The sequence below is a fragment of the Callionymus lyra genome, chromosome 2 (assembly GCF_982586985.1).
Source record: "Callionymus lyra chromosome 2, fCalLyr1.hap1.1, whole genome shotgun sequence".
NCBI classification, from domain to species: Eukaryota; Metazoa; Chordata; class Actinopteri; order Syngnathiformes; family Callionymidae; genus Callionymus; species Callionymus lyra.
Window position 1 is genome coordinate 13,611,030 of NC_141819.1, and position 72,089 is coordinate 13,683,118.

General features: G+C 35.7%; 2 protein-coding genes across 2 annotated transcripts; both read right to left on the reverse strand.

The window, feature by feature from the left end:
* Positions 1–4,131: 4,131 nt before the first annotated feature.
* On the reverse strand, positions 4,132–21,209 carry vtg3 (vitellogenin 3, phosvitinless). Its single transcript, XM_087782534.1, has 28 exons — positions 21,146–21,209; positions 21,030–21,050; positions 20,803–20,954; positions 18,699–18,950; positions 18,475–18,636; positions 17,048–17,196; positions 16,823–16,973; positions 16,589–16,746; positions 15,214–15,379; positions 14,192–14,317; positions 13,888–14,106; positions 13,525–13,742; positions 12,296–12,393; positions 12,101–12,225; positions 11,933–12,034; positions 11,748–11,867; positions 11,489–11,678; positions 11,199–11,286; positions 10,939–11,124; positions 10,180–10,282; positions 9,924–10,092; positions 9,570–9,679; positions 9,423–9,494; positions 7,919–8,125; positions 6,787–6,932; positions 6,569–6,707; positions 6,390–6,484; positions 4,132–4,364 (listed from the first exon to the last, which is right to left on the reverse strand). The coding sequence occupies exons 1-27, from the start codon at positions 21,207–21,209 to the stop codon at positions 6,395–6,397; spliced, it is 3,783 nt and encodes a 1,260-aa protein (XP_087638660.1). The 3' UTR covers positions 4,132–4,364; positions 6,390–6,394.
* Positions 21,210–23,044: 1,835 nt separating this feature from the next.
* Positions 23,045–45,203, reverse strand: adgrl4 (adhesion G protein-coupled receptor L4). The gene is made up of 16 exons (XM_087783590.1): positions 45,048–45,203; positions 44,720–44,869; positions 35,168–35,317; positions 34,487–34,636; positions 34,089–34,159; positions 32,645–32,818; positions 31,010–31,193; positions 30,766–30,879; positions 30,472–30,671; positions 27,935–28,114; positions 26,322–26,525; positions 26,030–26,250; positions 24,799–24,865; positions 24,641–24,732; positions 23,377–23,545; positions 23,045–23,301 (listed from the first exon to the last, which is right to left on the reverse strand). The coding sequence occupies exons 1-16, from the start codon at positions 45,091–45,093 to the stop codon at positions 23,239–23,241; spliced, it is 2,235 nt and encodes a 744-aa protein (XP_087639716.1). The 5' UTR covers positions 45,094–45,203; the 3' UTR covers positions 23,045–23,238.
* Between the last annotated feature and the right edge of the window lie 26,886 nt (positions 45,204–72,089).

The window sequence follows — 72,089 nt, forward strand, 5'->3', positions numbered from 1 at the left end:
CTGTATGTGTTTGTGTCAAAGAAGAAGAAATGAAATTGTTTGGACCACAAAGGCTGATGTTGTGCAAACTGTGTAAAAAGTTGTGACAGAGGTATGGGAGTATGTTTAAATATATTAAATACTACAACTTGACTGTCATCGATCATCTAGATTTAACACACATAATAACTTGATTAACTGATAATCTTTCATAGTTAATTCATATTAAATAATATTTACTACTTTCTTTAGAATTCATGTGCTCAGCTATTCGTCAGGTCAGGTCAAGCCTACACTCACACTGAGAAAGACAAAACAATCTCTAGATTGTGCCTGCTAGTCAAGGACAAGGACAGACATCTGAGTAAGTCAACTGATAAACAGATTCTCTCTAGAAGACATCAAACTGGTAACTTTCCACCATGTGGCACTGCCATCTTAGAACAAGTGTTTAGAGTTACTAATGGGAATAAACAGAAGAAGGAAAACCAGGAAAGGGGTCAAAACAATTCTAGAAAAACAACTTAAATACTCAGATACTAAAATACAAGATGCAAAGTCTAATATCCAAGTACGAGGGAAGAAGCACGAGGAGAGAATTTGCAGCCATTTACCTACGTGGGGAAACTTTGGTCTGGCACACTGGTCTGGAGGCAGATGGTAGAAGTTGATTTCTTGATCAGCTCCAGCCGTGTGCCGTCAGTCAAGCCGGGGAGGAGGTGAGATAGGAAAAGAGGAAGTCACCAAACAAATTAAAACCACAAAAAAAGTAAAACCTAACAAAGATTCTGTCAAATATGTGTTTCATTAGACATATTTCAATCATTTTTAAGGCTCTATTTGTACCTGTTTTATCGTAGCAAGGTATGATTTCTCCAGAGGAGGGACAATGAAATGAAACAATTAATTCTAAAATCCAAATATTAATAACGGTGTCTGGTATCTGGTTTCGTGTTGGAGGCGCGTTTCTTCATTTTGCCGCCCGTCGACCTCGGCTATCCAATTAGATGACTCATCTCCCCCGAGAACAGTGACGACATCCGAGCGAGTCTGATCCACACTTTCCCTTCGTCTCCGTCTCTCACCTCCGGTGATGCTGCTGTGATTCAGCTTTGACTCACCGGTTCTTCTCCATCTCGCATCCATAGACGAACCAAAGATGGACCACAAGTGTGAATTATCAATACGAACGATACCTTGAAGTCGTCACATCGATGTGGAGTTTCAATTTCTTACCTGTCACAGTGTCTGAACGCGGCTCAAGTTCACCATCCATTGAGGACAAGAATCCAATTTGCCGAATCCTGCTTGACATTGATGGTGTTGAGAGACGATGTTATTGGTGATCCAGCAGCATTTGTAGCACATTATCACTCTTTCAAGTAGATGATCTACTGACTGAAAACCTTGGAGAGGATTTTGTAATATTTGCATTAATCCTTCTGTCTTTGACGGAAAAACTACTGACTCAATGACAGTTTAAAACAACTTGGATAATGGTATAAATGTTGCTTAAATCAATATTTGGATCCATTAATAGTTGGGACATTTGAAAAACAAACACAACCTCAATTTTATTGATAAAGTAAAAAGGGTTTTTATTTTATTTATTTTTTATTTCAACCTTTAAAACAAAACCAAAAAAATATATGATGACTAAAAAGAAAAATTAAAGCGAGGACTTCAAAAGTAAGTTTTTTTTTTATTGTAATATTTTTTAAAACAGGGCAGGACCATTACATTTGAGAGAGAATATGAACATATAAAACAACCTAAAAGGGTGTAAAATGAGTAAATAAAAGTTATAAAAAAGTCAAATAACAAAAAAATAACCATTATTTATGAAACTAAATAATTAAACCGAGTTAAAAATGTTATTTTATTGTAATATTTTTAAAACATGACAGGGTAATTACATTTAAGAGAGAACATAAACATATAAAAGTAATAATAGTATAATCAGTAAATAAAAGTTATTAAAAAAAGGCAAATTCCAAACAATAACCACTACTTGAGAGTAAATAAATCAACCAAATAATGAATATAAATATTTTAAAAGTATACTCATACCATGATATTATAAAAACAAGTTTTAATGGTATTTTATTGTAGTATTTTTAAAACAGGGTAATTACATTTGAGAGAGAATATAAACATAAAAAAACAACTAAAAAGGAAGTAAAATGAGTGACTAAAAATAAGAATAAAGGCAATAAAATGTTTTATTTATTGTATATGTGTAGGTTTTATAAACATTTTCATATAATATGTGAAGAAGATACAAAAAGATTTCCCCTTAATTCAGTTGTAATTAAATTAAATTAAGAAATAATCAAAAATAATAAAGGAAAATAATTAAATTCCTAAAAAGAACAACCTTATAATTGGTTATATTAAGGTAAATATAGTCAAATGAGGCTCCCTGGCCTCACTTTATTCATCTCTGGTATGAAACATTGCGTAATAAACTAGCATGAACTGTGTTTACCGACAGATGCAAAACCTCAGCAAGAATGAATCACTGGAACCTCAAGGGATTTCGCCAGTGAGTTAAAAAATCATAAGGACCGGACGTGATCGCACACGAGATGTGACACGAATGCAGGGATCGAACCACAGCCTCAAACAGTCGCTCGCACATTAGAATTTTAAATGTGCTTTCATTAAAGAGTGAGGACAAGTTGTTCCAGGACAACATGGTATTCATCCTCCGAGCGTCATCGGGCTGCAGACTCGTCTCCGTGTGAATCGCTCAGAGTGGCGGAACAGCGAGAACAGTGCCAGGAATCCTTCAGCTCGACACATAAACACAGTTGCAACATCTCAGGGGGAGCCAAACAGATTAGTGGGTTAAGGTTGGACCTTGAAGATGTTAAACTCACCGTAATTACACGTAAAGAAAGAATCATTTTTGTCAGTATATTGATTGTTTCTAGATTTTTTGTTGTAGTCATGATGGGCTAGTGAAGCTTTGTGAAGCTCCATGTCATCCTTTGGAGCCCACTAGATGGAGCTGTCGCTCTTTTATCTTTCTTTTAACTGTCTTTTTTTTTTATGTTAAAATGTTTAAAAACGTTTCACCTACTGAGCTCTAAAACTGAGACACTGTTTCATGAAGCTTCATCGGTACATTTTTATTTTGAAGGGTTAGACGCCTTAGTTTGTCAACTGTTAGAGACTCAGGGTAGAGCAGAAGGTGGGATGGAGATGAAGTCCTGTTGAAACAGCGTATTGAAAAAAAAGGGAGTTGATTTAGTTGTTGATAATATAACATTAAAAATTAAATCATTATTATAATTTTCTATATATTTTGACTACAAAATATATCATGGCTTTATGGAGGTGCTGGGTTGTGGGTCAAATCTTTTGGTCTGAAGTACTCATGAGGTCAAACAAAAACAAAATATCGTGTAGAAATGCTTCTGACAGTTATAAATGTTTTACTTTTCTTTTAAAAATATAATATACATATGTATATATATGTTGATTTTTAAGGTTTTAAAGGGATTTTTCCCTAGTGATGGTCTGATGAACCATCAGTTTTAAAATAATGTAATGTTTAATTTGAACAGTTGTTCAAAACAAAGGAAAATAATGCAGAGACCGCCATCTAGTATCACTAGTTTTAAGGACTATTTCCCTTTTTTCTTTATATTTATCTCATTTGTTAATCATGTTTTTTTTCGTTTCTCCGGTTCATTGTATTGAATTCACAAAAGGTCGCGCGGCGCTCTCGCTGGTGAAAGCAGCGAAATCTGGTTCGCGGTGACTTTGTGTACCGAGGTCCGCAAACACTCCTGTTGGGTCAGTTGACCAAACACAGCGGGTCACACAGACCTTGAGGACGAATCGATGGCTGTTCGATTGAAATGCCAAAAAACAGGAATAAATACGTGAGAAACGTTCACGAGGACGAAGTAGAAACTCAATTATAATGATTTGTTTTTTTTAATCTTAACTTAGTTTCTGAAGGATGACGCTTTTTTCAAACCAAACACAAGTTTATTTTTGTATATTTAATGACCCTGAAAAAAAAAAAAGAATGATTGGAATATTTCTCTCCTTTAAACCTTTGAGCAAATAATAAGCACAAGTGAATGTTTAAAAAAAAGAGTTTTAATAAATGTTAATGAGTCTGTTTACTTGCTTTTTTTTATTGTTTATCCCACAAAACAGTACTTACTGGCTCTAATGTAGCTTCACACTGGGTGTTTTTGGTACTCATAATTCCCATCATGCATTGTAGAGAATCTTGTTGTTAATGTACAGTATGATCTTAATTCAAACCAAACGAGTGAACAGATTTCATGAAAAAAATGAATCCAAGGGTATGTCTGGAAATGACTTTGTGACTCGTCTGTTTGCTTCTGGGCGTGTTTGTCCGTCTGTAACACAACAACAAAAAAAAACGTATTTTTTTAATCTTGCATCGGTGCAGGTTTAAAAATGCAGTTTCTGCTCTGTTTGCAAAGATAGTAAAACTTCTGATGTCACATGAGACCAATATTTTAGATGAATAATGTCAGGCTTAACTAAATCTTAGTAACAAGCTTAGTAACACAAACTTTTCCTCGTGAATTATACAAATGTACTTGGAGGTCGTACGTACTTTTCCACGTCAAAGTCCATATGTATCAATAATAAAAATCCTCTATTTCACGCTATTCCAAAAAAATGTAAAGGAATTATGAGCTTGTTTATATATTATAACGAACAAAATGATAATCGTCTGATGCTTCAAGTCTTTAGGAGAGTCACAGACGTTCTTGTGAAACAACATCACGTTTGAAGCAGCAGAATGAAAGCAGCTGAACGTTATCAGTTGATCGGAACGATCTCCTTGAAAAACACACTTGTATAAATACACCGTCACATGCTTTGTGTGTTTGTCATTTATAAACAAAATGCTTTTATTTTATAAATGTAATAAGAATTTGCGCGTGTTTCGCCACACATTCACATAAAGCTCATCGTCATCTCTACTCAGCGCTTTAAGTTACTGATTTACACTTTTATTCTTGTCTCATTGTATGATGTTTAAAATAAGCCCCTGATCATCTCTGTATATAAAGTATTTGTGTTAATAACTGTGTTTATACAATATACACATTCTCGTCTGAACTCATTTAAATTTAGGTATGTGATCCATGTCAGAATGTTTTTAACTCTGATTCATTTAAATATGATCTAAACATGTAAATCAACCTCCTCCAGTTGAAACAGTCAAGATCAAATATGCCTCTTTTTAAATCTGACTCAAACATTTTGCTACTTGGTTGTTGTGATCTAATAATTATCACGAAAATAATTATAAACCAAAACCAAAGTTGTCCTTCAAAGATGAAGTTATAATAATTAAAGAGAAAATACCTCTATTGAGTTCTTTCAATTGACAATGGGAGCCAACAATCCGCTGTCTATCCATCCATCCTTCCGTCCGTCCTTCTATCCATCCATCCTTCTATCTATCAATCCATACATCCACTCATCCATCCTACTATTCATCTATCCATCCTACTATCCATGCTTCCATCTATCCATGCATCCATCCATCCATCCATCCATCCATCCATCCATCCATCCATCCATCCATCCATCCATCCATCCATCCATCCATCCATCCATCCATCCATCCATCCATCCATCCATCCATCCATCCATCCATCCATCCATCATACCCTATATTCTTCCATTCATCCATCTATCCAGCCATCTGTTAATCCATCCATCCATCCTTCCATTTTTCTGTACGTCTGTCGATCTATTAATCGACCTGTCTGTCCCTCCTTCATCTATCCACCCACCAACCCATCCTTTCTTTCATCTTTTCATGTCCATCCATCCATCTTTCCTTCCATTCTTCTGTCCATCTATTAATCCATCCATCCATCCATCCTTCTATTTTTATGTAGGTCTTTACATCTATTGATCCATCCATCACTTCCATCCGTCTATCTTTGTGTCCCTCTATCCATCCATCCATCCTTCCATCAATTGATAGAAAACAAAGGAGTATACAGGAAAGTTAAGAGAGGAGGAAGAGCGTGACAAGACTAGACGAGGTTTTAAAACTATCTGGATGTTCATGGATAAAATGTACAAAACAACTAGTAGTGCTAGTGGTGCTAAGCTAACAGTTAGTTTCAAGAACCTCTCACTGTATTAACTCCCATCAGTCAGCTTTTCCAATACGACAAAAGAATGGCTTTTTCATTGAGTTTGGAGACATGGAACATGATCTGTCCTGAACTGTATTTGCTTGTCTTTTAGTCCACGAACGTGGAACCATCGCTTCAGGCCACAGTACGAACTCAGGATGCATCTTGAGATTTCAAAATCATGCCGTACGACTTTACACTTAATCATCATACCTACTCTAACAACTCTAAACAAGGGATCATCTCACCTACCTTCATCAGTGTTTCATGACGGTGGTGACGTTGTGATGCTCCTCAAAACCGAATGAGGGCAGTGGAAAGGGAATGGCTTGCCGGGAAACAGAGAACTGAAGAACCATGCAGAGAAAAATAGCATTGTTATGGATCCACATGTCACAATCAGAAGATGGATTTTGCTTTTAATCTCACACCTCAGGAAACTGAAGCTTCACATCAATGCTGTCGGCAGATGCAGCGACGACTGTCGCCGAGATCTCCTGCTTGTTGTTCCTCTCGTTCTGCTGGTAGAAGCCGAGCAGGAACGCCATTCCCGGGATGTAAGTTTCAACCCTAGGTAATCAGAGGAATCCCAATTCTGGTTTATTGCTTCATTTAAAACCATCACCGGCATGTCTTTAATCCTACTCACCTGTCCCCCATCGCCACCATGGCCTCCGGGACTTTGATCCAGTGCACCTTCGCTTTGACAGCCGGCCTTGATCCTGGCAGGAGAGCATTGGACGCTCTCATGGACAGTTCATACGACTGGCATTCCGCTCCCCACCTCATGTGGGCCTTCATAAACAAAACCAAAAAAAAGGTTTTGACTGCATGGCATACATGTTGAGAAGCAGTCAAACTGAGTGTAGAAACATTCTGACGATTATAACTGGGTTCTGTGCATAGCCTTTTTTTCAATGCATTTGTTGTTTTAATCCGACATAAAGAAGAAACATTCACACATAAGCATCATTACTTATCTATCTATGATGGCCTGTTTATATACGTCCAGTGACTCATGCCCTGTGTGGCTGGGACATGATCAAAATCCAGTTTTTCTTTTGCATGAAATGTGAAAACCCAACTCTCCTGACTCATCACATGAAATGTTGAAGTCCTCTCCATGATGCAGTACGTGCCTCATCGTCATCATCAAATCTGGGCGAACGAGAGGTTACGGGAGCGGGGTGTCCATTATGCCGTAATAATGGCTTCACTCCACCTCAGGCTGCTTTGTTTATACAATGAGTCCCTTGGAGGTGGAAATTCCCAAGATTATGATGCGCAGTGACAAACCTTGATGTTTGACCAATCAGAGCAGAGTGGGTGTGGTTATGGTGAATAAGATTTCATCTCCAGAAAAAGTGTTTTCAGTGAGCGGGGCTAAAGATCATTATCTAATGAAATATTTCAATTAAAAAAAAGTTTTGTACCAACAGACACTGATGACACAATAGAGTCCAACGTCTACTTAATACTCACTTAAATCAACACATTAGTTGAACTCTAAGAAATAAATGCCAAGTGTGTCTGAATATCAGGATTAAAACTAAAACGCAGCATGAAATCAGAGCCTGCTATCATCCAAGAGATGACGAAAAGGACGACAAACTCTCTCTGCAACTAGAAAAATTCCTGCGTTTTAGGGTTGCAGTCATATTTAATTATTTTATTGACAGCTAATACACGACAGTTGCACTATACAAGTCCGTTACACTATTTCACTGAGAGTGCATCATCCCTCCACATGTTTCCAAAATACACGCTGACGAACCACTAACCTTCGCTTCAACTCTGCCTTCAACCGTGGTGTCGACACACATTTTCCAGTTGGTGTCTTCTCCCACTTCGGACACGATCAGCTGCATGTTGCGAGTGTCCCCCTCGGGTGTGTAGTACACAGCTGCATCAAACCCTTCCGGCTTCTGGAGGCTGTTGACAGCGAGGGCTTTAAATGTGAACAAGGATTCGGGGGCCGACAGCAAGTTCTGGGAAAACATAAACAAGTGAAGTGTTGAGCTCAAGGACACTAAGGAGAGTGGGAAATATAAATAAGCAACATCAGTTTATGCATCAACATTGACGTTATTCAACGAAGCTAGAAATCTAGCCAGAGTATAGACCAAGAAAAATTCCAAATAAATCTGAGCAAATGAAGTGAATTAATATGTAACAAAAAATATTATTTTTGCAGATTTATTTGAGGCCTTACAGTGAGAAGAGCTCTATTTTTATAGCTAATATTTGACCTGTTTAGATCATCCTTTGTTATTTTTACTATGTCATCTACAGTTTGGTGGACTGAAATTCACATCAGGGCCAAGTCAAATCTTTAAAACACCAAAATAATGATGGATCCATTCATATTTTCCACGGCATTAACCAGCTAGATGATGGGTAAAGATTTATTTTGGTTGGAACGGGTGATAAAACAGCATCCAAGGTTGGGTATATTACTTTTTTCCCATTAACAAATGTTGTACTTTGTATGGATTATGTTTATTTTCAGACTTCCGGGATTGATGACGCGCAGTGACAAACCTTGATACTTAACCAATCAAAGCGCGGGTGCAGTTATGGTAAACAAGATTTAATCTACAAAAAAACAAAGAGTTTTCAGTGAGTGTGGCTTAAGCACATTTTCTAGTATAAAAAATAGATAAATATGGATAAATATTTTAATAAAAATAAACAGATATGAGCAACAACCATATCTCAAAAACGTTTTAAAAATATGATGAAAAAAGGTGAAAAGCCGGACAGAAAAGGACTTATTTTCTTTCCTTAAAAAAAATTAAAATAATAATAATTCCTTACTAAATTGTTAAAAAAAAATTGTTATTTTGCATATATATTTGTTTCAAATACCCACGACTTAACCAATATTATGCTCTATGTTTAAATTATCTTTGTTAATTGGTTGTTAAACTGCTTTTTAGTATTAAGGAACAATTATATTAATAAACCTCATGCAAAACGCATTTTTTCATACTGAAAGAAAAACACTTTTGAAGTTAAGAGTTATATGATGTTTTTGTTTTTTTTACTATATGTTCAAATATGATGGTCACACATCTTCCACCAGGTACTTGATTGAAATTATCTTAAATGCTAATCTGTCTAATTTGTTTGTCTAACTGTTTCTACCCTTCATCTTAACCGCTGCCTTTATTTAAAATCTGCACTACTTTATATTAGTTATCAGATTATGAGAATGAAAACATAGATCGGTCTGTTGAGAAAGTATTTTCTTTGAAAAGTATGTGTGTTCACTACTGGACATACTGTACTCGCGCTGGTAGGATGAGATCCAATCTTGCTGGATGCAGACTCAGAGCCCAGGTGTTCCATTGCTTTCTGCAAACCATATTGCATTATAATAACTGAATAAAAATACATAAATGCTTATATTGTCGATGTAGAGTGAATCACCTTTGAGAGCATCCGCAGAGTGGCGAGGAGTTCTTCTGTGCCCATCGGATTTCTGCTGGCGCCGGCGTTAAACTCAAAGTGAATTTTGTCAACAGGAGCGGCAGTTGGAACTGTCGGAAAGAGCAAATATTTAAAGTTTAAACAGATAAAGTCTCATAGTGTGACTGCAGTGTGTAGTGTGGATAAACTGAAGTTATATTTTTGTGGTTCCTTTCCTGACTTATTCTTTTATTATACATGAAAAAAAAAACTTTTACTATAATATTTTGACGAGAAACACCATAAAAGATATTTGTGTTCGTATAAATCCAGGATCTTTACTTCTGATATCAAGTGTTAAATTGTTGTGTTTACCTGGAACAAGCTTGACTACGATGTCGGTGTATCCCAAGAAATAGTATAATGGATATTCCTCATGATAATACTCTCTCCTTAACTCAGTCTCCACACACAGTCCAGCTCCATAAATGTTGCTCTCAGCACAGACTTTAGCTTTGGGGTGCCATTTGTTTGGCGTCTCCATCTGTTTAGGAGCAAAACAAATAACACATAAATCAACGCTTCTACGGTGTCTCTCGCTCAGTAAATCTCTCCGGCGTATCGGGTTTACCTCAGGACTCTCGGCTACTTTATCCACTAGATTCGGCATCATGGGCGTCATCTTAGCTGATGCTAACTCTTCAATATTCCTTGTGATCGCATAAACGTTTGACCTAAAAGATGAAGAAAAGGACATGACTTTGCAGTTATGGAAATAAAAATAAAGTTTTTTTTTTTTTAAAGACAGAATCCTTAAAACAAACTGGCGAATAATAACTTTATTACATTGATAACAAGTCGTTACGAATTAAGTAAATTCATTTTTTATACAAAGTGACGGCAAAAAACCCAATATTCATTCCTACGCAGATTTACTTACAAATTTCACTTAAACATTGGGTTTTTAATTAATCAGTTAAGCTTCAAATGCTGCATTGCATTATGGGAAAAAGTCGAAGTCTCATTAATTGGCAATGAATTAACAGCTATCATTAAATTTGTCGTTAACAATTTCGCACAGAGACCTTTAGTTTGACACGTCTGGGCCAAAGCTGGAAAACATTATCACTTAACCCTTCTGTTATCTCAGGGACAAGGCGTAAAAAAAACGCGTTTGCGGTATCCCTTGTGTTGTCTCTGGGTCAGGGTGAATGACCTCCCTTCCAAAAAATACAAATGCAGTGGTGGTAACTCTAACCCTAACCTTAACCCTAACCCTAACCCTAACCCTAACCCTTATCTGACCTACACTGGATCAACATACCCCTGACTCAGCAACACAGTTTCTTACTCCATCTGCCTAAACTTTGGTATAATTGTACAACGTTACCTGATCGCATAGAATACAATCTCCTTTTTAAACGCAGGGACGTCCAGTTCAAATTTCTTCTGTCTGAAGTTGATATTTGCAGCGAACTTCCAGGGCAGAGCCACCGGCGTTTTGCTCTTGAACTCGGTACCGCACTGGAAAAGCTCGGTGTTGATGCCGTAGAATACCCAGAAGTCCTTTGTGAAGCTGGAGATAAAAAGGAAAGGTCGTTTGCATGAAAACCGACAAACACTAGCGAATAATACTAAGTTTTTTATTACCCAACAAATCCGTCAGTTTCAAGGGTGATGTCAGAATTCAAGATTTGTCCAAGATAAGAGGATATGGGAGGAGTTATGGAAGCTTTGGCTAGAACGACAGTTATCGTCTTAGGAACACTTTGAGAAAATGACATCAATATTTTAAAGTGGCGTGAATAATATGGCGATTAATATATGGCAGTTTTTACAAAACTTTGCAATTACATTGTCCTTACAATAGGGGAGCAAGAGACAAATTGTTATTGTCGTAAAGATTAAAATCCAGCTGCTTGAAAACAAATTGGTCTTACCATTCACACTGATCCCGTTCAATACTTCGTAGTATTTGCTGATCTCCAGCGGAAGACCCAGACTCGTGGCTTGGAAGTAGCGGACCTCAAAAACCAGGAATGGTCTGGTTGAATGCCACGAAAATCCTTTCTGTAAACTCTCCAACGCTTCCCACAAAGGAGTGTCTTTCCCGGCAGCCGGATTGAAAGCCTGTCGTCGTAAAATACAAAACGACCACGTAAGAAGGAAATCGCAATCTCGTGGTTATCAGAGACGTACCTTAACGACATCAGCTATAAACTGTTTTTTGATATCAGCAAAGAACCACTCTTGCCCGGAGGCTCGAGAGAAGGCGGATATCACGGGCTTGTCTTCAGGCAGGGTCGTCCAGTTCTCAAGCTAACGTGGGAGAATTGTCACTGACAGATGAACGGATGCTTTAGACTCTTTAGTTCTGTACTCACCACAGCATACACGGCCTGGAAGTCGCTGAAACTGAGATCGCCTGTGAATCCAGGAATGCTGGTGCCAAAGAGGTCCTTAATCGTCTCCGCACGGATTCCAAACTAAAAGAGCAAACAAGATATTCATTTAATAAGGAAAGAGAGCATTGGAAACGACACTAAAAGTACCTCCAGCAGCTGTAAGATCCTTCCAATGAAGTAAAACTTTCCCTTCGCCAGGATGTCAGTGGGGAAGATACTCGTGGCGCTTCTTAGCATGAAGACTTCCATCGACGAGCCCATAAGGAAATCATCTATCGGGAGATTTTTTGATTTGTAAAAAAAAAGGTATGATAACGTTTTCTTTTTTTCCTTCATAATTACCGCTGAACCAATCCATGCGCATGGCTTTACTGTAGTAGAAACTGAGGCGGCCAAATTTAGGCGACAGGATTTTCACGGCAACACTACAAGCAGTAGAGCTGGTGACAAAAAATATTTCCATGAATTAGTTTACAATTCTATATTTTTTTATATTCACAGAAGCGGTTTTGAGGCTCAAGAAATACACAGAAATAAATCCAAAAGAGGACATTTTTCCTTTAACTAGAACTATAGAAAGTTATAATTTGAGTTAAGGTGATAATTCAACCAAAATTCACTAATTTTCTTCTCACCCTCATGTTAAATAAGAATTGTGATTATTTTCAGAGTAATCTGTTCTTTTTTAGAGTTATAGACAAAAATGTTTATTCATTTTAAAGTAGCTACTGGAGCTCAGTTTTCTTCGTCTTCATCTTCGTCCAAAAAGACCCTTAAAAACATCCAAATACCTCCATACTGCTCGTCAGTAACGTCCCTCTTGTATTAAAACCTTGACAAGAGGAATTGTTCGGAAAAATAATTCAATAAATCTATAGTTTTTTCTTAGTTTGATTGTAGCGGAAGTTACCAGTAACTATCAGCAACTATGCCGAGCAGTATGGAGGTATTTGGATGTTTTTAAGTGTCTTTTTGGACGAAGATGAAGACGAAGACGACTGAGCTCCAGTCGCTACATTAAAATGAACCTAGACAATTTCCCATTGGGAAATTGCGACAGTGGGCTGTGCACTTTACCCCATGACAAAAAAAACGATGAAAGCTACAAAAGAGTCAAATCCCACGTTAATAATTTGGACTTTTATCTACGTTTTAAAGTTTGAATGGTGTTTCTTCGTGAACTTATGCCATAGCAGGAGATGTTTGAAAAACATTGCAGATATGGAATTTTAACCTCGTCTCATTCGTTCCTTATGGGAAATTTATCGCAGGTTTTTTTTTTATTTATGTCGCAAAAAATGTATATTCTGATGAGAAAAATAATAGCAGTGCGAGTGCGATCGAGCTGCAAGTTTTGATGTATGCGCTACGGATCGTGAAAAGTGCCAAAAAGTGCTATAGGGAGCACAGCCTAAATGTCTATAGCTCTAAAAATCGCAACCCTTAGTCAACATGAGGGTGAGTAGAAAATGAGTGAATTTAAGGTGAACTAACCCTATATAAATGAATGTATGATAATAAATAGAAATAATAAAAAATGTTTTCCCAGAATTCCCAGCTATGATACTCACAGGAAGTGATTGTCAGGAGTGCTGGACCTGGCCAAGCTTCTCAAGTAGGAATAAGCAAAACTAGCAACATGCAGGTCTTTCTCCTCCAGCAGGTGAGAGGTCACCGTGGACACCAGCGCCAGAGAGGGCTTGGACTCAAACAGCACCATGAAGGACAACATGCGCAGCTCCACGGGAAGGTTCTTATCCAGGAAAAGAGTCATGGTGATGTCCTGGACCTGGAATTGTTTTTATTTTTAGTCTCGCTCCTTCAACAGCAACGAAAATACCCAACAAATCCAGGCACTTAAATCCCTTTCTCTCTTCAAACCCTATGATAAAGATTAAGGGGAATTGATTGTAAAAAAGTAGTTTCCCACTCACGCTGTGAGGGTCCCTGACTGCGATGAGCCTCATGGACTGGATAGCAGCACTTAGCACTCGTGGCGGGAGATCCACAGGAGTGGCGGCGACTCCAGGGAGGAAGCGCATGATGGTCTTAACGCTGCTTGGATGACCTGCGTTCCCCAGAGCCCTCAGGGTCCGAACCATGTCATCCTCGTTTCTGCTCCTCAGGCCTTCCGTCGCCATGTCCAGCAGTGGCTGAGTAAACACAGTGAGCGGATCATTATTGGCTTTTGTTAGCCTTTCAATTGTTCCGTTAGGTACTGATGGAAGCCTTTATTACCTGCACGGCAGTGACTGGGCACGGGGTGTAGTAAGCGCAGTGCTTGTACACCAAAGAGCCATAGCCGAGCACGACACCATTCCAGAGGTATTCACCGGACTTGCTGAAGGGCATCTTCAGAAATATCTGCACAAGAAACAAGAAAAATCTTTTGAGGGAATGTTGAAAAGACCAATCAAAAGTTTATAACAGTAAGCTGTTGAGATTGTAGAAGAAGAGCTATTGGCAGTGTAAATAAACAGTATGGTGTGGTTGGTTGAAACTATGTTCAAGACACAAAATAATTGTTTAAATGCGCCGTTAGAATGGTAAAGAAATCACTAGAAATAGTGCATTTCCAGAAGAAAATGCAGCGTGAATGCTGGCCCTGCTGTGCAGTAGTAGAAGTATTAGACGAATTATTAGTTAAAGTAGAAGTGGAATTAGTAGTAAAAGTAGAAGTAGTATAACAAAAGTATTAGTAGAATAATTAGAAGTAGTATTAGTATTAGTAGTAGAAGTAGTAGTGGAAGTAGTAGTAAAAGTATAAGTAGTATTAGTATTAGTAGTAGAAGTAGTAGTAGAATTAGTAGTAAAAGTAGAAGTAGTAGTAGAAGTAGTAGTGGAAGTAGTAGTAAAAGTAGTAGTGGAAGTAGTAGTAAAAGTAGTAGTGGAAGTAGTAGTAGAATTAGTAGTAAAAGTATAAGATTTTCCCCATTGAAATTAATGGGTTAGAAAAATAGTAATAAAAGAAAGAGTGGAAGAGATGAAAGAAAGCTAGAACAAAGCCCGCATTTCGGAAATGAGCTGAATTGATAAAAGTTTAAATGGTTCAAATCGGATAAAATTTGTGGGAGGAGAAGTGGCACAACGTATAGGTCAGAAGAAAACAGGATCTGTGTGAATGCTTCCCAGCATTCACACAATAAATATGCCTTCAACAACCATATTATAAAACAGATGCAAGGATCTAGTGGTACATTTTTCGTAAACCTGAATATGTATTTGTTCATAAAAGAAAAGTAAATAAGTAAAAACATCACCTTCGCCTTTTCTACCAGGTCGGGGGTCGGCTTGAGATGGTTTATTGCCACTATATATGTATGGAAAGCTTCAGTTACTGTGATATCACGAGCTTGGAACCGGTTTTCCAAAAACTTCAGGATTCTGGCATCAGTGACTTCTACAACCATGTCCAAAAACCAGCGTCTGAAGAACATGGAGGAGAGACTTGTTCAGCAAACTGTCAGCGTAGTTACCTATTGTCTTTACAACCATTCCATCTGTCTGTCTGTCTGTCCGTCTGTCCGTCTGTCCGTCCGTCCGTCCGTCCGTCCGTCCGTCCATCCATCCATCCATCCATCCATCCATCCATCCATCCATCCATCCATCCATCCATCCATCCATCCATCCATCCATCCATCCATCCATCCATCCATCCATCCATCCATCCATCCATCCATCCATCCATCCATCCATCCATCCATCATCCATCCATCCATCCATCCATCCATCCATCCATCCATCCATCCATCCATCCATCCATCCATCCATCCATCCATCCATCCATCCATCCATCCATCCATCATCCATCCATCCATCATACCTTTTATTCTTCCATCCATCCATCCATCCATCCATCCATCCATCCATCCATCCATCCATCCATCCATCCATCCATCCATCCATCCATCCATCCATCCATCCATCCATCCATCCATCCATCCATCCATCCATCCATCCATCCATCCATCCATCCATCCATCCATCCATCCATCCATCCATCCATCCATCCATCCATCCATCCATCCATCCATCCATCCATCCATCCATCCATCCATCCGTCCGTCCGTCCATCAATCCATCCATCCATCCATCCATCCATCCATCTGTCCGTTCGTCCGTCCGTCCATCCATCCGTCCATCCATCCATCCGTCCGTCCGTCCGTCTGTGTATCTATCTAACTGGAAGACCATATATATATATATATATATATATATATATATATATATATATATATATATATATATATATATATATAAATGACAGAAATATATATAAAAGACGGAAAGAAACTATATGAAGGCTGTGAAGTTTAATGTCATTTAGTAGAAGTGGAAAATAACAGTTGTTTTTAAGATTAGTAAATAATAAATAAAAAGCCAAAATAAAACTGATTTAACCTCCATTACTCTGCTTATGTGTACTCATCTTGTTGATTTATTTATTATCACTTTTTTGTGCTTATTTTATTTTGTATTTATTTAGAATTTGATTTCTTAACAGTATTATCTGTATCATTGTTCAATTATTAACATTTGTTCTTGTTTTTGATGTGTTTTTTTGAAATATTTGTTTTTATTTTTGCATGTTTCTGTGACAATAAAGAGTGAAATTCCATCTCTTCCATACTGGACCTTTGATCAGGATCTGAGGAGAACTGCTTCCACATCCCCTCCAGACCTTCGTAAGGGATCACTCGTAGGAGCTGGTAGAGCTTGATGGCATCTTCAGTCGTGGCACTGTCCACCTGGTATTTATTGGCTTCGGCCAGCTGCTTGATCAATTCAATGGCCTGGAACAAAAAAAGGGAAAATCCTCACAACTCCAATGTCTGCGGGATATTAACCAAGAACGGGCGTCAAGGGCACCTTGGGAAGCGGATCCTGCAAATCCTGCATCAGGATTGGGATTTCAGCTCCTTCGTCGAAAAACTTGAACACGATGTTCCCCCGACTTTCCAAGGGGCCCACGTCGGGTCCTGCCGCCGTGTCGCTCTCTCCCACCAGCACCAGTTCCTTCCTGAGGTTTCAGAATGTTAGCGTAGGATTTGCATGGGAGTCGGCCACCGTTGTGTCAGGATCGACGTGCCGTACGTCGCTTGCATCTTGAAGCTCCCGCCCTTCACGTTGAAGGGGCTGAAGTGCTGACGCTCCATGCCGCGAGCTCCGGTAATGATGCCTCCCTCCGCTGTGGGTCTGACGGTGTACACATTCCTCACCGTGGAGATGACGGATTCTCCTCTCTACACCGGCACAAGCAGAGTTGTTTTGTATGTTGGGATGTCAGCCGAGATCAAGGACGTTCCTACTATTCAAAACATGCTTTTTTCTTATGATTAAAAATGATGCGGCAAAGCACAGTTGCATATGTAGTCCATTATAGACACTAGCAGTGTGTTACTTTCGTAGACAATTATGACTCAAATATGGCTTTTAAACTTGACTTAAATCATGCATTTCTTTCTCACATTTCACATCTATCCTCTGCAAACATTTTAGGTCTGATTCAAGTTTTTACGAAAAGTTTTTCTGTCGATTCAGAAACATAAAAATCAATTTATCAAGACAGTTTTCTTCAAGTGAGATAATAGTTTTTACTTTCACAAGGAATATTTTAAGAGTAAATATTCAAATTAAGCTGTTCTCAGTATTATCTTGATCTTTAAAGTCTGTACTTTTTTGAGTATTGTTTTGATTGTCTAAGCGCTTTGTGACCCTGGTCTCGAAAAGCGCTATATAAATAAATATTACTTACTTACTTACTTTAATAATATTGAATCACTTTTTTTGTTTACCTGTGTCTTAAAACCCTATTAGATTGAAGAACCAACTCCCTGTCTGAAATCTGGGCGAACGAGAGGTTACGAGAGCGACGTCCATTATGACATTATAATGATCTTTACTCTTATTCCAGACCTCTGTATTACACCCGCTTTGTTTATACAACGAGTCCCTTGGAGGTGGAGTGTTACAGGATTGATGACATGCTGTGACTTGACCAATCACGGCAGAGTGGGTGTGGTCATGACAAACAAGATTAAATTATTATAACCTCCATAAAAAAAGCGTTTTCAATAGAGCTAAATATGAAACACACTTAAATAAACACATTAGTTGCTCTTTAACACAAGACAAGGGAAACAACAAATACATTATTTTTCAGGGCTTCGGGTCACTTTGCCCCGGGGAAAAATGTATCAGTTTTTAAAGGTACGTATATGCATACATTTTGTATGTGTTATTGCCAGTTTAAAACACACAGTCTTAGTAACTCACCCCCAATCGTTGGTCCAGCCCTTAACACAAACTTTGAAACTGTCTTTTCAGCGCACGCAAGTGATACTTTTATTTTTCGTTGTGTCCTTCATAGAAGGTATTTTTAGCCATTAAGGCCAAAATGTTAAAACTTCTGTATAATGAGAGCTTCTATGTTCTGTTGGTACTTTTCTTACATAGTTGGATCTTTCTATTACAGTGTTGAGATGTTGGACGTTAAGTTATTTACGTAAAAACTCACTCACCTGTTTGGCCACTTTATCCAGCACAGCGGTGGCCATCCCTCGATAGACGGCAGCTTTCTCAACGCAGTTGTCGACGTCGATGACCTGAGTGACGGTCATGACCTTCGTCTCCAGGTTCTCCTCGGTGGCGTAGTTGCTCTGACACTTGCCGTGGATGCCGAACTGGAGGGAAAATAAAAAGAGGCGCTCATGGTATCCATCGAAGGATCTCTCGGAAGACGTACCTCCTCCAGCTCGTAGACCCTCTGGGTGGTCTTCACGGTGACCTGGAAGAATCCCAGGATGCCTCTCACGATGTTGACCACGGTGTCGGAGACCTCGGCGTGGGCCCGGATGTCGCCCACGTGTCCACTGGCGTATTCGAACGCGAAGGGTTTGACGAGCTGGGCGGCGATTCTGCGGCTGAGTTTGGGGGAAGCGTCAAAGCCGTTTTTGCCCGGGAACCCGTTGAACTCCTCGAAGACCAGATTTGAAACCTTTTTGGATTTGGGAGAGAAGAATATTCTCCTGAGATTATAGATACAAAAACTTTCCATATTCTGAATTTAAAAGAAAACATCACTTGTTTGATCCCAATAAATACATTTAACACCTTAAAAAAAACATATTAAGAAGTCAAACAAGATGTTTTAATTTTCTTTACATTCTGTGTGTGTATCAAATTAATAAATATCTCAAAATTAGTCTTAAAAATAGCATGTAAGTCAACAACAACAAGAAGTATCGTCTTCAGTTAATACAAAACTCTACAGCGAGAATTCTGAGCTGCTCTAGTAGAAGAACTCACATTTCTCTGATCCTTAAAACTCTTCACTGGCTGCCAGTTTCTTTCAGGATCAATTTTAAAATTCTGGTTCTTGCTTTCAGATCTATTCATGGTCAGACTCCTCCTTACGGGTACACTTAACAAGTGTAATAATATGATAGTCATTTGAGTACATTTTCAATCCTAAATTTCTCTATACTGTAACTTTCTTGAGAGAACAAAGGGATACAAATCAATAATCATTTTAAGTACACATTTATTTTTAATACAGTCAAGAAAGTACCACTTCTATTTGCTATTCAGATGAAAGGAAACAAGCCATATTAGCACCAGGAGAAAATAAATAGCTGATTAAACCAGTTAATTAGCCAGATATTGAAAGAATAGAGCCAATTCCAGCTGCTATTAGCAAGTGTGCACAAGAAACTCTGGCATTTAATCATTTAGAAATACAAGTACATAGTATTGATGGTCTGATGAAGCTTCATGAAACAGTGTCATGTTGTTTAGAGGTCAGTAGGTGGCGCCATCAGTTAAAAAATGATGTGATGTTTCATTAGAACAGTTGTTCAAAACAAAAGAAAATAGTGCAGAGACCATCACTAGTATATAGTGTAATAAATATTTAAAAAATGAGATTTGAAAATACTCTTTCTTGTTATTAAGTCAGGTAATACGCACTCACTCAGAATTTTCTTTTTGTTGAGTATATGTTCATATTTTAGTTGCATTACTTTGTAAATAGATATATCTTCATCAATCCCTTGGAAAATGAATTTGGAAAATTTGGGGGCACGCATATAACATATTTTAATTTTGTTTTAAAAACGTATCTTAATGATTATGATTAATAAAAAAAAAGTCATTTAAAAATAAAGTCATACTTTCCATTATGAGAAATAGTTCTCTTTGGTTCACAAACTCCTTTTCAAATGTTTTTGCTGTTGTTAAACTTTTCTGTAACCAAAAATAATTTGAAAAGTTATTTCTATTTAAATTCTCCATGTTTCAAATGATAAAAAAATGGTATTATAAAGTTAAAACAACCGTAGGAGAATAATATGGGTGGAAACGACCTGCTTGATGGAGGTCTGCGCTCACTGAGTGCTTTTAATATGTATCATAGCTGTCAGTGTTTGTTTGTGTTATCAAATAATAAAAAACTTTAAAACTGCAGAGAGAAGTTTTGATTTTTGGAATATAAAAAGTTAAAAAGAGGCATTTAGTGTAAATAAAGTGAATATTAAAGTAAAGTAAATTAAAATGTAATATTTTATTTTTTATTTAATAATTGAAAGACACAAATAATATGTTTCTCCTTAACCAGTTATTTATTCAATCATTTGATTTAAATTTGTTAAAAAAGCATTTTGGTTCCAGTGTTCAAGAGGTCCAATAGGACATCAAAGTTCTTTATTGACTCTCTAATAAGCTTTTAAGAGGCCTTTAAAATAGAGAAGTAAGTGAAAACAAATAAATACAATAAAAGATTATACATTTTAGACATCACAGCATCAATGGAAATTAAAAAAAAAACTTCTTCCTTTGTGTGTTCGTCTCACCTGCAGGACGAAGGTTTTCGGGGACACACCGGCGATCTTGACATCGCACGAAATCTTCACCCCGGACTCGGCCAGGTTTGGCATCGCCAGACCAAAGTTCACCAACCCGTTGTACTTGTACAGGTAGGTTTTCTTAGGGTTCAGGTCCAGGTCTGGAATCCACATTTAGTTATTTTTTCTTACAGGAATGTAAACTTTGATTTGATGCTAGAGACGACAAAACTCACCATAGCGAACGCTCTGGCACGCTGGAATTAAACACAAAAAAATAAGACATTGTTTTTATGGTAACATTTGCAGTTTGAGAAGTATTTGACACACAATACAACAACAAAAAACTTACTGGCCAGAGCCACCAGACAGCAGATGATCAGCGTCCGCATCGTGATTCTGGTGCCGGTCAACATCCCATCCAGCTCTTTATAAACAGAGGTTATGTTTGAACAGACACATCTGGCTCCGACCAGAGAGCAAACACTGCTGTTGTCAAATCGACCTGTGACACAGTCGCGGTGACCCCCTGGAGGTATTTGAAACGCTGGTGTTAAAGGTATATCTAAAAAAAAAAGAAAAAGGATTTTAATCAGTGGGTAAATGAAGTAAACAAGTTTCTTCAGAGCTGCTGGAACCCGGAGGGACGTTCAGCGCGAGGCAGCCATGTGTGTGAAGATGCTTCACTTCTCCAGCATCTGTAGAGCGTCTGCTCTTCTGAGGAACAACCGACTCCCCAAGTGTCTCCCAGCTCTCTCTCCGCCCGGACCCAACACTTTGGTAGAACTCGCCAAAGTTTAGGAAGTGACTGAGCAAATAAAAAATGTTTATTCCTCCAGCTTCATATAAATATTTGAAAAGAGTTTAAAAAAAAACTGCCTTTTTAAGTCATCATTTTTCATGATTCATGCTGTTGACAAAAGTAAATATTTATCTGTAATGTGTCACAAATATGTTGAACGATTTGTATCAACAATCAAAGTTTACTTTTTACTTCAGACATTTGTGTTTCTCTCTCACGTTTACAAGAAAGGGATACAGTTGTTTTAAACATCTCTGGCGCCTCCTCTGGTTCAAACGTGTAGCACATTAAAAAAAAAAAGAATTTTGAGAATCAAATTTTTTAAATAATAATTATCTGACTATGTTTGAACATATAAACTAGTGAGTTATGATTAAATTAAATAAATATATATTTTTTGTTTGTTTCAAACCTGGATTGTGGTTGATTTAAATTCGCAAAGACAAGTGGATTTTAAATAATATTATTATTGTTCATTTGACTCTTGCGAATTGCCACACATTTTTTTGGATTCTTTATTGATTCTACTAATGGAGCTAATGGAGTGTTTTGCAAAATCAAAATGTTGTACCCATCTTTGTCCACTAGGTAGCGGTGTTGGTCTTCACTCTCTTGTTGGAGGTAAGTCTCGCCAAAATAGAAATAGGATTGTAAGTGTTGTTAAGAATGTAAATATAAAGCTATGATTATTATCAAGTGCATATTATTCACTAAGTCAACTTAATTACGAAAGTACCACAAACACGAATAAATGAATATAATAAATGAATATAATATATATTAATTTACTCAGGGACTCATTCATCCCTCGGGCTATTAAATTGTACAATTCTGAGTTCGGGGGCAGGAGTGGAGTGAAAGTATCTGGATGTTCTGTTCTATGTTAGTCTTTGTATCCTTTGTCTTTGTTGTTTTTCTTTCCTTGACCTATGTTCTTTGTCTTTGTCTTTAGACTTAGATTGTGTCATCTTGTTCTTCCTCTTTATGTTCTTCTTCTTATTTTATTTTTTATGTATTATTTTTTATTGTTTATGAAAAATTGCTGGCTATTGGTAAAAAACAATTTTACCTTACCTTTGGTATAAGGGCAAAAAAATAAAATAAAATAATATTTTTACATTATTTTTAATATTTTTTTATTTTTATTTTTATTTTTATTTTTATTTTTATTTTATTTTATTTTTTTCTTCAATCTCGTAATAAAGTATTTTCTACGACTTCTTTACTGTCGTACCACACAGCTAAAAACACATTATAATAATATTTAGAGACAGACTTTAAGGTTTGGATCCTTAAAATATATCTAAATGGCGATACATGTAACTTTATTCTCACAATCTTCTTTTAAAAAAGAACATATTTGAAAATCCAAACCTGTTAAAAGAAAACAAGTGATGAAATTAATAGACAAATATGTTGACTATAATTAACAATACAGAACAAATGTGCAGCAGTTTACTGAGTTTATTGCAATAATTTATGGTTAAAACACACGGAAAGCAAAATACAACACAGTTATCTGAGAGACAAACATTGCTGTATCAAAGGAAGTATTAGAGTGTTTGGTGAGAGTGTGAGCAGAAGAAGAATGTTTGACGACAGGAAGAGACGAGCGTTTGTTTGACGGCAAAAGCTGCATGAAATCATCGGAGACACTCGAAGCAACACGGCACGTTCTTGAACAGGCGGTAGTATTCTTCCTGGATCTGGAGGTGGGAGAAAAAAACAAGCTGTCAGGTTGATGTGGAGTGATGAGGCCAGATGAAGAGGGATGGCTTTACCCTTCTGGACAGCACACACAGGAAGATGAAGATGAACATCCCTTGGAAGGCGTTGGTGATGGTGAACAGGTAGGCCGTGAGGGTCGTCTCCTTCAGGATGTGAAGAACGCCGAACGCCCAAGTCGCTCCCAGAACGAACAGCAGAGCCAGAGCTCCACGAGCACAAGACCTGAGGAGGAGAAACATCCTTAGAAATACAAATATTTGTTACTGTTCATTGTTCATTGATGAGAAAGAATCTACTTTTTGAATAGTCTCTATGTTTTATTTATTTATTGTTATTTAAAACAAATTATCTGATGTGTCTGTCATTAAAATAGCTCAAACACTAATGAAAATATTTCAATGAAATATACAAATACTAGGGATTAGGTGGTGTTCTTACTTCTACTACTATTACTACTACTACTAATAACAATTACAATACTTCTACTACTACTACTATTACTAGTAACAATTACAATACTACTACTATTAATACTACTACTACTATTAATAATAACAATTACAATACTTCTACTACTATTACTACTACTACTAATAACAATTACAATACTTCTACTACTACTACTACTACTACTACTACTACTTACATTTACAATGCTACTACTATTACTATTACTAATAACAATGACAATAGTACTACTACTACTAATAATAACAATAATAACAATTACAATACTTATACTACTACTGTTATTACTAATAACAATTACAATACTACTACTATTACTACTACTACTACTAATAATAGGACTAATAAGGGATTCTAAAAAAATATATAAAAAAAAAATACAATACTTCTACTACTACTACTACTATTAATAATAAAAACAATGACAAAACTACTATTATTACTACTATCACTACTGATAATAATAATGACAATTACAATACTTCTACTACTACTAGTACTTATATAATAACAATGACAACACAACTACTATTACAACTACTCCTACTACTACTACTATACTTTTTTTTATAAAACACGTCTCAGTACAACTACAAACCCTGTATACAATTAATAAACAATGTCCATGAATTTATTCCTGCGTGTTAAAAGTATTTACCATCAATAATATTATTATTAATAGTGACTGTGTTGATTCGATAATGGTAGTTTTGCTGTTGGTGGTGTAGTGCTGCTCAGTGGCCACTGGGAGGCAGTGCAGCACATCTTATTGTCTCAACGCAACATGACAGTAAAAAGGTAAAGTAAGGTAAAACTTTTAAAGCAAAAAGTGACGTCATCGTGTCATACCTGATGTTTTCGTAGTGACTTATTTCAGGCTTTTTCACCGCCGTGTGCCGGTAAACTTTGAAGATGATCACGCCAAACGTCAACAGATTCACCTGAAATAGATTCATATAGTTTTTTCAATTGTATTTATTTATTTATTTATTTATAATTCAACTCACGAGGATGATCAAACATGCAGGTCCAATGAAACTCCAGATGAAGTGATTTTCCGTGCTGAGCCAACACCTGAGAGAAATAACAAAATAATAACAGAAAAGTCAATACAATTAAAAATGATTGTCAAAGCTGAATATGCAGAATCAAGATGAAAAAAGAATCGTATAAGATCATTTATTATGTTGAAGTTACTTCGTTCTTGCTTTATTTGCGTTTCCATTGTAAGTGTTAAAACTAAAAACTAAACTAAAACTAATATCAGATAATTAATCTTGTTTTTTTCATTCTTCCATGACTCGATTTCCAACTTTAAGGCATTTAAAATATCTTAAAAAAACGAATTTTCGACTTATTTTTCTTAAAAAAAACATTATATTTACAGCGCGATATCTCTATTAAGAGACACTTTTGAACCTCAAATTTATCATTTATGGGTTTATTTTCAGGCCACGAACATCAAGCAAGCACTGAATATTTCTAAACTACTGCTAACTTATTTTTCCTTGTCAAATAAAATCATCTTAACACACGTAGACATAACTTTCCTTACAGATAAACATGTTATTGTCTTGCAATCATTCCCATTGTCCTTATTATAATCATATTTATGTATATATATTTTAAAATAATTAATCTTCATTTCTAGGCTGAAATTCATCGCAGTTTTGAGGGAGGAAACCAGAGTATCTAGATGTCAATTCAACCAGATGCCAGAATCTACTGATGGTCTGATGAAGCCTCATGAAACAGTGTCATTATTTTCAGACTCCACTAGATGGCGGTCTCTGCACTATTTTCATTTGTTTTGAACAACTGTTGAAGCTAATGAAACATACTTTTTAAACTGATGGCGCCACCTACTGACCTCTAAACAACATGACACTGTTTCATGAAGCTTCATCAGATCATCAACTACCATAAAATGTACTTTAAACACTTTCTAAACCACAAACGATACTTTTTGTATAAGTGCTAATTGGAAAAAACTCATTTTATTTTCTCTATATTTGTCTAATATAGCCTAATTTTTAATTTACTTTAAATATTTTGCGAGGGAGAAGATTTAAAGTCTCATTTGAACTGTGAAGATGAATAGAATAAAAGTTAACTCCACACAAGTTTGTATCCAGGGTCGCATTAAAAATTCAAGTCTAAAAAAAATCACTTAAAAGATTAATGACTCTGGTGTTGATGCCGATGTTGTTGTTTTTTTCAAATCTTCTAAACGCTCACGCTTGATCCGTGCCGTAGTATCTGGAGCCCAGCGTGGCCGAGATGGTCACCACCACGGCGGGGCTGCCGTAGCCGAAGATGTAGAAGTTGCGATGCAGGAAGCCCTTGTTGTAGATGACGCCCACCACGATGAGGTACAGGTGGATCCCCTCGATGCACATCCAGGCGAAGGCGGCCAGGAAGAAGTAGTGCAGCAGGCCCGCGATGACAGAGCAGAACAGCTGAAGGGAGGAAAACGAAAGGTCAACATGTGAGGGGTCAAAAAGCGAGGTCGGGGGTCGTGATGGAGCACCTTGTGCGTGTTCATGTTGATCCCCACCAGGAAGATGAACTCGGCCATGAAGAGGCTGCAGCACAGGTTCTTGTGGATGGTGGTCCTGGTGCTCTGGATCTCGCTGAAGAACCAGAAGGTGAAGATGCACATGGACAGACAGATGAGGGAGATGATCATCCCCAGCTGCGTGATCCGGGTCAGGATGTTGTTGTGGGCCGCCAGCTGGGGAACCAAGGGTTAACAAGGAAGCTATGAATGCGGATTCATTTAGGATTATTTTAACTTAGATAATGACACTGAAAGATCGTTGTGTACAAATAGGTTTTAAATAAAGTTATGTTAAAGAGATGATTTCAGAGATGATCAATGAATATAATTCAATTCTGTCGCTCATTTCTACCCACAGCAGTCGGACTATTTCATAAAACATACAATAACTATATAATATAATATATTAAAATAATATTATTAGTCTTTATAACAACCTCCTACACGTTTTTACTTTACTGTAGTGTTGGCAGGTTTTCAAGGAAATTAAATACACAAAGATATATTTTTATGGTGACAAAGTTACAGCTTATAAAGGTCACCAAAGAGACAACACACGTTTTTAACTTTAATTATAAAAGAAGAAATTAAACTGACTATTATAATAAGAACTAAACTAAATGTATTTCTGTGTTACCAAAAAAAGTGTAAACTCATCATACATTAAATGCTTTATTGCTGTTATTGCATTTTTATTTATAAAATGTTTCATCTATAACTTTATTGTCAATAGACTTCTCATTAAAAAAAACATTATTTAAATAAAAGAATACATCAATATCCACCTGGTGGTGGAAGCTGAACATTGCAAGAAGAATATTATATAATATATAATATATATAATATATATATATATATTTAATTCAACTTGAGTTTTTATTAAATTCTCATAATTTTTCGTTTTATTTTATTTGTTATAATTTGTAACAATTGCTATCTTAATATCTGTACTGTATGTCTTAATGTGACTTTTATGTATGTTTAATCTTTTTGTTGTGAACTGCTTACTAATAAAATAAAAAATGAAAAACGTGGGAAAAATAATGATGTATCAAATAAAAATCAAATCAAATCGATTTTTAAAAATCTAATTTAAAGTTTTTTTCTTCTGTTGATTTCTGTTTTCTTTTATTTAAACTCATAATTGTTGAAAATAAAATGATCGATACATTTCGATTTCAAAAGACATAATTTGTTTCCTGCAATGTTCAGCTTCCACCACCAGGTGGATAATGATGCGATTTATTTGTTTAATTAAAAACATTTTTTTTAATTAAGAATATATTTACAGTAAAGTGAGGGATGACAAATAATGAAATAAAAAAAAAATCAGAATAAAGCATTACTTTACAATGAATAGGTAAAACAGAAATAAATGTACATTCACTACAATTTCAGAGTTTTAATGGTTTTTATTTTATTTTTATAATTTAATTAAAATTAAACATTTCTATTGTCTCTTTTTACAAAATATAAACATTAATATATCTTCATCATAAAATTATATGTTTGATTATTTAATTTCCTTGTTTAAACAAAGCGACACCTGAATTTAAATTTTAAATAAAATGTCGATCACTCACGTTAGCTTGTCCAGAAGACATGAGGACGGCGAAGTGTGTGAGGTGGTTGCAGGAGCAGCTGGTTGCGTTGCTGCTGACATGCACAGTCTTGCAGCCCTCGGTGGCCCAGCGACCCTGCAGCCTGTCCGGTGTGTACTCCCAGAACACACACTTTGTCACATCAGCTTTAGTGTCTATGGGCTTCGGGGGATACCAAGATGAAATGTTTTTTTATTATTAGTTTTCCTGTGCAGCCAAGCTCATACAAACACCAGGAGCTGAATTTGCAGGTTCAGATAGAAGTTTGTGGCTGCGGAAAAAACTTGACAAACACTTATTCATAAACATCATATTAGTTATTTAAATTGCATTTTAATCAACAATACAAGTGAGAAAACCGTTTACACATCTTTGTATAAAATAGAAATGATAAGAAAAACCTTTTTAAATCTATAATTTGTAGAGTTGCTAGGTGCTAAGCTAGCAAATTGGTTACTAGCATTGACTTGTTATCGTATGTCCTTTTTGTTTTGTTATTTTTCCGTGTTGCTATTGTTACTATTTTCTGCAGTATAACGCTTTAATTAGCAATGCTAGCCTCGTCAAATGTTTTTTGCTAGATTTATTTGGTTCGCGTTAAAATTGCACACAATTTAAACACAATTTAATAGTGATGAAGCTTCATGAGACAGTGTTATGTTGTTCGGAGGTCAGTAGGTGGCGTCATCAGTTTAAAAATGATGTTTCATTAGAACAGTTGTTCAAAACAAAGGAAAATAGTGCAGAGACCGCCATCTAGTGGACTCTGAAAATAATGGCACTGCTTCATGAAGCTTCATCAGACGATCAGTAATATTTAGGTTGTATTTTCAACTATAGTTTATTATATTATTGTCTAATTATGGTTTGAATTACATAAATATATTGAATAGATTAAACATAAAACAAATCATATTAGAAACATCCTTTTGTGAAAATATTCATTGTTGTACTTTGCTTTACATGTTGATAATTATCAGTTAATGCTAACATCAAGTTAGCTAACAACATGCTACCATATACATAAGGTAACAACATGTTTCTTTATCGAATGATGAAAATCGCTCAAAGCCATAAAATGAGTAGCACAAAAAAACAACACTCTTTCTCATACATTTGTAAGCAAGTCACATTTAAAAAATAATTGTCCGTACGACATCATGCATTTCCAGATAGTGATAGATTTCCTTTTGTAATATTTTATTTTGTTAACTCATTCCCTGCTGCTCCTTTGTTTCCTGTCTAGTGTTGCTGGACCAGCTAACGACGCACAGCTGCTGATGATCAACGATCATCTTCTTATTCCTGGGAATCACCAGGAACTGATGTCAACTTGTGGCACAGTATTGAACTAGTTTATCCGACTATCGCTCCATTTCTGGTCGTGGTTTGTGATTCTCTGGAACTTTCCTGGCTCTAGTTTTCATCAGCGCTTTTAGATCCTTGGTTTTGGTGAGTTTTAGGTTCATTGAATCTCTTTGTTCTTTTGTTTTAGTGGCCCGTGTGTCGGTTTTTTGACTTGATTTAGATTATTTTTTATTTGGACTCGGACTCAGAGATTGTACTCAGTTTGAGGACATTTGTAGCCGTTTTATTTGTGTCGTCAGAATTGAACTGTAAATTAAAATTGTATCTTATTCCAAAAGTACAGGAAAAATTACAAAATATATCTGGGCCCATCTTTATTTTAATTTTATTTTTAGCATTGCAACTCTATAAACGACACAAGACACTAATGAAATTATTATTTGATTGTATTATTATTCTTTTGAGTTATTTGGATTACTTGTGATTTGGACTCTCTGCTGCCATCTGGTGGACATTTGTTAGTTCCGCTCCTAGGTCTCCATTGTTAACGTTTCTTGACAAGAGTGCCATCTAGTGGTGCCTGAACCTGCAGCTGCCACTACTAAACTCACATTTACTTTATTAACACTTTATTAAAACATGTATAAAAGCTTAATGCGTTTTCACCATCTTTTAAAAAATATATAGAATATCTAATGGAAATGGCGAGACATTTTGGTGACGCGGCGCAAAGTTTAGCACGAGCAAGAAGGTTGCCGGTTCTCTTCCAGGTCGGCATGGCGCCAACTTGGAGTTTGTATGTCCGTCCCCCCCCCCCCCCCGTGTTGTGTTGGTTTACTCCGGGCACTCCGGTTTCCTCCCACGGTCCAAAAACATACAGAGGTTGATTTTGAACTTGGGGAAGTTGTCTGTAGGTATGAGTGTGTGTGCGTGAATGGTTGTGTGTCTTTGTGTGTCCTGCGACAGACTGGCTTCCTGTCCAGGGTGTCCCCTGCCTCTCGACCGAAAAAACTGCGATAGACCCCAGGCCCTCATAAGGGATCAAACGGCACAGAAAACGAATGAATTTTGGTGATTTTTAAGCAGAGTTGTATACATGTATATGTGTAAAACAAGCAGGTTCGGATTCAAGAGCTAACTTTTGTCAATAGTTTGCAAAAAAAAAAAAGTTGTTCCTCCCCCTGATGTCCAAGGGTGTGTGCAGTTTGTACCTGGACGTGTCGCAGGGTGAAGGTGACATGGTCGAGCCGGTACACGTCAGCAGGTTGGACCGCCGCCGCGAAGACCTGGGAGTTGACAGTGATTTCCCCTGATCCGGCGTAGCGCGAGTAGTCCGTGACACCGGGGTCAGCGCTCGGCTTCAGGATGTCAGCCAGGCTGTCATATCGCAGGAACACCACGGACACGCTCCCTGACGAAGGGACAAAGATTAACAACGGAACGCTGGCAGGTGGAGCAGCGGGACTTTTTTTTCAGATCGCACAGGAAGTGGTTCACGCTCCTACCGTTCCTCTCTTCCTTCGCCGTTTGTTTGGGACTCAAAGTCATCCGGTCGCCTCCCATGTCGGCCGATACTTTGGCGTTAGTTCTTCCGGAGTCGAGGACGAGGAGTTTCATTTCTGACATTGAGAATCACAGAGTTACGCGAATGATACTCGTCCAAAAAATAAAAAAAAGAAGAAGGGGCCGTAGAGAGCGGGTGGGGAATAAATTAAGCGTCGCACCAGCATGTGTTGATGTTTATCTTACCCATTTGTGCGGCTTTGATTTCCACCTCGGTCGGCGTTTTAAGGTTTCTGGCCAGCGTCAGAGCGCTTTCTTCCACCGAGTGCAGCAGCTTGGTGATGGTCTGCTCTCTCTGCGTGGCTTTGATCCGGCTCCAGGACGTCAGCTCGTCCTTCTCCACCAAGTTGTTCGCAGCCTTCACCAGGTTCTGTGGAAGAAGTCGACTCTTTAGTTCGTGACGTGTTTCGGCTGTTTTTCATCGTTTCACTTTCTCAACGACTAAACTCTTAACAGTCAGTTTATTCTTGGAGGGAAACATGTTTGGATTATTTTCTACTTTTATCTTCCATCGTTCCCTCCTTTGAACTCATCCCTTTTTACATTCATCACCACATCAATCCATCCATAACTCTTTTCGCCCAATTGCAAAATGAGGGTCTCAATCCATTAACCTTTCCCTCCCTCCCTCCATCCATCCATCCATCCATCATCCATCCATCTAACCATCGGTCCATCCAACTCTATATCCACCAATCCACCCACCTATCCATTTATCATCCATCCATCCATCTAACCCTCTATTCATCCAACCATCCATCCATCCATCCGTCCGTCCGCCCGCCCGTCCGTCCGTCCGTCCATCGATCCATCGATCCATTTAACTTCTTCTCCCTCCATCCAATTAGTCATCCATTCAAATCCAACTTTCTATCCATCCATCCATCCAACCACCAAATCCAATCTTTTCTAGTCTAATCCATCAATCCATCCATCCATCCTCCATCCAACCATCCACCCACCCACCAACACAATCTAATCTAATCGAATTCCATCCATCCATCCATCCATCCACCCACCCAATCCAAACCATCCATTTATCCATCTAATTTTATATAATCTAATGTAATTCATCCATCCATCCATCCAACCACCCAATCCATCCATCCATCAATCTAATCTTATATATTCTAATCTAATTCCATTCACCATCCATCTATTCATTCATTATTTAATGTTTTTTGTTTTTTTAATCATAAAACCTTATACAAATATTTAAATATTTTTGTTAATTAATTCTGGCCCCTTTAAATTTAAATGTTAAATCTTAATTATCTTCAACTTTTTGTTCAAATCATGTTTCTCTTATACACTTTAAATTGCTTCATGTGCTCTTTGATCCTTCAGATTGGATCATAAGTTGAATAAAAGTTTTTCTCTTGCTGCATTATTTATCTGTCAGATGTGATTTATAGAGCAACGTGGAGGAATCAATATATTTTTATTAAAACAATATAGCGTAAACAGTATAGCAAATAAAGATGCTTATAATTACTTTTGAAAAACTGCGAGACAACTTATAGTTCACAGACTTGCAGCCAGCGCTGCAGTATTGCTGTACTTTTACTCTCCAGACCTCCTGCTAAAAGTTGTGTCTGAAGCACTTCTGCACCTGTGTCCTCCTTCTCAACGCCATTAAACCTTAACTCTGGACTAACTCTGCACTCCCGGTCACTGTTCCACATTCAAACAATGGAAGCGGTGTGACGACCTGCACTCCGAGCCGTTTTTCATCCCTCTCTCTTTTCCCAGCAGATGAAAGCATATTTGCATGTGAGGCGACCGGTGGAGTGGGCAGCAAGATTGATGAGCGGAGATTACTCTGAGAGTTGAGTTGACGACAGATGCTTTGACTGTGAAATCATTTTCTGCGGCGGCCTGCGCCGACCGACTCAAGGCCTCCACATATGCGATCACTTCCACCGAGGTGAGTTCTCCAGACGTTCGCTCCGCCAGCTCCCTCAGCAGACTCTCGGGCTCCGTCAGGTTCCTCATCTGGAACGCGGTGGAAAATGTTACGGGTCATTTCGGACAGTGACTAAACAAAGTTACGCTGGTTTTGTCAAAAAATGTGATATATTCCTCCTGTTTTTCAGAAGTGCTGGTCTGATGAAGCCTCGTTAAAAAAGAGTCATGTTTAGAGGTCAGTAGGTGGCGCCATCAGTTAAAAAATGATGTTTCAATAGAACAGTTGTTCAAAACAAAGGAAAATGGTGCAGAGACCGCCATCTAGTGGACTCTGAAAATAATGACAATGCTTCATGAAGCTTCATCAGACCATCACTAGTTTTTACCCTATATAAACTTTATTAATAGTTTAAACAAGATCTAATTTTCGAATTTATTTCCTCAAATTAAACTATTACTGTTGTAACTATTATTACTATTACAACTCTTAATATTATTACTACATTTATTACAAAGTGGCTCTGGTTTTGTAAACATGGTGATATATTCCTGTTTTTCATTGACCTTAGTTATAGTTTAAATAAGATCTAATTTTAGCATTTTTTTCCCCCCAAATTAAAGTAATAAATGCCCTCTGATGAAATTATAATAATAATTATAGTATTTCTGTTGACTCGAGAGGCCAATATTGAACATTATGATTGTCATTGAAGGGACGATCTCAAGTTATATTACAAGTATAGTTTGATTTAAAATCAGAGAAAACAAAGATAATGGCTACAATGTTATTAGTAATACCGTAATGAGCGAAAATTAAAAAATATATATAAGGTACGAATTGTATGTGCAACTCATCAGGCATTTTAAGTGTCCAAGTATAGAATATATAATACAAAATTTCATCGAAACTCATTCCATTACCCATTAAATATATATATTTTTTAAATGTGAATCCATTTTAAGAAGCAAATATTCCATTATTATCCCCTTAAAGTCTTACATTTTCCTTCATTTAAAAATATAATTATATCTTATATATACTGTATTTGTCAAATATTTTCTTTTCTTTATATGTATACATGTATTATAGAAAAAAATGTATACACACACAAAACAATGGATCTAGATTTTTGGGTGAAATTTAATTAAGTATTGGCTGAATTGTGGACTTGTCGGTTTAATTTTTTTATACTCAAATGTATATACAGTATATATTTAGAATTCTTGTAAAAATCACTTTGTATCCAATTCAATCTAATTTTAACAAAACTGTTGCGTTCTCAGTCCCTCCGACAGATGGCAGTGTCATCCCAGCTAAGTCGTTTGGCAGTAAGTCAGGATCGAAAAATCTACTCACATATTCGAGTGTTTTGTTGACGGTCTGTGTGATGCACCCGTTGTTGTCATGGCAGTACTTTTGAGGGTTTTCTGGAGGAATTAAAGGAGACAGAAGTGTTTGACTCGGCGTGCGTCTGACCACATGATGTTCCAAACATACATCATTTTTTTTTTTAGATGTGGACACACATGCAAAAGGGGAACGATTTTTGAAAACGTGTTTTGACTTTACAAATGTGTTTCTGATTGCGGTGTAAGAGAGAACAGGATAATTGTGGATGATGTGTGAAGGACGTGGCTTTAAAAAGAAAAAAAAAAAAAGAAAGTCTGACTCACATGGAGAGGAAATGTTTGGCTTTGTGTGTATGTGTGGTTGAGTGTGTGTGTGTGTGTGTGAGTGGTACTTCTGATACTGACCTTTACATCTTACACCTCTCTGTGGATGAAAGTGCTTAGTGCCTGAAGTTGGGATGTAATCACGCTGACAGGTGCAATAGAAAGATCCATTCGTATTATGGCAGCGAGCGTTGGGGCCACACGCCTGTCCGTCCTCACATTCGTCAACGTCTGCGAGCCAATTTGAAGATGAAATAAAAACCTTTTTTTTTTTCATTTAATTAGTTCATTAAAACCCATGACTCGCAACAAACACTCCAATCCAACTGACGTTTTTTTTTTACAAATCTGCGATTGCAATTCTTGCAAACATGTTGCACAGAATATTCTATTTTCCCCCTGAAATAACCTTTTAATTTTGAATTAAATTTGAGCCCCTTGCCAGGGAAACTCCATTTGTATGTGTGTGTGTTTCTGGTGAGAATGGAGTCGCATTTTTTTTTGTTTCCACACACGAGCAGATGGGAAGGAAAGCGAAAAGGCCTGAGGACAAATCACCTCCAACATGTTTATCCACTACAGTTCAGTGAAAGAGAAAATAGTTCCAGACCGCTCACCGGCTCGAACAACAGTGTGCTAAATGATGTGACAGTCAAATCCACTAAATCTCCAACCTGCTTGGAACTGAGGCGTCCATCTTTTCTTATTAGAAACATACAAACTTCTCCTTCAGGAGGAGCTTTTTTTTTTCTTATTTTTTACCGAGGCAATATGTCCCATCGTTGGGCTGGAACTTGTCGCGTCCGGTCGACGTGTAGCCGGACACGCATGTGCAGTAGTAGCCCCCCGCTGTGTTGGTGCAGTTCCCTTTGTCCCCGCAGATATTTGTCACATTCTGGCACTCGTTGTCGTCTGTGGCGAGAAGAAAAAAAAAAATAGAAAATGAGATTCATGCAAATATAAAACTGCTCATTGAATATATTTTGAAGATCCATCTGGCACCAATAGTTAATAGAATACATTCTATTTATTCTCACAAAGGCGTGAATTAAACTGGATTAGAATGTTGTATAATTTAGTGTGATAAATATGTTGTTTAAACTTCCATGTGTCGAAATGTAACAACTGATCTGGTTTAAACTCTTTATAGAACATATAATGCATATCACAGGTTTATAAAAACGAAACGAAAACATGAATATGTTACATTTAATTAACAAAAACAAACAAGCTTCATGAAGCTTCATGAAACAGCGTCATTATTCTCAGAGTCAAATAGATGGAGGTCTCTGCACTATTTTTCTTTGTTTTGAACAACTTTTCTAATGAAACATCATTTATTAAACTGATGGCGCCACCTACTGACCTCTGAACAACATGACACTGTTTCATGAAGATTCATCAGACCATCACTACCTGTCACTATACTGTGACTAAACACAATACAAATCATTATAGCTTCTACTTTATACAGTCCTAAAAAAAACCTTTATGTACTACATGCTACATGTACTATTTCAAAATTAAAAATATAAATTTCATGAATATCAAACAATTTAAGCTAATACAATTTCCAAAGTGCTGAATGAATACTAATCAATTAAAAAAAAAAACCCAAACAAAACATGAATAAGTTGTATAACAATTAGGCACATATATACTTGTCACTACTACTACAACAACTACTATAACTAATAGCACTAATCATTATAACTTCTACGTTCCTTAGTCCTAATCAAAAAAAATTTTGGTAATTATACACATCCTTGTTGAAATAAACGTCACATATTTGATGGACCCCTCGTAAAAACACTAGAAAAACTAGACACCAAACTTGTATTTAAAAATATGGATTTACACCAGTGATGAGTAGTGATGGTCTGATGAAGCTTCATGAAACAGTGTCATGTTGTTTAGAGGTCAGTAGGTGGCGCCATCAGTTTAACCTGATGTGATGTTTCATTAGAACAGTTGTTGAAAATAAAGTAAAATAGTGCAGAGACCGCCATCTTGTGGACTCTGAACATAATGACAGTTTCATGAAGCTTCATCAGACCATCAATACAGCCAAGGATTATAAAGCAGAGTGCCATCTAGTGGCCTTTCAAAATGCATCATAATACAGTTTCTTATACAAAGCTGTTTCACGAAAGCGACATCAACCCATCACTGAACTACAGTATCTGTGGCAGAAAAAATAAGTGGAATGAAGAAGTGACATTTTTGATGCAATTGAACCATAAATTAAAGATACTTGATATTGAAGCGTCATGAAACAGTCTCCCTACCTTTCGATCCGACACTATAAGACTTTTTGTTCAATAAAGTTTGCCGTTGAATATCCTATTTAAGCCCAAACTTAAATCCTGTCTACTTTGTATTAGGACAATAAATCATACAAGCTTAATTCTTCAACGTTCATGTCATATTTGCGTCATCAACAGTGAAAGGTAGAGAGTAGTAAATGACAACGTCGTCAAAGAATCCCAGTCTTTACTCTGGATTTATGGGTAATTATTCTCGTCTAACGTTCTATTTGTTCATACTGCGGGAACTGATGCATAAACATGAAAACAAAAACAAGTCTATAACCTCCGGTGCGAGTGATGCTCGACGATATATAAGCGAAACATGTTAAACCAGATTGAAATGATCGTTAACCCCTGGATTGTTTTACCACTTGCTGAGGGATTTCTGTGTTTCTCTGTCATAGAGACAAGGAGGCTTAGTGTTGAAGGACACAGCTGTTCGAGTGCTCCTCGGATATAAATGCTTGCTTTCATGCATCTTTATCGATTTAAAAACTTCAACAGATTATTCCTTTTGTGGCCTTGTAATTGGATGGCTTCATGAAGTACAACTTCTTTCAAGAAGCAAGTGTACAGACTTTTATATTTACACAAATAAATATATTTCATTTAAATCATATTTATTAGCAGCTCAACTGAATGGAAGCCAAATTTGGATGTGGACATGTTGTTCCCCTGAAATTGGCAGATAAAAATAGGCTTTTCCTAATGTGTGTTTTAATTTAATTTTTTTTATTGAGAAATCAATTTAGGAAAAAATGTCCACTGGGAAAATTAAAATCTTACTCCGAGCCAAATCTGTTTTAATTCAATCTCTTTCAACACTTGGTGGTTATCAACGCAGTCGCTTTATCAAACAACAGTTGATATTAGGGGGGCTCCTCAGGGATCTGTCCCGGTGCCTTTACTTTTCAGTACCCTAGTGGATTAAAAACTCGTCAGCCACATCTCTAAGCTAAGATTTGATTGGATATTTGAAGTTCTGGTTACACAATTAATTGCTTTTGGCTGAGTCACGATGGACTATTGAAGATGTGAATAATTCCCCATGTTGTGTAGTCTTGGAGCAACAATAGATCGTTTTCAAAAGACTGACACTGGAACTCCACTGTGTCAGGATTGAACAAGAAACAAACACAACTTAAAACAAGATGCCGACAAAAAAGGAGTTAAATGTGTCACATGAATATTCACAGAGTGCGATGTGTGGATGGGGCCCTTATGAAACTGTATCATGATACAGTGTCTTCATTTTGAAAGGCCACTAGATGGCACTCTCAGTTTGAAAATGAAGGCAGGTTTCATTGAATTGGTAGGTTAAAGCAAAGGTATAGTAAAGCAGATTTTCATCTATTTTATTCATGTTTATTTCGGATCCAGGTCAGAATGAGATATTCATAGATTAAAGTGTCCTCTCCCACAATCGGTAATTAAAAATTGAAAAAGATGTATATTCAGTTTACAGGAAAGTATCAGCACCACAAACATTTTGTGGAACACAACCATTAGAAAGCGCTCTACAAATATAAATTACTAACTTAAATATTAAAAACATGAATATTTCTCAGTAGCTAAAAGAATAATACATTACAAAAATAATAAAAAACTATAAAGACTAAAAAATAAATAATTACATTTCTAAATAAGTATTTGTAATTGTAAATATGTTCAATATCTGCAACTTAATTCAGTATTAAACATTAAAAAATGGTTTATTTTCCTACTAGGGAAAACACTAATCCTCAGGAATTAAAAGCATCATAATTACCATTAGTATTCAATTAGAAATACTTATTTTTGAGTATTTAATGGATGCTAATGATTATTCTGATTTTGATTATATTTCTTTTAACTGGTATTTACCTTTAAAGAGAAAGTAGTATGAATGCTGAATGAATTGTCTCATTCTCCTTACATAATAAGGAGTAAATAAAGAGAAGATAGTTTTCACTAAAATTGATCTTTTATTACTTCTTTATTACTTGTTAATAAACAGCAATTAAGTTGGCGTTCAGCTTGAAAAACTTATTTTCATGCTATTAACTGCAAAAATAATCTCAATGAGCAAGGTTTGAGTTAGTTCTTCAAGGTTCATATATATATATATATATGTATATATATATACATATATATATATATGTATGTATGTATGTATGTATATATAAATATAAATAATGGCTTATCAATAGTAAATATGTTTTCCATTCTAAAGTGTTCACCAACAATTCAAATCAAATCTTATTTCTTTATATAACCAAGATCTTGCTACATGACAGACAAAAGTATGAACTTAATTATCTCCTTCATCCCTTCGTTGTTGTGTTGACAACTTTGTCTTCACGCTAACAAACAGTCATATTTAATTTAGCATGTGTGCGAAAGTGAGCAGGTTAAGTCAAATATTGATGTCTGTTACAATTACAGTCAATTCACCGACCGTTTGACCCGACCTTCAGTTTGTTTGATTGAGGTTTCCTCTGTGTTTCGTTTCAACGTTAACACTTGTGATCGCCCACTTGTTTGTCTACGTTTCAGGTTCTTCACAAAACCAACCAGATGCGGATGCCGCAGTAAAAAAAAAAATGCTGCCCCCGCTTTATTTTAAACACCTCTTTCTGCCTCTGTCTTTGCTGGAAATGACCTGCGGAGACTTGTTTTTTTCTTATCAAGGTAGGATGGACACATGGCTCTTCCTCTCCTGTGGACCCGGACTGTCCGGCAAGGGAAATCCTCTGTTGTGATGAGGGACGAGGTTTTTGTTCAAAAGGGAAATGCCTCATGAACGCTTGGGACACTTGGAAGCTGTTTATGGGGAACAAACACGCACCGTGACTTTCATGTTCCAGAAGGAGAAAACGAAAGGAAGGTAGATCTTTTGTTTAAAGAAAAATAATGGAAAAAATTACATTATAAGTTGTTGTTTTTTTCCAAGAGTTTTGTTTAGCGTTGCAATAGCTACGCATAGTGATGGATCTGATGAAGCTTCATGAAACAGTGTCATGTTGTTTAGAGGTCAGTAGGTGGCGCCATCATCAAAAAGGATGTTTCATTAGATCAGTTGTTCAAAACAAAGGAAAATAGTGCAGAGACCGCCATCTAGTGGACTCTGAAAATAATGACACTGTTTCATGAAGCTTCGTCGGATCATTAGTAGATATAGGTGCCAAAATTGAGAAATCTATTTATGAGGGAAAACAATCCAACTAAGACTATTAAACATTATTTAACTTTCCATCAGGTTGCCACATCAAGGCAGTCTCCTTTATCCTGTTTATTCCTAGTAATCCTGATCCTCTTCAAGTCATAGTTCACCCAAAATTTAAATCCCATGTCGACTAAGAGTCGGGATTATTTTCAGAGTAATCTGTCTCTTTTTAGAGTTATGGACAAAATGTTTTGTTCATTTTAATGTAGCAACTGGAGCTCAGTTGTCTTCATCTTCTTCCAAAAAGACACTTAAAACATCCAAATACCTCCATACTGCTCGTCTGTAACGTCCCTCTTGTATTGAAGCCTCAACATGAGAAATTGTTCTTAGTTGTATCTTAAGTTTGTTTGTAGCTGAAGATCCCAGGCTGGAGCTCAAAGACTGAGAAACTTTGCTGGAAGCTATCTTAAACGCTACAGAATTATTTACAGACGAGCAGTATGTAGTTATTTGGATGTATTTAAGTATCTTTTTGGACGAAGATGAAGACGAAGACAACTGAGCTCCAGTCCCTACATTAAAATGAACAAACATTTTTTTTGTTCTCCACTATTACATCCATGAACTGCATTATCTTCTTGCTTTTCTCCTTCAATGTCAGTTTCTAACATTCTTCGTCAAACCTGTAGACTTTCTCTATCAATCTATCTCTATCTCTATTTAAACAATTTCCCAAAGGAGACCTCCTGAGGGATCAATAAAGTTTTACCTTACCTTACCTTACCTTATCAATGATGTGTCCAAACGCTGCGAGTCTGACCTCCATAACTTTAAGTTCCGAAAAATGAGATGTGTCTCTAATATACTCATTTATGATCTATTTTTTCTCAGTGTAATGTAACCCTTTAAAACAGTCTTGTGCATTAAAAAATACCTCTCATGAAATGCTGAATCTATAGGAACACTAGCCTGGTGTTACTGCAATAAGATGAGCTCATATGATAAGTGTTTACTAGTTTACAGGCAAAATAAAACAAAAAACACATTTTCTACATTAATAATCAAAATATCAGAAATTAGAAGAAAAAATAAATCCTTCTCTTCATCTTGGTAACTAATACCTCGCTGATCCATAGACCTTTACCTTTTACAGATCACTTCCATCACTTTTAACCAACTATTCCACCCTGCCTGCACTCTTCTCTTCACCTCCCTCTCAGTCCATCACATCAGGGGCATCCAACCTTTTTTTTACAGCACATAGTCATAATCACGGACCAACCTACAGATAGCACCAGTAAAAATGACCTACTGACCTCTAAACAACATGTCATTGCTTCATGAAGCTTCATCAGACCATAACTAATGCTAATGTAGCTCATACGAAAATACCATATTTTTTTAAAAACTAAACACCCTTCAGACCATCATAGGAAATTATATGAATTATTATTTATTTCCTGGTAACAAATGGTTCATGGACTGGTACTGGCCACCGGACCTGGGGTTTTGAACCACAGTATCATTGCAAGCACATAATCCAAATATATATTGTTTTTATTTATTAAACTATACTTTCATTTCCACAATAACTTGTTAATCATCTTCTGTTATTATTATTAAAGAGCATTTTTATTCTGGGGAGTTTTGACCCGCTTGGTTTAAATCTGAATTCTACTTCAACAACAAACCAATAGTAATTAGAAAATTAGCATTTCCAGAAGAAAATACAGTGTGAATGCTGAACCTAAACTGAAATGCTTGAAAGTATTGAATTAGTATTCAAAGTAACAATATAAACAGTTGAAATGATGCATAAAGAAGAAAGACTGATGTGAAAACATTGAAACAAACTGAAAAATGTTGCGAAGGAAAAAAAAGATAAGGAAGACGAATGAAAAAAGTAGTTGATTTTGAAGCAGAAGTAGAAGGGGTAGTAGGAGTAGTGGGAGTAGAAGAAGTAGTACTTGTAGTAGTAGCAGGAGTGGGAGTATAGAAGTAGTAGTAGAAGGAGACCTACAATTAGTTGTAAAAGTATAAGTAGAATTAGTAGTAGAATTAGTAATATAATTATCAGTAATGGAAGCGGTAGTAGAATTAGCAGTAAAACTATAAGAAGAATTAATAGTAAAGGTATAAGTAGAATTAATATTAGAATTAGTAGTACAATTAGAAGTAGTAGTAGAATGAGTAGTATAAGTATGATTAGTAGAAGTAGAGGTATAAGTAGTAAAATGTAGAAGTAAAAGTAGTAGTAAAACTAAGTATAAGTAGTAAAAGCAGTATAAGTAGAATTAGTAAAATCAGTAGTAGAATTATTAGTAGTAGTATTAGTAGAAGTCAGTAGACTAAAGTGTTTTTAAAGTTAAAAGAATTTCTAAATGCCTTAAGCATTCACACAATCATTAATAAGTTGAAAAAGTAGTCGAGGTAAAACTAGTACTAAAGTCTTTGTCGTTTTCTTCCATCACCTGCTTTAGCGACTTTGACAGATCTGATGATTTATGATCTTTTTTTCCCCCCCTCTCTATTACTTTGCCACAGTCATGGTGTTCTGACCCGGTACTGAAATCCATCTGTTATCTGGTCAAAGAGGAAGCACCATCTGAGCTCATTCGCCCTCCATCAAATTGAACGGCGTGGCCGGTGTCAGGAGTGAAACCTCCATCACCCCCTCCGGCTCATTGTGATTTGGGTTTGAAACTCGCTCGCTCCGTGTTTACACAGCGCTCACATTTAGATTTACACGGTTTGGTTCAGGAAGCCAAAAAGGGTTTGAGGAATTCTAAACAGCGCAGAAACAAAACAGCGGGAACAATGCTGGCTGAGAGGCAATGAGGCCATTAAAAATGTTACAGCTGTGTGCTGAAGATATCTTTTTTTCACGTTGTTTTCTCAGTAATTAACTCTCAATGAGGCGGCTGGCAGGCAGGACAAAAATAACAAACAAGTGTCGCACAAGAAAATTAAAAAGTTGAAGCCAGGACTGTAACCGATCCCTTTTTGGGCTCATGGTTAAACAAATTAGGAGTGAAGCACTGACTATTGGACACTTTTCTTGTTTTTATTATCCCTGTTAAGCTTTAGTGTCTTGTTTACCATAAACACATCCACTCTGCTGTGATTGGTCAAAACATCAAGGTTTGTCACTGCTCGTCATCAAACCATAAACTCTCCATCCCAAGGGTCTCATTGTATAAACAAAGCGGGGCGTGATTACTGCTTGCTGGAGAAGGAGTGAAGCCATTTTTCCATCATTCCGCTCTCGTAACCTCTTGTTCGCCAGGAGTCAGGAGAGTTGGAGTTTTCACATTAGTCGCCCTTTAATATTTGGTGAGAAAAATCTCATGGAAGTTCAATCGTCTTTTCGGTCGATCTCTAGAGGAGGAATAATCAAAGACCCATTGTTGAAGCAAGGCCCATTCTTAGAGGCTGTTCAAATATAAATAAATTGTAGAAACTATTAACTATCCTCAAAATGTGATGAGATAAAAGAATAAAATCCAAGTTAAATTTAATTTAATTCAACCCTATTGTTTTCTCTGGGTCAAGGTAAATGACCATCCTGGCTTCCACAAATACGTTTGTTTTAAGGTCACCTTGAACCTGACATTACACAAGGGTTAAAAGTGTAATAAAGTTGTCTCAAGACAGTTCAGTTTCAATATGAATATATTGCAGAAAATGAAACCAGATCCCAGGAAATCGACAGAGTGAATCACAGTGCGACAGTGGCGATGAAAAATGTCTTTAAGAAGGCAGGAACCTCGAGCAGAGCCAGACTCAGTGTTGACGGCCTCCTGCTGCGAGCAGTGCAGTACTTTAACTGCATTTCTTTATGGTTTCCAATATGGTTTTAAAGGCACCTGGAGTGAACAGATACTTAGTTAAACTTTGTGTTATCTCTGGGTCAACGTGACCTAAAGGCACATAAACAAATACTTTTGTGGTATCCCTTGTGTTGTCTCTGGGTCAAGGTGAACGACCTCACTGGCTTCTATAAATACATATGCAGTGGTGGAGGTTGTTGACCTTGAACCGGAGACGACACAAGGGATACCAAAAACACATTTTAGTGTCACCTTGACCCTGAGATAACTCCATCTCAGGGTCACGGTGATCTGAAGGCCCCCCCCCAAAAAAATGAATGGTTTTATCCCTGGAGTATTAAATAGTATTGTTAAAATAAATGCAACGCAAACATATTGGGATTAAAGAAAGAAATGAAGGCAAAATGCTTTCAATGGATTGTACGTCTGTTCTTTTTTAAATGTGATTATTGGATATTTTTACTTCAGTCAATCAACAATTTGCAACAAATTTATGTCGATATATTTAATATCTGAGTAGATTCAGAATTATTATTTCTAGAGATGTTAAATCATCAAAGAAATTCTTATTTGACTCAATTGATTTCATTTTTACAATGAAAATGTATAAATATATACACGTATATAAATGTCAGACCAACAAAGGTACGTTTTATACGTCTAATGTGATAAAGATTTTCCTTTTGTGTTGTATTCCGAATCTTTCATTCCAGATAAAAAAAGATTACAAACATATAAAAAAAGACTCCTATAATTCCTTTAATGTTTTATATATGACATCTTAACTTAACCATTGTACGATCAATGCACAATATGGATGAAAATGATATCCTTGTACAATATTCATTGCATCTTAATATTCTTAAAACGATATTAAATATGAATATAAACTAAATATAACCGAATGAAGAAGCCCCAAAACCTGAATGTTTTTTAATTTAAATCAAAGCTTGCAATTGGTTCACTCGGATATTAATGATATTAACGCAGAAAAGTTAAATACTCGTAATCACATCCGAGCACCTACCGTTGCAAAACGTTGTCCCGTCTCCGGTGTATCCATGGTTACAGAAGCAGGCCTCCTTTGACCCATTGAGAGTTTTACACGCCGCGAGTTGGTGGCACGAATCACAAATGTCAGAGAAGCTGCATGGGTCCATCAGACTGGAGAGCCATGCTGCGGAGCCCAAAAAAACATCCGTCAATACTTCGTTTGACAACAACTGTTTGGATGTAACGCGTTCTATATTTAAGTTTCAATCTTTTTTTTTTAAACCTTAACACTGATTCTATTGAACAACAACAATTCTTATCATTCCGTCTCATTTAGAAAAGCATCAAACGTCGTCACGTACCTGTTAAAAGTACTAGTTTCATCGGAGACTTGAGCAAAGAGTCCATGTTGCCTCGGTACTGCTTTTGGCTTTTAGCTCGGAGGGCAGTGGGCCGGCTGCTGACGCCGTCCACTTCCTCGCATCACACTTCCTGTTTCTCTAAACCTGGCCCTTCCGGTCTTGGTTCTTAATCTGCTGTGTTCAAAAAAAAAAACAGAGTCGGACTCCTTCACCTGTTTTACACTCTTTTACTGCAGAAAATGTCAACTGTTTTCAAGTCAGTCTTTAAGCTTTTGTTGAACTCGGGACTGTAAATAAAATACAAATAAATAAATTGGTTTACTAGGCCGACAAAAACAAGGCCCGCAAACAATGCGGACTGATTTCAGAAGGATGATCCCTCCCTTCCGCAAGTGACTGGACACGTTCACATTCTTCTGTATCTTTCCTGGACCCTCAACACGTTCCAAGTGATATGTCCACCATGATATTTGTTATCAATAGAAATTATTTCATCTCAATCTTACACCTACTTGTATTTCATCTTGAATATTTGGTGTTACCTAAATTGAACTTGTGTTGCATACCCCAACATTATAGATGAAGCATTATAGATCAATACAACATAGAGAAACTATCCTTATAATCAAATTAGAGTATTGTTTAGGCTCATATTTAAGGTATGTCCATGTGTTTGAAATCACAAAATGTAACTTTTTAAATGTTTAAAGCGATAATTCTCATTTTCTACTCACCCTCATGTCGACTAAGGGTTGGGATTAATTCCAGTGTGATCCATTCTTTTTACAGTTATAGACAAAAATGTTTGTTCATTTTAATGTAGCGACTGCAGCTCAGTGGTCTTGGTCTTCATCTTTGACACTTAAAAACATCCAAATACCTCCATACTGCTCAACATGAGATTTTGTTTTGACGAAAATTAAAAAGTATTTTTTTAAGATAAGTTATTTGAGACTGGGATCATCTGCTAAAAACAAACAAAAAATATAGACTTTAAGACAAGAAAATACAATACAAGACGGACGTTACAGACGAGCAGTATGGAGGTATTTGGATGTTTTTTTAGGTGTCTTTATGGACGAAGATGAAGACAACTGAGCTGCAGTCGCTACATTAAAATGAACAAACATTTTTGTCTATAACTCTAAAAAGGAACAGATTACTCTGAAAATAATCCCAACTCTTAGTGGACATGAGGGTGAGTAGAAAAGTAGGTGTTTGTTCATTTTGCATTTGTTTAATCATCTCAACATCTTCTGTTCCTACTTGTGATGTGGAAGATCAATATGTCGAATTATTGCATCATTAATCTGGAGAATATGTTGGAGTCTCCTCAGTTACACAACACAGCTCTATATAATATTATGTTGGAAAAAAATTGAATTAGAAATTCTTAGGACGCCACCAACTGAGTTTTGATGATGAGGCTTCACAAAGCTTCATGACTTGAAACTTTTATTACAAATATATGAATAACAACTGATACATAAATGTAGTGAATGTGTACTTGTACGCACATTTAGCATTGGAAATATCTGGTGTAACGATTGTCATGAAGGCTACATGTCAGGGATGTTTTACTAAGAGTTATCACCATCGGAATTTCATCGTCAAGTTGTCATCGTCAAGTTCAACATAAAATATTCAACAAAGACACTGTCTTCGGTTTTTGGGAATCAGCTTCGAAACTTCGCTTTACTTTGTGAAAAGCACATTTACATGAAATAAAGTTTGAATTTTTACTTAAAAAATGGTACAAAATGGGCTGGAATTACGAACATGTCTGAACTTTTCCATCAACTTTTATCAACATTTACTGAACTTTTTGGTAACACCTTAGAATGGGGAACACATTACTATTAACTATTAATAAGCTAATTATTTATACTTGTATTAACAGGAAATTAACTGCGTATTAACTATCATAAAGTACTAACACACACCTTGTTCATTGTGACTACAGTATATTCTTCTCTCAATAACATGATATTAAGGAGTTAACGCTGAAAAAAAATGTAAACTAGCTTCTTTTTATTTACCCCTTATTAGGTGTAATTACCATGATAGAAATAATTCACTTTTATAGAAAAAAATACTTTTTGTAATTATGACTAACGTATGAATATGCTGCCACTTTAGAATAGGGAACATATTCACAGATACCAATCCTTATTTTTGAATAGTTAAGAAGTATTAAAACCAGTATTTATTTCTTCTTTTACTTTTATATATAATATTATTAATAGTGACTTTATTATTTCATGGTACTTTCTCTGAATAAGGGGTTAACAGAGAGAATCTAGTTTTCACCAAAGCTGATCTTTAATGACTTATTTCCTGTTTTATAATCAGTGATAAAGTTTTTGTTCGGCGTGAACTCTTTAATATCATGTAATTAAGGGTATAATATAGTCACAAAGAACAAGGTGTGAATACTTTATAATGGTTAATAAGTAGTTATTTCTCTGTTAATACAGGTATAAATAATTCTAAATAAAGGTGATTTATTATGTGTTCCCCATTCTAGAATGTAACCAAATTTTCTATGATGTATTTTGGGGTTATTTTGCTAACATAGTGAAGCTTTTAAATCGTTTTCCTCATGTGAAAACACCGACTACAAGTGCTCTTGGAAACAGTTCTGAAGTGTTCACACCACACCACTCCTCCTCGCTTCTTTGATACAAGCGTCTTCGACAAATGACCTTATTCACGGAGCAGGAAGTGAGCAAGGCTGACTGTTGTTTTTGTTGTTGACGGAACACGAGGTTGGGCGACACACACAACGTAAGTTGCGTATCACTTTTACATCGCAAAGAGACGCTGTCAGGGAAGTGCGATAATGAGGCCGGCGGGCGACGTCGGCGCCTGCCGTGACTCGACGGAAAACGGGCGAATTTTTCAAGTGACGACGCTCGACAGACAGAGTGGCCATTCAGGTGGATAGTGAGTCGCTTTGAAAAGCGACTCCAGGCACATTCATCGGTGAGGTTTCCCCTTTTGTTGGGCGTATGCAATCTGTGTCGGCAGTTTGAATCTCTTAGGCAAGGCATACAGTTTATTGCTGAGCACGGCAGCTGCTTTGAATGACACCATTAGAACTGCTCTGCATTAGTGTCCTGGGAGAGCGGCGGCTTGAAAACCACGTCTGAATGTTTCGCTCTGACACTTTCCTTACGGTGAGGAAGGAAGTGATGCTGTCTAGAACAAACCTGGACTGATTGCAGCCTTCCTCCTCCTCCTCCTCCGCTTTTTTTTTTTTTTTGTCTCAGGAAACCTCTCTTTTGGGTAGGAGTTTGCGAAGCTATCAGACAAGCTTGCTTACCCAAAAAATGACATTTAAAGAAAAAAAAACACCCCCGAGACAAGATCTGTTAAAGTGAGGATGAAGCTTAATGGGTGGAGGATTTTGAGCTCTGCTGGGGACGAATCTTGTTTATAAGAATCTGCTTCAAAGTTTGTCTCAGACGACGCTTGTGGTTTACACTCATATCCATTTTAAGAGTAGTGATGGTCTGATGAAGCTTCATGAATCAGTGTCATGTTGTTTAGAGGTCAGTAGGTGGCGCCATCAGTTTAAAAGTGATGTTTCATTAGAACAGTTGTTCAAAACAAAGGAAAAAAGTGCAGAGACCGCCATCTAGTGGACTCTGAAGATAATGACACTGTTTCATGAAGCTTCATCAGACCATCAGTAGTTTCTGGCATCAGGTTAAATTGAAAACTGCGATGATCTTAAGCCTCGCAATTAAGATTCATTTGTTTAAAAAATATATATACACAATAATAATTATAATCTATCATTAGTTACTCATATAATATATCACTAGTTAAAGGTACATGAGTAATTAATTATATTTTTTTATTGTTGTTTTTCTGTCATAAAGAATCCCCTAGTTGACGACAAAAACTTCTACAATCTGAAGTGAGGATATTTCTTCGCCTTCTAGTGTTTTTTTTTAACCCATGCATTCGCCATAGTTCACTGTACAGTGTTTCGCTTCTTGCTCTTTGTTGAATTGCTGGGATCTATTTTTCCTTAATCAACTATAGTCTTATTTCAACTGTATAGTGTCTTGAGATAACTTTGTTATGATAAGACACTTTAAATACAATTTAATTGAATTGAATTGAATTGGCTGTTACAAAGACACAGTTTCTTTGAGGGACAGGAGCAGAGTGAAAAGGTGATGTTATTCTATGTTAACCTTTGTATCCTTTTCTGTGCATTATTTCTTTTGATCTGTGTTCTTTTATATTTGCACGTTGTCAATCCTTGAACTTTGTTCTATTATTTTAACTTTGTTCATGTTATTGTTTTTTTTTTTAAACTATTGTCTGCTTTGAACTGGAAATCCAATTTCCTGAAGGAGATCTCCAGAGGGATTAATTCAAACCCTTGCAGGAAGCGAGGTCTAAACAAGCTCTTAAACTATTTGTTAGGGTTTATCATTTTCTGGTTTCATTTTAGCTCACCCTGTAACGCAAAGCCCTTCCCAGGGGTCAAACGAGGCCCTTTGAGTGTATTTATGTGGCCCTCTTGAGATCAAAGGTCATGTAGAAACTACAAAAAAAATGTTGCATTCATTTATATTGTCAAAGTATTTATTGAACATAAAAATATATGGAATAAAGTGAATTTAAATCAGATTTTTTTAAACAGGGAAGTTTTATAAATTGCCAAAAAATAATGACCTAAATTTGTGAATTGTTTTTATACTGTTAGCTTCTTTATTTTTGCTTAATGGCCCCTCAACTATATAAAATGTTGCTCCTTGTTTGTTTTTTTTAATGTTTTTGCCCATCACTGTTGTAACGAGAAAAACATTTTGACTTGACTGTATCGTTGACACGCTTAGTTTAGCATCAAGTCCCTCTAACACCCTAAGTATTTTGAAGATTTCGTGTTTTTGTACACTTTCAATATCAAATAAAGGGTATTTTATGGAAGGAAAAACATGGAATATTTTAAAGAAAATTTAATTTAACTTCCGCTGCAAAGCTTCTGAACGATTTACCTTGTCGAGGCTTCTATACAAGGAAATGAATCTCTGAAATAATAATCTAGATTAAGTAAAAAGTTACTTTCTTCTTATTTTTTTTGCTTATAAATCAAAATCATATTAAGAAAGTTGTTTATTCATTGGTCTAGCTGTTACAGTTTAAATAAGTAGTGATGAGCTGATGAAGGCCTCATGACACTGATTCATGATACTCTTATTTTGAAAATGAAGCCAGGTTTTTGTTGAATTAGTAAATTAAAGCCAACTATTTAAACATTTATTTATAATCAATATAAAAATAAAGCAGAGACTTTCATTGTGTGGTCTTTTAAAATGAATACACTCTATCACGATACATGGTGATGGTCTGATGAAGCTTCATGAAACTGTGTCATTATTGTCAGAGTCCACTAGATGGCGGTCTCTGCACCATTTTTCTTAGTTTAGAACAACTGTTCTAATGAAACATCATTTTTAAACTGATGGCGCCACCTACTGACCTCTAAACAACATGACACTGTTTCATGAAGCTTCATCAAAGCTTGTTCTGTACGTTTAAGTTTAACTTTAAATGAATTTCAGTTATTTTTCTGCTTCAGTTAAAAAAAAAAAAGGCCTTTTCCCTTTCATTATTCGCTCCCTTCTTCTCTCACTAATACCTCAAACCCTTATTTAACACCTCAAATAATGAATTCTATTTCAAGTTTTCTCCTGAAATACTTTGATTTGTGTCCCAATTGATTTTTAAAATCTTAATTTTCTTCATAAAAGTTTATTTTCCAAACTTTTTTTGTTGAAAATGTCTTTTGTCGTCCCGGTGACTCGCGGTGTCGGTCCCTCCTGACAGAAGCGACTCTCCTCCCGCGACTCCGGTGCATAATCGTCGCTTGATGTTCGATGTAAATTCCCGAAAAACTTCGGACAAACTTGGGAAGCGACGTATGTCATAAGTGTGTCTTCGCCGCCTACTCGCGGCGTCGTTCCGGCTCCTGCTCGGCGTCTGTGGGAGGACTGGTTCTGCTCCGAGAGTCTGCCTTGTTGTCAAGTGTCAGGTCAGGCTTGGCTTCCTCTCGCATTAAGACAATTGGGACGGAGCAGGCAGCCGAGGCGCTCGCTGTCAGCTGTCACTTGTGCTCGTACGAAGGGCTTGATTTTTACATGAAGGTCTCGGGGAAACTGAGCTGTCTTTCTTTTTTTTTTGTGTGTGTTTTGCTGAGGTCATCTGGTAATTTTTCCTCTGCTACTAAGCTGTTTGGAAAGCTTGTCAAGACAAGTTTTAGTGTTTAATAGAAACATTAACAACTCTTTTTCTCTCAGATTTTACATCACATTATTCATCAAATCATGTTTTTCTGTATTTTTGGGTCGAATTATATCTCGTGGTGATCCAGGATGAAAGCATGAAAAAAAAAGGATTCACTAATCTATTTCCTGAATAGATGAGGAAGGTGTAAAATATTGTGTCAGAACAGTGTAGCTAAAATGTCACTAGTCCTTTGAGTTTTACTCACAGCTTGTGAGTAAAAGTAAAAAAGTTCCCGTTTGGCTGAGTAAATGAGGGACTCTTTGATATATTGGCAAGATAAAATTAACAATTTTGTATCAGGAAATTGTAATTTAGTTACAGATTTTTAATATTTGTTTGAGTCAATTTGAAATTTGGTTTTTGGAAATTGTAAATTGGATTGAGCTTGTACAGTTGTTTCAGGAAATTTTGATTTTGTTTCCTAATTTGTAGATTTGATTCAGAGTTTTTTTAAAATAATAATTATATTTTGAAACAAAATTACAAATTCTTGAAACCAATTAACATCCTATAAAATTATATTTAAATAACCAGGAAAAAAAAAGGCAATTTCCTGAAACAGATAAAAAAAATGATGAAACAAAATCAAAACTTGTTTGAACAAATAATAAAATTATTAAACAAAATTACAATTTCCTCAAACTAAATTTAAATGTACTGAAACGACTTTGATTACTATAATAATAATAATAATAATAATAATAATATAAATAAATATTAAAAAATCTGAAACTAAATTACAATTTCCTGAAAAAAAAAGTACATAATTTGTTTCAGAGATTGTCATTTTATTTGTTTTTATACCGTTATTATTTGTTTCATGAAATTGTAATTCTGTTTTAGAATTTTGCTTCAGGAAATTGTGATTGTTTTATAATTTGTACATTTGTTTTACTTTATTAAAAATTTGTTTCAGACTTTTAAAAATTGCTCTGAACTTCTCTTCTACCATAAAGTGTTATAATTTAATACAGAAAATTGGCAACGAGGAAACAGACAGTTTGATTGGATCATTAGCAGCCAATGGTTTTTGAAAAAACAACCTTTCAACTCCATATCTAAGTCTCCATGGCCATAAACAATTCAAGTGCTAAAGACATGACACATGAAACATGACAAGTCTGGGTCAATTTTGATGAGTTTGGAGAGCGATGTGTGACGAGGGAGGACTTTAGATCTTTTACTGGAACAAACTCTCCTCAAGGGACAGAAATGAAATGTATATTCACAATCCTAAACTTTTTCTCAATTTTTCGGTTTTAAAACGATGAGACTTTGCTTGTCTCTGTTCTAAAATTTAACTTGAGTAAGTTAAAATGTTATCCGGTTTTACTTTTACTCCCGCCTTGTTTAACAATAGAGTTAATGAGATTGACTTAATAAGTCATACATGTGTGTAGATGGTGACTTTGGGTGATGGATCAGCAAATGAATCACAATGTCATTTTTACACGGTTATTTTTCTGGATCTTATTGTGTTGCGGCTGCAGTAGCAGACTTGCACTCTCCAAGCTTCTTTATTTATTAAAGGCATTTCTTCAGGTTACATAACTTAAGTACCTACGATGTGATGACATTTTAAACTGCATTATCCGACTGATTTATTAGCCACAATATTGTTTATGTTGCCTGTGTATCATAACAGTGTAACTACAATGTCATAAGTCTTCTTAACCCTTGTATAACATGGGTGTAACTTAAGGGTTACATCAAACACGTTGGTTTTTCGGCCTGTGGGTCACCTTGACCCTGAGATAACACGAGGGTTCACTCTTGAACAAACAGCAGGTTCCTTTTTTTTTTCAAGAAAAAATGTGATTGTATGGCTTAATTTCTGAGTGAATTTATTAATATTAGGAAGATAAAACAAACAGTACTTTCTATTAAGGAATTTAGTTTCAGAATTTGAATATTTGTTTCAGGAAATTGTATTTTTTTTCAGAGTTTATACATTTGTTTAAGGAAATTGTAGTTTTTTGGAATAATTCTTTCATTTGTGTCAGAAAATTGTAATTTCTTGCAGAATTTTTTTCATTTTTTAAAAGAGTAAAGAAAATGTCTCTAAATTGTTTTCAGGAAATCGTTTTTTTTTTTTCAAAGTTCATACATTTGTTTCAGGAAATATTACTTTTTGTAGAATTAATACACTTTAAAAAAAAAGAAAAAAAAGCAGAAGTTGTACATTTGTTTCAGGAAGTTGTAATTTAATTTCACAATTCATGCATTTGTTTCAGGAAATGCTATTTTCTTTTTTTTAAGATTTTTTTTAAGATTTTTTTCAGGAAATTGTAAAAATAATGTCAAAATAATCTAAATTTTCAATTATTTTCAGGAAAATTGTCATTTAGTTTCAGAATTTGTAAATTAGTTTCAGGGAATTTTCCTTTTGTCATAGAATTTCTCGTTCCTTTAAGAGTTTGTTCATTTGTTTAAGAATTCGCAAATTTGTTTCAGAGTTCCAAAATGTAACTACCTTCGATGCAATGACATTTTTTAATATTTCTAATCAATCCGAAGATTTAAAAGCCACAATAATGTCATGTCCGAGGATCGACACTGAAGTGATGCCGTCCAAAGATGTCCTTCATGTTCTCATCAAAACAACACATTCATAATATCCACTGAATCGCTGATCAATTAAATTCCTATCGAATCACTTCCTTCGCTGCTGAACTCCACGAGTTCTTCCTCACGTTTCTGGTGCAATTTACAAATGAATTCCCTTCACGCTCGACTGCCTCATAAAAGCATTTGTCCTGACTCTGATTGAACACACTTCAATGACTTGATCCATATTTCAGAATATTTTACCAGACCCTGTTTTCCATTTACCCAAATAGAGAGTTCTTGCATTTCCATGTTTTCAGGTGCAACAAGTGTTACTGATTGGGCTTTTTCTTCTTTTTTTTCTGCTGCTGCTGCTGCTGCTGCTGCTGCTGCTGCCACCCTCTTGTTAGCTCACAGACTGGAACAAAGTGACACGGGAAGAAGCTTGTGCTCCTTCAAGGGTAAAGGAGACCCTCGATTTCCACAAAAATAAAACCATCACTCAGTTTGTGTGCATGACAACTTCAATGGCGTTTGTATAATTGCTGTGTGATGAAATATGTGTTGCTTTTTCACTGTAGTGATCGCCTGACATTATCACCACCTGTCTTATCATGGGTTGGGTCTGTTCACATATAAATGACATGTATATTAAATAAAGTGTTTCATTTCTAGTAGTTTTACAATCAGACATAATTGAATTTAAAGAAGTTAAATAAATGTATCCAGGTGGTTCGAAAGCGAGTCAACAGGACTGTAGGAAGACGAGAGATTAAGTACAAAATAACAATATTTAGGTAAAATGTATAAATAAATTAAATGGTCTTGAAAAACAATTGAAAAAGCTATTTTATTTAATAGTAAGATTGTAATGTTGGAAATATATACATGTAGAAAACATTTGAAAACCGCAGGGGGTAATTTATTTAACATATAGGATTTGAGGGGCCTTTTAAGCAAGATCTAATATGAGAGGAATGGACAATAATTTAAATAATAATTATAGTAATGACAATAAATGGAAAAACAAAACACAAATCTTAAATAAAAAATATTTGTAATACATTTAATGTAATTTAGGATATTTACAGGTGGGATTATGCAAAACGCTTGTATATTATTATTATAATTATTATAGTTTCATACAGATATTTAATACATATTTGTAATGCATTTATTCATATATAAGTCAAAATAATTAATTTTAGAACAATTCTTTATTTTTTTATTCCAAAATACATATATATGTATAAGTATATTTTTTGCATTTTGTGGGATGAGAAATAGTGATTTTCTTAATTTTTGGAAGATGAAACAAACGGTACTTTTTTTTTTAAAGGAAATTGTTTTCTTTTTAGAGTTTATTCATTTGTTTCAGGAAATTGTAATTTATTTTCACAATTTGTAAATTTGTTTCAGGAATTCTATTTATTTTTTCAGAATTTTCAATTCTTTAAATTGTAGTTTAGTTTCAGATTTAAGAAGTTTGTTTCGGATTTTTTTTTAATTTGGTTTAAGAGTTTATAGATTTAGTTACAAGAAATTGTTATTGTGAAATAGTAAAAAAAACGAATTTAATGATAGAAGAAACGGCTGAATTTCCAAGTTATGTTCTTAATATCAGGAAGAGGAAAGAAACATTAATTTGTTTCAGGAAATTGTAAAAGAATAAACCAAAATAAATAGGGATTTTCAATTATTTTCAGGAAATTTTTAATTAGTTTCAGAAAATTGTATTTCTTTTTAGAGTTTTTCAGGAAATTGTAATTTCTTTTGGTAGAAATTGCAAATTTATTTCAGTACATTTTGATTTTGTTTCAGTTTCTTTCAGGAAAATGTATATTTTTTCAAAATTTGTATTTTTTTTTATTTGTAAAAAAAAAGTCAGAACTTGTTAATTTGTTTCAGGAAATTGTAATTTATTTTCAAAATTCGTAAATTAGTTTAAAGAAAGATATATTTTAAGAAAATGTTATTGCTATTACTTTGTTGTGATAAGACACTTTAAATTAAATTGAATTCAATGTATTGTTAAATAGTCAAAAATACGAATTAAACGAAAACAAAACACAAATTAAGTGTCAAAGTTAAGTTAAGTGTGAACCAGTTCTGGCCTTAAAACAATCAGTACAAAATACAGTTAAGAGCTCTGATGATAATTCAGGATCAAAGGGATCTATTTTTAAAACATGGAGTTGAAAATATAGTTTCTTGACTTACATTAGATCAGAATAAACATTTAGTTAAAGTAACAGTAACTTAAAAATGTTAAAATCTGATCTGCTGCTCCCTAAAAAAAGAATAATGTTCAGGCTTTTCCTTGAATTTCTCGAACTCCTGTGTTGTTCTCAGTATTATCTTGATCTTTAAAGTATGTCCCTTTTTGAGTATTGTTTTGATTGTCTAAGCGCTTTGTGACCCTGGTCTCGAAAAGCTCTATATAAATAAATATTACTTACTTACTTACTTACTTACTTACAAATCATCTGAGTGTTGATACAACAATTCTCAGTATTTACACTTGTGTTATTAAATGCAAGATTCAAATTTAATCGAAAAATATTGTTTTCGTCTAAAATTAAACGTTTTTCCAGCAGAAAACAAAATCAAATTAAAAAAAGTCTGATACAAAATTACAATTTCCTGAAACGACTGTTCAAACTCTGAATTTCTATTTAAAAATTCATTTAAAAAATGTAAAAATTCTGAAAAAAATACAATTTCCTGAAACAAATGTAAAGAATTCTACAGTTATTTTTTTACAAACACATAAAGAAATAACTTAAATTTAAATCCGTGTTTTTTAACATCCGTTATTTACCCTCAAACATCAGCTGACCTGAGGTCGGCCATATTTGATTTAGTAAGAACGAACTGTATTTAAATAAATCGTGGAAAAGGTAAATTCACTCGTCTGTTTTCATGGGAGAAAAAAAAAGCTTTGGGAAAATCAAATCTACAATCACCTGTGATGGATTATGGTCTGTTTGTCTGTCGCGCTCCCTCAGATTACTGCGTGTTATGATGTCAAAAGCTGCGAAGATGTGTCGAGGAACCTCAGCAGTGCACGAGCTGTAACCTTTGGGCTGGATTGATTTATGCAAAGCTAAAGGTGAAGCTATTAGTCTCTGGTACCGGATCCCTCGCTGAGGCCACTTGTGATTTTTTTTCCTTTTTCTTTTTCAAATTTCAAGGAGCTCCGATAATTTAATTTGAAGTGGCCTTTCATAGGTCGGGTCACCTGCAGCGCGGCCCGCAAATTGAATAAAGAACAGTAATAGAAAACAGGATGTCAGTCGAGCTCCCGCGTCCAGTATCATTGACAACAGTCGCCCCTCGTGAGAGATTCTTTCTCCGAGGTAACGTTGGGACGTGTGGTCGTTCCTCAGGTGAAGGATTACCAAGAGCATTTATCCATGTGATGGGTTTTATTGAGTGTAAAACAGATGTTTAATGTGGGTCACAACCAACCATGCTTTGATTTATGCTCAAAACAAAAATTACGTTAGAAACAAACGTGCAAATGTAATACCAGATATAGCATGTATTAGGTTATTACAAAATGTTTTAATTTTATTACATTATAATATATTTTATTGTAATAGTTTTTATTGTGTGTAAACCAGATGTTTAATGTTGGTCACAACTATCTCTGCTTTTATTTCGCCGAGAGAAAAATGATGTTAGAAACAAACATGCAAATGTAATAAGAGATAAATCATGTATTAGAAGGTTGTTACAAATATTTTCATTTTATTTTAATAGATTTTATTTGAATACGTTTTATTTTAATACAGTTTATTGTGATACTTTTTATTATGTGTAAACCAGGTGTTTAATGTGGGTCACAACCATCTATGCTTTTATTTATGCTGAGACAAAATGACGTTAGAAACAAACATGCAAATGTAATACCAGATATAGCATGCATTAGAAGGTTATTACAAAATATTTTCATTTTATTACATTATAATACATTTTATCTAATACATTTTATTGTAAAATGTTTTATTGTGTGTCAACCAGGTGTTTAATGTGGGTCACAACCATCTATGCTTTTATTTATGCTTTGAAGAAAATGACGTTAGAAACAAACATGCAAATGTAATAAGAGATAAATCATGTATTAGAAGGTTATTACAAATATTTTCATTTTATTACATTATAATACATTTTATCTAATACATTTTATTGTAATATGTTTTATTGTGTGTCAACCAGGTGTTTAATGTGGGTCACAACCATCTATGCTTTTATTTATGCTTTGAAGAAAATGACGTTAGAAACAAACATGCAAATGTAATAAGAGATAAATCCTGTATTAGAAGGTTATTACAAATATTTTCATTTTATTACATTATAATACATTTTATCTAATACATTTTATTGTAATATGTTTTATTATGTGTAAACCAGATGTTTAATGTGGGTCACAACTATCTATGCTTTTATTTATGCTAACAAAATGACGTTAGAAAGAAACATGCAAATGTAATAGAAGATATAGCATGTATTAGAAGGTTATAACAAAATATTTTCATTTTATTACATTATAATACATTTCATTGTAATACATTTTATTTTAATACGTTTTATTGTGTGTAAACCAGATGTTTAATGTGGGTCACAACTATCTATGCTTTTATTTATGCTAACAAAATGACGTTAGAAAGAAACATGCAAATGTAATAGAAGATATAGCATGTATTAGAAGGTTATAACAAAATATTTTCATTTTATTACATTATAATACATTTCATTGTAATACATTTTATTTTAATACGTTTTATTGTGTGTAAACCAGATGTTTAATGTGGGTCACAACTATCTATGCTTTTATTTATGCTGAGAACAAAAATGATGAGAGAAACAAACATGCAAATTTAATAGAAGATATAGCATGTATTAGAAGGTTATTACAAATATTTTAATTGTTTTTTAATACTTTTTATTTTTAATACAATTTATTTTTATAAATTTCATTGTTACACTTTTTTTTGTATGTAAACCAGATGTTTAATATGGGTCACAACTATCTATGCTTTTATTAATTTTGCGATAAAAAAAATGACGTTAGAAACAAACGTGCAAATGTAATAAGAGATATAGCATGTATTACAAGGTTATTACAAAATGTTTTCAATTTATTACATTGTAATACATTTTATCTGATACATTTCATTGTAATATCTTTTATTTTGTGTAAATCAGGTGTTTAATGTGGGTCACAACCATCTATGCTTTTATTTATGCTGAGAACAAAATGACGTTAGAAACAAACATGCAAAAGTAATACGAGCTATAGCATGAATTAGAAGGTTATTACAAAATATTTTAATTTTATTACATTATAATCTTTTTATTTTAAAACCATTTTATTTTTTATACATTTTATTGTAATACATTTTATTGTGTGTAAACCAGGTGTTTAATGTGGGTCACAACTATATATGCTTTTATTTATGCTGAGATTAAAATGACGTTAGAAACAAACATGCAAAAGTAATAAGAGATATAGCATGTATTAGAAGGTTATTACAAATATTTTCATTTTATTACATTATAATACATTTTATTTTGATATATTTATTTATTTATTTTTTTGTGTCACAACCATCTATGCTTTTATTTATTCAGAGAAGAAAATGACGTTAGAAACAAATAAATGTAATAAGAGATATAGCATGTATTAGAAGGTTGTTACAAATTTTCATTTTATTTTAATATGTTTTATTTTAATACAACATTTCCATTTCTTTCAATATGTTGAGTGCAATTTTCACACACTAGACCATATTTTTACTATTAATAATAACACATGTTTAACCTTAAATTTAACGAGTTCAAACTGCAGCACTTTATTCAGCATACAGCAAATTAAACAACAGAAAATTAAATTGAAATTAGTAAAATGTCAACTAGATGTGTATTTTTTTAATACATATTTAACTGCAGTGATAATCAATAATAAGACCAACATGGTTAAGAAAATAATTACGTTATTTTACGGCTATACTTACAAACGTGAGCTTAATTCTTTAATTAAATGTTTGTTGAAATTATCAGTTGACAAGCAGTAGATTTACCATTTTCTTGAATATGTCAAAGTAGAAAAAATAAATATATTTGATTTAAAAAACACGGATAAAATAGAATGTATTTTGTTTCATTTGTTCTCATTGTAGAGTAGAATTGATTGGTTTCGTAGGATGACCAAGTTACATGTTGAAAAAAAGGAAGCAACAAGACTTAGATTTATATATTATTATATATTTCATTTCATACGTTGTCCTTTTTTTCCAACAATTTAACAAACGACTTGGAAAAATATAATTTAATAAGATGTTTTGAATGGTAAAAAAATACATAAATCTGCTTGTAAGACTTTTATATAGACTCTTTACTCTTTTTCTCTAAACATTTGAGTAAGTCGGGAAAGTTTAACTTTAGTTAAGATTCTATTAACTTTAATATGCAATGCGTGCTAATGGATTTTAAGGCCTAAACCAATCGTCAATTTCAGGCCCTCAACTTGTTTAACCCTTGTGTTATCTCAGGGTCAAGGCCCAAAAAACTAGTGATGGTCTAATGAAGCTTCATGAAACAGTGTCATTATTTTCAGAGTCCACTAGATGGCAGTCTCTGCACTATTTTCCTTTGTTTTGAACAACTGTTCTAATGAAACATCATTTTTAAACTGATGCTGCCACCTACTGACATCTAAACAACATGACACTGTTTCATGAGGCTTCATCAGATCATCACTAGTATGAATATATATAATTTTTTCCAACCAATACATGTTAAAGCTGCTGAAATAATTTATTATTTTGCAATTATTTGTAATTTATTGCTTGAATATCTATCTCAAGATAATACAAATTGTTGTGGTGGCTTTGCAGAATATAAAGGAAATAATGCGAATTAAATGAAAAGATAAAATTAATCAATTTAAATAATATAAGGGACAATATCGTAAATTGTAATATAAATAAAAAGTGATGAATTAATAGAAAATAAAATAAATTTACCGCGATAATATTCAGAATATAAGCGGTGCTGTCACGCGGTTGTAGAAGGAAATGAACCTATAATCTAAAAGTGCTGCTCATGTATCAGTGTCTTTGTTTACGATATGCTAAGAGTGAGGATATGCTAAAACCCCCCCCTGGACCGGACTCACGCTGGCGTCTTTGTTTGGGCCGCATCAGAATAAAGCGGCGACTCGCTCAAATCCGCCACCACTTCCAGCTAACTCCTGGTGTTCACAGCAGGATCCTGCCTATGTACAGCAGGAGGTAGAATACCCTGTCTAATCTCTTCAGCGCTTTTACAAATATCTATATTTTCTAACAGAGCAGGGCTGAGGATTAGCGCTACATCTTTTTTGTTTCACTTACTCTGGTACCAACACGTTTTTTTTTTAAGCCTGACAATCGCTCTGGATCTTAAAAGAGGAATCTGTTTTTCCTGGGCGTGCGGGAATGATGTTCAATACTTCTTTTATTATAAAATATTAGTACATTTTGGACCAGCAAATAGCTTTTTTTTTCAGTAAAAAAAATAAGATTTTTGGTAGTAGTAGCTATGAATCCTTTAAAATGTTGCTGCAGTTTGCTTCCCAGCATGAGGGCGGCTTTGAAGCGCTTGCGTGGCGGACTGTTTAACAGCACTTTAAGCACGTATTGAACCGTTGTCTTGAAGAATACGCTCATCCTTAGAGCGAAGAGGATTTACGGAGTTCGCTTCTGAATCAGTCAAGACGATGTTGACAATCACAGGCAGATACTCAGAGTGCTTGACATGTGCGGCAGGGAAACACGAAGACATAAAAACCTTGAGATGCGATGAAACGATGGAGAAGGCGAGGAGTTATGAGTGTAATAAGGAGCGTCTTAAAGAGAGTGATTTAAAAAAAAAAAAGACCAACTTCAGAGAAAGACCTAATATTTGAGTGAGTAGGTCCTGGAAAGCAAACCAAATCCGGAGCAGATAATATTGCGAGACATAAAAAGGTCAGTATCGTAGTTAATAAACAGGAAATGAAGGAAGAAAATGTATCATGAAACTAAATGAAGCCAGTAATGTAACAAAAAAACGAAGAAAAAAAAAGGAAGATGCCACATTTTAACCCTTGTGTTATTTTAGGGTCAAAGTGACCCAAAGGCCTTCAGGTAGACTCTGAAAATAATAACACTGCTTCATGAAGCTTCATCAGACCATCACTTGTTTTGGGCCTTGAGATAACACAAGGGTTAAACAAGTTGAGGGCCTGAAATTGACGATTGGTTTAGGCCTTAAAATGAGTCCATTAGCAGGCATTGCATATAACAATTAAAAGAAGCTTAACTTGAGTTAAACTTTCGCGACTTGCTCAAAGGTTTCTAATGTTCAAGTCCTTAAAGAGATTTTTGTACAAACATACTAATGATACAATAGAGTCCAAGTTAAATTTAAGAGACACTTTAATCAACACATCAGATGCCCTTTAAAAATAGGCCCCAGTAAATATCTACGTACTTTCTTTACTTATTTTTAAATAAGTTTAAAAAAGGGACGGAGGGTTTTTCATTTGTTGCCCTAACAATTGTCAGATTCTAAGAGGAAAATTCAAGACAGTTGTCGGAGTCTGCCTTCAAAGATAGTAGTATTATTTCAGCCACTTCTAAATGTGACTAAAAAAAGAGAAGGGTTGACAAAACACTTTTTTTCATGTTGACTTTGACATGTTGTCGTTCCAGCTACCATCATGTTAGGTTGAAATGTAACTTCCCCTTCAGGAAATATACAATCACAACCAGAACTTGTACAGTATTACGCATGTAAATAAACAGTATTTATATGTACAGTAGTGGTGATATTCTTTATTCTTGATACTTATTCGATATTCAATAGCACTGTATCAATATTTAAAATAAAATAAAAAACATTATATATATATATCAATATTTTTCACCTTTAAAATAACATTTTAATTGTAATCCAAAGTTATTTTATGGTTTATACTTCAATAACTTGTGTATAAACACAATCATTTGATGTTTTACTTACTTATTTTAATACTCTCAAATATTCACGCAGTTTATTCATTTGTGTGGTGCAATTAAACCTCTGACTACTAGTTAGCAACGTTCGTCATTTCCTCTGAGCCAAAGTAACAACAAAACCATCAAAAAAGGCAGCAATGACTAAAAAAAAGAGTCCAGCAGCTTTTAAAGCGGATGTTTGGACTCATTTTGGCATTGAAACAACATTTAGAGTTTAAAAAAATTAAACACTGAAAGATACTTGATATTACATGTTGCTCCAGGTTGTTTGAGACTGTTAATGCACTTCCTTGTGCGTTTGGTAATATTTTGAGAAGCACTTTCACAATTGATTAGAGGAAGTATTTGCTCAATTCTTTGTATTAAAAGTCAGAAAACTTTCTTTAAAAGAAACAATATATTGTTGTTACTACAGTAGCGCAATATATCGTATCGTCACCCGTGTATCGTGATACATATCGCCAGATTCTTGACAATACACACCCTTAACGTTCAGTACAGGCGAAAGTTTGGACCCTCCCAATGTGCTCATTCAAAGTTTTTTTTTGTAATATTCTGGTCTGGCTCACCTTTATGAAGTGAAAACGGGTGCATTAGTCCCACATACTCGTAAAATAAGATCCAATAGTACAAGTACAGATTTCATGTTACGGGTATGTGGGACCAAAGCAACAAAGTTTTCACTTCATTGACCTTCGTTTCTTAAAGTAATGACGTAATGACGGTCCTTGGTTTCTCTTAATTTAGCTGTTTTGTTCTTGTAAATAAAATAGAATCTAACAGTCGACCAATAACTTGATTTCTGCACAAAAGAACTAATGGATAATTTGCCTGTACTGTAAATACAACAATCGTGACTTGGATCAATCAGATTAAGTTCATGTTAATCCTCTGTGGCTTCTAACTTCAACTACATTGAACTGAAAAAACTGTTATTTATCAATTGGCAATTAAATACGATGCAAAAGAACACTTGGTTTGTATTGACGTGTTGAAAAACAGACCTCGCATTAACCCGACTTGAATCTCTGAATCTCTAACTAATGGTGGCTTCAACATCGTGTCAATAATTCACTCGATCCGATATATTAGCATACGGGAAAAAAAGAAGCTCTCATACATAATACTCGCCTTTATTTCCCTTGCCTATACATCCACGTTTTTCATATGAAGACAGAGGAAACGAGTGCATAACATTTGACAGATATTTTACACACTGTCGTCAGCGTATGTCGTGGCGTTCCCACAGGTGAACGTATGTGTTCATTAGAGCAATACGCAACTAAAGTGATGATTATAATGTAAGATTAAGCGTCCGGGTATGACTTATTCATGCAGTTTGTGTATTAATTAGCCTACTTTCTCTCTGGTGTTTCTTCTGGGGCTTCGCATGTTTCTTAACCAGCAGAGGATGCCAATGGCACCGTGGCTGACTCTGAAGCAGATGCATCTTGTTTCTCTTCTATTTCCCTGGAAGTTCATCCACCAGACTCTGCTAATAAGTTCCCTTGGCTAAACTCTCCACAGTAGTTCTGCCCCCTCGAAGCCAAGTACACACCACAATGTACTTCATCACTTCCAACTTAAATAATAAGCCTTATGGACCCATAAAGTGGTTTAGTGAGACACCAGTTCCATCTTCGATGCTTCTACAGCTCCAGTGTGATGTCCTGGCAACGTAAACATTAAATACACCACAAATGATTTTGAAAGTTTCGACTTAGCCTTCACTTTACATAGAAAAAGCTGTATTTAATCAATTATACAAGGTATTGCTGCAGGTACTGGTTAGTTACAAGCTCATACACTATCTCCATCTATTTATAACCAAAAACTACAGTGGGAATATATAAAATTGAAACAAATAGGAACAGAACTTGTAGCAATTAAAGTTGAATAGTTAACTAGCTTATAGCATTCTGCTTTAGTGACCCTAATACAACTTTCCATTCTTTGATCAATTTGATCGAGCACTTTATTTTATGAGGTTATTACATTTCCTTACAACCTGTGGTGAAAAAGCATCTTCTTGTGTTACCTCAGGGTCAAGGTGACCCAAAGGCCAGGAAAACAAATGTGTTTGTGGTATCTTTTGTGTTGTCTTATGATCAAATTGAACAACCTCCATCACTGCATTTGTATTTGCACTGCATATACTACTGCATATATTTGTGGAAGCCAGGGAGGTTATTCCCCTTGACCCAGAGACAACACAAGGGCTACCACAAACACATTTGTTTACGAGCCTTCAGGTCAGCTACAAACTCAGATGTTATGTCCATCCCTTCATTCTAAAGACAACAGTGCTAATGAAAATCGGAAATTGGTTATTTCAGCGTTTAAGTGTTATAAGGACAATCAAAGTTGACTAGTTAGCTAGTTTATATCATTCTGCTTTAGAAACCCTAAAACAATGTTGCATCAACAACCCTTTACATTATTTTATCAATTTAATTAATTCATTTTCATAAACCTCTGTTTGTCTTTGGACTGTGGTAGGAAACTGGAGTTCCCGGAGTAAACCCACACAACAAGGTGACAACATAAAAATTCCACACAGAAAACCCATAAGTAAGTAAGTAAGTAAGTAATATTTATTTATATAGCGCTTTTCGAGACCAGGGTCACAAAGCGCTTAAACTATCAAAACAATACTCAAAAAAGTACATACTTTAAAGATCAAGATAATACTGAGAAAGTCACTTTCCCCCAACCAGGAAGTGAACCAGCAACTTTCTTCCTATGAGGAGATCACAGTAACTACCGCGCCAACGTGCATTCCTACCAATTTGGTGGTCGCTTTATTTTTGTGAAGTTATATGATTTTTTCTAACCTGTGGATAAAACATCATGCAACTAAAAAGGCTGCAGAATCCTTCAAAAGATTCCTGGATCCAGATGGTTTTCCTGAAAACGGCCAAAATAATCATCTGTTCCTTGTTCCTCCTGATTAATTGAATTGAATTAAGAAGTTTTCAAATTATTCTGTTGATAAAAAAAGCATAACCTACTATCCAGGTAAACGTGAAAGTACCAAAGATTGTGTCTCTTTTTTTTTATTTCCTAAACCTGTGTTTATTAGATAATCCTAGTCCTTGACAATTCAATACAGACTGCAGGAATGTTTCCTCCTTTTTTTTGATACATATGTCGATATATAATTACTTTTCTGTAATTGCTTTTTAGTGGTGGAAGCCGGATCTCAACATCTGCGATGCCCGACGAAGAAATCAGCAGAGATATGCTTCAACAAACCTCATGAATACTGTTTTTCTTTTTACTTAAATGTTCCCTCAGACACATCAAATGAAGTCTCTTTCGCTCAGAATATAACATATAATTTGTGATTGTGAAACTATTCAACCAGTTCAATTATTATAAGAGGTATTTTTGTTTCAACCCTTTGCGTGCAAACATAGGAAAATAATGTTTTATTATTTCCTAATGAAATTAAGTCGACATGAATAACAAAAGAAACAGTTAATGATGATGAAATAATGACGATTCTTGCTTTTCTTTCTGCTCAAATGCTGCAACTCTCCATTAAACTCACACTGAGCCGGTCGGTGTTACACAACCTTTTTCTCTTTGTTGATCATCATCTTTCTCTCGATTCACCTTTTTTTTTTCCCTCCTCGTTGCTTTTCTCTGAACCTGATTATTGTTGACACATCTGGCCTGTCCAGAGCTTCTCTATTAGACGAAGATGTCCATGCGCTTGTGAAGTTATCACCTGCAACAGATCAAAGCCTGTTGGCACATTATTTATGCATTGCCCAAAGCTCAGGTATTCCGTTGATGTTGAGAAGCAAAGCTTGCTTTTCTTCTCCGTTAATGATCTGCTCTCTCTGGATAGATTTCACCCTTCAAGTCCTGACGTCCTGCTTGGTTTTCTCTCCGGGCTAGGTGTATGACCAAACGTCTAAATATGGGATCGCCTTTGATATATTGTATTAATGAGTTCAAATAAGTTTAAAGTCATTTTTTAAAAAAGGAACTTTATTAAAATGTTACATGGATTTTTTTTTCAACCAAGAAACCTTATATGGACCAGATTTCGCTACATCAGGTACGATGTGGTTGTGTAACCACTCCCTAGTCTGATACATCCCTTAATATTAAGTGGACATTTACTGGAGACATTTGATGCAAAAGAACACCTCAGCTAGTTTCTACATACAGTAGCTCCTCCTCGGATCCCAAAACAAATGCAAGGCCCAGAACACTAAATTGTTTCTATTTCATCTCAGTCAGCTTCTCCTAAATGACAGTCAGAGTTTAGGGTTGAGATTTTACTGTCCAGTCTATCAAAAGTACTGATGAAGCCTTGTGAAACAGCTTTTTTTGTAAAGACACTGTATCATGATACAATGTCCTTAGTTAGAAAGGGCACTATATGGATAGGTACATTTGAAAACAATGCCAGGTTTCATTGAATTAGTGAATTAGAAAGAAGGTCAAACAGCAGAGACTGACATCTAGAAGTTTTTCAAAATAAAGGCTCTGTGTCATGATACTGTGTGTGTCCCAATTGCGAACCTCTGCACTTACTCTTAATATTTTCAGCCCAAGTGCATCCCGATGAACAGTGGGCTAAAATGTAGTGGGCAAAGAGCACTCAAATGGCGCACTCAAACAGCCTAAATCGAGTGTGTATAGATGGACACTTTCAACCCTCAACGACCGCCATCCTAGTGAAGTAGATGACGCTAAATGGAAGATATGTGATGGCGCGTCTTCGGAGCAGATACCGGTGTAAATGTCTTGAGAAAAAAACTATTTTACCCCAAAACAACATAATAACAATAATAACACAATGAAACACAACTTAATGACTTGTTTCAATTGGAGAAAGGCGGTGTAAAGTGTCGACGATAGTGTTCAAACGGCCGTTTGCAATCAGCTTTAAAAAGTAGTAGAAGAAGAAGCTGTCGAGTCATTTCCCATATGTGTGTAGCAACAGTGTTTGATTTGAGACAGTACTACCCAGTCGCAATTGATGCACTGTGCAAGTAAGTGCATTGTCTTACAGTGTACTGCACTTAGAGAAGTGCGCGATTGGAGACACAGCAAAAGTGCCAATAGGTCGAATAGTTTGATTGGACACTGATCGATGCTGTAGCGCTACAATGATATTTTCAGAACCAGCAGGTGCTTAAGGAGATAGTCAACCCAAAATTCAAACCTCACTCATTTTCTACTCACCCTCATGTCGACTAAGGGTTGGGATTATTTTCAGAGTAATCAGTTCTTTTTTTATAGTTATAGACAAAAATGTTGGTTCATTTTAATGTAGCGACTGGAGCTCAGTTGTCTTCGTCTTCATCTTCTTCCAAAAAGACACTTAAAAATATACAAATACCTCCATACTGCTCGTCTGTAACGTCCCTCTTGTATTGAAGCCTCGCCGAGAAGAAAGAAAAGTAGTACTACGGGAAATACTATGGTTAATATTGTGAGCGCTTCCAGAGCGCACACAGTCTACTGTCTACACTTAAGGTGCTCGCGAAATTACCTGGAGAACTTTCTGTTTCTATGGCTTGTTACTGTTTAAACAACTGCAACAAACAAGCGTCAAATATAGTTTTTTTTTTCTTGGAACAATTATTCTCGACAAGGCTTTCATACAAGATGGACATTACAGAGAAGCAGTTTGGAGTAAGTTGGAGCTGAGCTCCAGTCGCTACATTAAAATGAACAAACACTTTTGTCCATTACTCGAAGGAACAGATTACACTAAAAATAATTTCAACTCTTAGTCGACATGAGGTTGAGTAGAAAATGAGTGAGTTTTGGGTGAATTATCACGTCTGAGTCTTTTTTTTCAAAACCCTCATACTAACATGAGACTACCTTTCAAAATGTAGATGTTGGGGTTCTTCACGCCATGTTTGGTCTCTGAATGTGATCGATATCCCTCGGACACAAATACTGAGCGTTCACGGAGAAAAGGCAATAGCTTGATTCTGCCTAAGACCGCTGTCTTGCTTCCATCGATTGGTTTTAATCTAGAGATCAAGAAGCGATGACTCAACGCTGAAGTGATCAGTATAGCGGAGCGGTGCAACAGATGCAATTCAATGCTGTATAAGCCTGGGCTGCGTTTATGTAATGTCTGGAAGAATTTCCTGTTGCTCTTGTCGTTTTCTTGTGAGGATAATTGAACGATCTAACGTCTTTTCGAAATAAAGACTAATGTTTTTAATGCAACGTTTCGTTTTAATGTAATAGTTTTACCCAACAATAGTTACTAGTTTGTAAGAGTTATAAAGTTAGCAACAACGCTAAAGGTAGCTCCTCCTCAGGTGATGTTAGGCATGTTCTTAAATACACAGTTTATTAATCTTTCTTTTGAGAACCAACACGTTGAAAACTGGACCATATTAAAGGTATTGATCCACAACATGGCAGTCAGGTATGTCTAAAGCTAATGGCTACATGCAGACGATATCCAGCTGTTAATTGGATTTATGTATTTATGGATCTCTGTAGATCTGACCAAGAGAAATTTAAAAGTATTTCCCATATACAGATTGAGTTATTCACAAACATTCTGAAGGTTCGACCATATTTATTTTCCCAGCTGTCATGTAAACATTAGTATTGAATATTGTTTTGATTGTTTAAGCGCTTTGTGACCCTGGTCTGGAAAAGCGCTCTATAAATATGATTTACTTGCTTACTTACAAACTCCTATCAAACATTGTCAACATAATACAAACATGAACAAGTATTCTTCTCTGAATCCAACCTTTCTGTTCTTTTTGTCTGCTAAACACAAAAGCTAGCAGCAGATATTCACGTCACGTTTACAAAAGCATAATGATCCAACCACACATATTTAAAGCTCTTGCAGTCGACCCCCACCCTTAGGTCGCCACGTACATTGTGTTTAATGCAAATGTAGAAACACGTGGTGTGTTTTTGTTTCTTTCACATGTTTTTCCACCTTTTCATGATCATAATAGTGTTAGGTTTCCACTTTTACTTGTGGTTTTATTTTTCCTATTCTCCTTGCTGAACTGAAAACCCACGGCTGGACCTCGTCACCAATCAAGATGCTTACTTCAACCACCTCCAGATTCCAGACCTGTGTGTCAGATCAAAGATTTTCCTGCTGGTTTGTTTTCTATGGATTATTCCTGTTTGATTTATTCTGTTTTGCCCCTGTGCCTGAGTGCCTTGGTCTCTTCTTTATTAGCAAGTGTTTTGACTTCCTGGTTTGATTTTCCTTTTCCGGTTTGTTCCTTGTTGTTTCCTTTATTCTCCGGTTTGATGGATGCTTTGGTTTTTTGGTCATTTCGAGATTTTGGATTCTGATTTTCTGTTTAGGATTTGTATTATTGTATTGCTTAGTGCTTAAATGCTTATTCAATTTGTGTTTATTCCTATTTTAATAGTCTCGTGGTTGCTCTCACCTGCACTTGGGTTCTGCCTCGTACATAATAATAATCTCTATTTATATAGCGCCTTTCTAGACCAAGGTCACAAAGTGCTTTGAGAGCCATTCACACATACTGATGGGAGTAGGCTGCCCCCATGTGTTTGTGTCTTCTCGCCTGGACTACTGCAACAGTTTCTTTTCATGTCTTAACAAGAAGGATCTGTCTCGCCTGCGGTTGATACAAGACTCTGCAGCGAGAATTCTGAGCCGCTCTAGTAGAAGAACTCACATTTCTCCGATCCTTAAAACTCTTCACTGGCTGCCAGTTTCTTTCAGGATCAATTTAAAAATTCTGGTTCTTACTTTCAGATCTATTCATGGTCAGACTCCTCCTTACATCAGTGATCTGATCCAGCCTTACACCCCAGCTCGGGCTCTGAGGTCTTTGGATCAAAATCTACTGATGGTTCCTGGACACGGTTCAGGACCAGAGGAGAGAAATCCTTCCAGACTGTTGCTCCTAAGCTTTGGAACGATCTTCATCTCTCTTTGCGCTTGATGGATCTACTGACTCCTTCAAGAAACATCTTAAGATGCTTTTATTTGTTCAGGCTTTTCCTTGATTTTCTGTTGTGTTATCAGTTTTATCTTGATCTTTAAAGTACTGTATATACTTTATTTAATATTGTTTAAGTGCTTTGTGACCCTGGTCTGGAAAAACGCTATGTAAATAACATTTTCTTACTTACTTACATATTGTGACAGTAGTGGATTTATAAATTCTTTATTTCTAACTAGATTTGAGGAGTTTAATCTTGTATACACTTTATTTTATTTACCAAAATAACAGGTTATAAGATAATTTGTTAAAGATCAACGAATGTCTTCCTCTCCAAGATGCAGTAAGTCCCTCATCATGACCATGTTTTGCTGTAATCACACCTGCTTTGTTTATACAATGAGTCCTTGGAGGTGGAGACTTGCTGGATTGATGACGTGCAGTGACAAATGTTGACGTTTGACCATTCACAAGAGAGTGGGTGTGGTTATTATTAAGATTTCATCTCCAGAAGAAAGTGTTTTCAGTGGGCGGGGCTCAAGATCATTTTCTCATGTCAATATTTCAATGAATAGAGAGTTGTTTACAAACAGACACTGATGATACAATAGAGTCCAACATCAACACATTAGTTGCCCTTTAATGAGTCTGTAAAGGGCGTTAAGGGATTAACATGAGAGCTGTTTGGACCTAATTGCTGACATTATGATTTCAATCACGGCAACAAATGTGATCGTGTAACCCATTACTCAAATCGTTCGGGCCTGCGGAGAACGCTCCGAAACTCTTCTAGATTTCATTGTACCGGAGCCTTTTCCCGGCATTTTTCTTAAATTACACAAGCATCAGTAAAGGGAGGCGTAATACGGCACCGTCGGCGTTTGAATGTGCATTTAAGCATCCTGCTCGCTGTAGACGACTTTCGCTCAAAGGTCATTGTGGATAAGTGGGGACGGGGAGGTACACCTCGTCACATTCTGAAGGACTAAGTGTTTGGCACTAAAACACTCCGTTGGGAGACTCAAATGACTCAAAAGGCTGTATCAGCCTGCACTTGTGGTCGCGGTTATTTATTTATTAATTTTAGGCCTGTCTACTGACACATCTGAGTGGTCTAATTGCTGCGAATTGACACCGGTTACTCTCCATAATGGGAGCTTGGGAGTCTTTGCCAACCGCAGTTCATTCAGCCGACC

Bases quoted from the DNA above. Each gene is read 5' to 3' on its own strand.
- vtg3 (XM_087782534.1), bottom strand. From the start codon at position 21,209: ATGTTGACCGGCACCAGAATCACGATGCGGACGCTGATCATCTGCTGT. The intron at 18,637-18,698 runs GTACGTCTTCCG...TTTTCCCTCCAG, and splicing joins GGGTCTACGAGCTGGAGGAG to TTCGGCATCCACGGCAAGTG. The intron at 12,394-13,524 runs GTGAGTATCATA...TTTTGTCACCAG, and splicing joins ACTCCTGACAATCACTTCCT to CTCTACTGCTTGTAGTGTTG.
- adgrl4 (XM_087783590.1), bottom strand. From the start codon at position 45,093: ATGGACTCTTTGCTCAAGTCTCCGATGAAACTAGTACTTTTAACAG. The intron at 32,819-34,088 runs GTGAGTAGATTT...ACCGCGTTCCAG, and splicing joins TCAACAAAACACTCGAATAT to ATGAGGAACCTGACGGAGCC. The intron at 30,672-30,765 runs GTAGGAGCGTGA...TCCCTTCGTCAG, and splicing joins GGCGAAGGAAGAGAGGAACG to GGAGCGTGTCCGTGGTGTTC.